Source organism: Peromyscus californicus, unplaced genomic scaffold (genome assembly GCF_007827085.1).
Source record: "Peromyscus californicus insignis strain IS unplaced genomic scaffold, ASM782708v3 Scaffold_14__1_contigs__length_90479793_seg_1, whole genome shotgun sequence".
Lineage (NCBI taxonomy): Eukaryota > Metazoa > Chordata > Mammalia > Rodentia > Cricetidae > Peromyscus > Peromyscus californicus.
In genome coordinates this window covers 3,140,717-3,212,805 of record NW_026294435.1, presented here as the reverse complement: position 1 = coordinate 3,212,805, position 72,089 = coordinate 3,140,717, and the positions used below count along the sequence as shown (strand labels likewise).

The 72,089-nt window shown below is 37.6% G+C and overlaps 1 pseudogene; it reads left to right on the top strand.

Moving 5' to 3' along the window:
• The first annotated feature begins 36,374 nt into the window (after positions 1–36,374).
• LOC128109264 (ras-like GTP-binding protein O-RHO) lies at positions 36,375–36,918 on the top strand (annotated as a pseudogene).
• The last annotated feature ends 35,171 nt before the right edge of the window (positions 36,919–72,089 follow it).

Sequence of the window (72,089 nt, the reverse complement as noted above, 5' to 3'; positions counted from 1 at the left end):
GAGATTTCTTCTTACCCAAGTTAAAAAAGTGAAAATTAAGAAAACAAAGACAATTGCTGATGAGGATGTGAAGAATGAGGACCCTTTGTGCATTCCTTTTCTGGGCATACACTAAAGAACTCTACTTCCTATTACAGAGACACATGAATGTCCATATTCACAGCTCCTCCATTTTCAAGAGGATAAATCTGTCCTCCCTTCACAAGTAACAGTCTGGATACTCAACTGACTGGGAAGTTAAACTTTAGTATCTATCTATCTATCTATCTATCTATCTATCTATCTATCTATCTATCATCTGTCTGTCTGTCTCTCTATCTGTCTACCTATCTGTCTAAGATTATGGAGTTGAAAATAAAAATTAAATTATAAAATGTTTAAATAAATATGAAGAACTAGAAAACATGCTGAGTGTGGAAATCTAGACCAGAAAGACAAATGTTGCAGGTTCTCATTAATATGTGTTTCTGAGCATAGAGGTGTGTCTTTAATTTAGATTACCAATGAAATCTAAGAAAAAAATAGGAAGGGACCATTGTTGGGGAGGTAAGAAAGTTCTTACTGGAATAGAACTATTAGAACACAGTTCATATGATGAAAAAAGGAAGAAAAACAGGGAAAGAGGTTTAAGTGAGCAAAGAGATGGGAGAAGAGGCCAGAAAAGGGGCTTTGGAAAGGAATGTCTAACACTAAGGATGCTTGAAAAAACCCACATGGAAACCTACTATTTTTTTTTTTTTTTTTTGTGTGTGTGTGTGTGTGTGTGTGTGTGTGTGTGTGTGTGTAATCATGCAAAACACTTTCATTGGATTTACCCTAAACAGAGGGTAATGCTCGTCCCAGAAGCCATAATTTGCATAATTAAACACTTGTGCCTGGTGTGGGATATCTCTCCTCAAGTTGTTAGAGGTGTTTCTGGACTTGCCAAAACAATACAACATGTAGTTTTTGCTGTTGATTCCCCACCAATACTTGATGGTTAAGACTCCATCACTGAATGATGTGGTGGGTAGCCATTCCAGCTTTGATCTGGAAGTTCCAACCCCCATTGAGACTTGCCAACTGTCAAGCCTATAAGGCGGGGCCAAGGGAGGCGCCTGGAGACCTGAGATCTGGATGGGCGGCGCACTCACTGGTTCCGCCTTGTAGGCGTGACAGTTGCCAAAATCTCAATGGGGGTTGGAACTTCCAGATCAAAGCTGGAATGGCTATGAATATACTACACACATTGGTAACAGGTCCAGAAAAAACAAGTTGATGCTGAACAGAAATCCTTGTCATGCTAGTCAGTTTTCATTAACTTCAGCAATGGTTCTCAGCCTTCATAAAATTCCCCATGTTATTGTGACCCCAAACCATACAATTATTTTTCTTGCTACTTCATAATTCCAATTTTGCTACTGCTATGAATTATAATGTTAATATCTGATAGCAGAGTATGTGATATGTGACCCCCGTGAAAGAGTCATTTGACCCCCAAAGGGGTCACAATCCACAAGGCAGGGGATGTTATCTGTAATCTAACCCCGCTGTGAACACTGTGTACTCTATTAATGACCAGCTTGGTAAAAATCTAAGAGTGCAATAGTAGCAGAAAATAGTGGGGCAACCAAACACTTCTTCATCAGATGCAGTACCTGCTCCTTGGAAGAAAACACATGTCTTGTACTACAAATATGAACAAGAACTCATGGTTTTGGTGGAACTGCTACCATTGTCAAATGTTATAGTATTGAAATGCCTTCTGAATTTGCATTTCTCTATCTATGCAGAGGTTAGTGTAACTTTCAGAACTCATCATAATTGTTTCTTTGGGCAGTGGACAGTTGTTAATGCAGAAACTTAAAATTAGTGAAAGTCTAGAGAATGAGGGAATTCTCAGCCATAAGTGGGACATCCATATTACACCCCAAGGATCAAGAACCACTTTGGAATAAGGGATAGAAAGATTGTAAGTACCAAAGGCCAGAAAGGACCAGAGCAAAACAGCATCTTTCTAGACTTGACAAGACTCCTGCACTCATGAGCTCCCTACAGCTGTGTTTGCCTGCATGATACCTGCAAAAGATCAAGAGAATTAAAAAATCTAAGATGGAGCTGGGAGGTTCTAAGATACTGACATCTAACTAAAGAGCTATTGATAGTTGGTGGTTTATGAGCAGGAAGTCTGTTTTCTTTTGAGTTGTGGCATGTGGAAAGTTGTGCACACTGATGAATGTCCCACAGAGAGAGGTATTATGTACAGCACAGATTGGAGAAGGGATATTAACTTTTTTAACTAACTGAATATTTAAAAACAAGTAAAAATAAAAAGTATTCATCCATATTTCACTCATTCAGAAAAAGGAATTTAGAAAACTGACTGTTTTTCCAGATTCAGATCTTTGCAGTTAAGATGCAGATTCTACTACATATCACGATTTTGGTTCAGTATGATACATGTATATCCTAGCCTACAATTGATTCCTATGAACAGTCAAAACACTGAATACAGATTAAAAGAAAAACAAAAACAAAAGCAAAAAAAGCCTTACTCTTTTCTCATACATTACATCCCAAATGCAGTTTACTCAAATATCAGCTTTTGAAGAAAACTCCTACAGCAATATTATTGCACCAAAAATAAGTTGAAATGTGTTAATTCATTGAAAAGTCCTAGTAACACAACTATGAATTATATTTAAAAGTTAATATTACCATAAATAAGGTCCTCAATTTATGTGGTATAATATGCAATACATTCAACAATATTAAAAATATTCTGTAACATATAAAATACTGGTCACTATTTCATGGAAATAAAAATATTTTGAGAATCAATTTTCAGTACAATTGAAAGGTATTTAAAAGTTTACAGATTAATTTAAGACATACTTTAGCTAGAATATGTTGATAATTGAAGGCAATGCATAGAATATATTTTACTCAGTTAATCATGTGTATAACAAAATATTATTGTAACTTCAAAAAGAGAAATAGTAAAGCTATTTAGAAGAAAATGTTTCTGCTGCATTCATTCTAGAATCATTAAGGTTTAGCCAAGTACCAGTCAGTGACAACTGGTTCAAATTTACATTACACAAAAATATATATAATATATAATATGAAATATATTATTTCTTCTTTAATCCATTCAAGGTAGAGTAATGAGTTTTAAACTTTGAGTTTGTGTATTTGTTAAAGATTTGTTTGCTGAGAATTTTACATGCTATTATATTGTATTCATATTGGATATGAGGAGTTACTTTAAACTTTTTGAATTTGTGAGGATTTGTTTTGTTCTCAGGATATAGTTAATTTAACAGAATTTTTTAGCTTCAAAAGGTTTTTATTTTCTTATATGTACAGATGGGATAATGAATTAATCTTTCCAGATAATTCCCAACAGGGAAAGAAAATGCTGTCTTGTTTGGTAACATGACTGATGTCTGTTTCATTAACATCTACCTCGGAATGTGATGATTATTGACAGCTTCATTTTATGATCTATGTATGTCTTCTCATCATTCAAAGGCATGGAATAGTCAAAGGGATGCAGCATTTCTTGTCCTAATAGGTCTAATTCTTATTGCTACTTTCCCCCGTTGCTTCACAAGTACCAATTTGCTTTCCCTGGTAATGTCAAGCCTGTTTGAAGAAGACAGCATGGAGACTTATACTTTAACAAAGAGCTGGTCTCTTGCTCAGAGGAGACTTATTTCTCCCCCTTCCCTACTGATTCCAACTCAAATCAAGAAATTATATATTATGCAAATACAAAGAGCTAACAACAAGAGAAGAAAAGAAAATGTAACACATATCTTAACTGGTCTTATTAATAAAAAAAACTTAGGACCAAGTATTGTGGTGAACGCTGAAAGTTCAGGGAACATGATGTGGATATTGTTCTGTATAAATAAAATGCTGATTGGTCAATTGCCAGGAAGGAAGTATAGGTGGGACAAGCAGAGAAGAGAATGCTGGGAAGTGGAAGACTGAGGCAGAGAGACGCTGCCAGCCACTGCCATGAGAAGATGTTAAGATACCAGTAAGCCAGCCAGGAGCCACATGGCAACTTATAGACTAATAGAAATGGGTTAATTTAAGATATAAGAACAGCTAGCTAGAAGCCTGCCAGGGCCATACAGTTTATAAGTAATATAAGTCTCTGTGTGTTTACTTGGTTGGGTTTGAGCAGCTGCGACCCTGGTGGGTAAGAGAGATTTGTCTTGACCATGGGCCAAGCAGGACTGGGGAAAACTCTAGCAACAGGAACAAGCCACATGCAACTTCATCTTGCCAACTTCTCAGCTGATCTTGTTTCCTCAGACTGAAAGCTTCTGAGTCCTCATCTGAATGGATCTCAGGTGAACTGCTGCTAAAAGCCTAAAAACTTAAAAGCCCTAGTTCCTGGTCCTCATGCCTTATATACCTTCCTCCTTCCTGCCATCACTTCCTTGGATTAAAGGCATGTGTCACCATGCCTGGCTGTTTCCAGTGTGGCCTTGAACTAACAGAGATCCGAATGGATCTCTGCCTCTGGAATGCTAGGAGTAAAAGCATGTGTTACCACTGCCTAACCTCTATGTTTAATATGGTGGCTTTTCTGTCTCTGACCCTCAGATAATTTATTGGGGTACTTGATATATCAAGAAAATATTTGGAACCCTTACAAATCAAGTAATGACCAGTCATAGAGGTCTATATGTCTGACATGTGGAAAAGTAGTAACTGTTAGGAAGAAAGGAAGGGACCTAAACAAAGCTGTTCTCCAAAGCCTCTGACTCTCAGTGGGGTAAGAAAACATATTACTGTTTGCTGTGGATATCACTTGGTATGCTGTGAATGTGTGGCTCTGATTGGTTAATAAATAAAATGCTGATTGGCCAATAGCCAGGCAGGAAGTATAGATGGGGCAAGTAGAGAAGAGAATGCTGGGAAGAGTCAGGAGTTGCAAGTCAGACACAGAGGAAGCAAGATGTGAAGGAAGAACTGAGAAAAGGTACCAAACCACATGGCTAAACATAAATGAGAATTATGGGTTAATTTAAGTGTAAGAGCTAGTCAATAGTTAGCCTGAGCTAATGGCAGAGCAGTTTTAATTAATATAAGCCTCTGTGTGTTTACTTGGGTCCAAGCAGCCACAGGGCCTTGGGAATTGGGCAGGACCAGGAGAACTTCAGCTACAAGTGTTGGGCACCAGCCTAGTGGTTTCTTTTTGAAGATCCCACCTAGCTTTCATTTTTGTTTGTTCTGCATTTAATAGCTTATTCTCATAGGAGTAGGACCTATGGTGTTTTCTTTGGGAGGGATCTTTTTTAGCATTTATTCTCTCATACATTACAACCTGACACAGTTTCCCCTCTTCCCTGCCCTCCCTGAGCTCTCCTTTCCCTCACTTTCACTGTTTCTCTGTTTCCCTTTAGAAAAAAGCAGGCCTCCCAGGAATATCCACCAGACATGACTGAACAAGATACAGTAAGAGTAGGCTCAAACTCTCATATCTTGGCTAGACATGGCAACCCAGTAGGAGGAAAAGGATCCCAAGCACAGGCAAGAGTCAGAGACATCCTCCACTCCCATTGTTAAGAGTCCTACAAGAACACCAAGCTATACAACTGTTATGTAAATGCAGAGGACCTAACTCAGACCCATATAGGGTCAGTGTTTTTCATTTCAGTTTCAGTTTCTGTGAGGCTCTATCAGCCCTGCTTAGTTGATTCTGTGTTTTCCTCATGTCCTGGACATCTCTAGCACCTACAGTCCCTCTTCCTCATCTTCTACCAGGTTCTTCTGGCTCCACCTAATGTTTGGTTGTGGGTTTCTGTATATGCTCCCATCTGTTGAAGGGATGATGCATCTCTGATGACAGTTTGTCTAGGCACCAGTAGATATGGCTTCTAGTCTGCTATCTTACTTAAAAGTTTCTTAATATACTTTTCTTACAACTGAAAATAAATCTAATATTTTCCAGTAAAGTATGTATTTGAAAAAATTAAAACCCAGTTGAATGAGTTTCCAGACTCTAGTATTTTTTCTTGAACTTTCCCAATTTCCCATATTTCTTAATATCACTATTGGTGACTATATAATATATCTTGCATGACTAAAGCAATGATTGGATTATAGCTACCCTCCAATAACTACTGAATTGTTGCCTGACACAAAATAAGTACACAGAAAACGAACTGAGTTTGGAATATAATATAAAAATAATCAGACACTGATAGTTGACCATTCCTCTATTAACTATGAAACTTCCTCAGTAAAATCTGAACAGAATTTTTCTCAAATGCATTTTTTTCTTCTTACTGATCCAAAGATCGTATGAATGACTTTGTACATGATGAATTCAATTGTATATATATGAATTTGGAAACATTAAAGCCAAGAATGCTCAAATGGGCATGACTGGTATATTTCCTGTTACTGTTGCTATTTATTTAACTGTCTGTGGAAAAGTAGTAGGCCTCTGTGTGCTATGATTACCTTATTGCAGAATAAAAGACTAGTGAGAATTGAATTGTTTCTGTAGATTTATTACCATTTGATAACTGACTTTCTATATTTTAAATTCCTCATGTACTCTATTCTCCTTCCAGTTGATGAACATATTAGTTTAGAAGTGTCCTTAATATTCTGAAGTCCACAGTGAAAGTGTAAGACTGTAACACATTTTCCAAGGACAATCACATCCTGTAATCATTTTGAGGCTCTGTAAAATACTTCATGGGTTACTCATGAACAGGTTATCTGTCTTACTCACTTATATATCCTGAAATTTTGTGCATATTTTACAGAAAAAAAGAGTAGACTGAGTTCTAGCATGACAAGTATATCTGACAACTACCTCCAAGTTTTGCTTTGTCTTTAAGGAGCATTAAAAAAAATCTTTCAAAGTAATGAAGTGTGTGTTCCATTTAATTATCATTTAGCAGGTACAGTAAAGGAGAAAAAGTTACTTCATCACTACTTATAAAAGAAATACATTGATAAATTCTTCTTTCTCACCATGTTTAATTGATGAACAACAACTTTCACATGTTTTATATTATAATTTGAAGTGTTTGAAGATATAGAGATAGTCGTGAAACTCATTATATTGGTTTAAATTAGAAATGTTCCCACAGGATCGGACATTTGAAAATTTGTACAAAGTAGGTAGAGATGTTTGAGGATATTTATGGGACATGGTCTTGCTCAGGAAAATACATTACTGGGGGAAGACTTGGAGAATATATAGACTAACCCATGTCCAGTTCCCTCACTGATGTGTGCTGTGTTTACACATAGTGATGTGCTCTCTCAGCTCCCTGTCCCTAACTTTGCTGCCATGCTCTCCACCATAATGAGCACTTATCTTTATGCAATCACAATACAAGATGAATTCTTTTTTTCTAAGTTGATTTTGGTAAAAGTGTTTTTTCTCAGTAACAGAAAAGCACCTAACACCTCAATAAGGTCTGAGTCATTTTAAAAGATTAATTTTATTTAAAATGGCCAAAAGTCTTGAATAGACATTTATTTAAAGATGACATACAAATGAACAGTAGGTATACAAAAGGGTGTGTTGTTAACAGAGAAATAAAATGTTATCCATGTTCAGATCTCATTCCCCATGTTTTCAGATAACCATAATTTTTAAATGAAAGGAATAATGAATATGAAGAGAAAAATGTCATCTTTGTACACCATCTGTGGTAATGTAAAAGGTATAGCCTCAAACAACATTTAGTCCCTTAAAAAAAGAAAAATTATCCAGCAATTTTACATCCATAAGTTAAAGCTAAAGAAAACAAAATTATTAGCTCAAAGGGACAGTTGCGCTCCTATGATCCATGCAGTATTATTCAATAGCCAAGATATTGAAACACATACTTTCAAAAATATATAAACACTATCATGCGAATATACATATAATACAATGAAATATTAGTGAGCCTTAAAGTAGACAAATCTTACCACTTCTACTTGGGTGAAACTGAAAACACTGTTGCATTTTCTGAGCCAGCCTTTTAATTATAAATATCATATAGGATTACTGACATGAGTTATCTATCCTGTATAGAAAGTGATTGAATGTGGGCTACCAGTGGTGAAGAAAATTAGGAGATGTTTCATGAGCATAAATTGTAAATTGTGAATTATAAATTAGTTCTATAAATCAGTTGTACCACTTAATGTCTATAATTAACAATATAAAATATATAGTACTATATTATATGCTTAAAACATTTAAGAAAGTCCTTCTCAAATTGTGTTCGCACAGAGACAAAATACAACACAGTGTCTTTAAAAAAAGCAATCAGATGTCATTGAATTCATATAAAATACTGTTTTTAAAAGTATATTGATAACTCTCAAAATAATTTCCTTAAAAGATTTTAACCAGAGAATAAACCTTAATGTGAATATTCTAATATTGCAAGTATTTTTCTGGAATTGAGAACTGTTAGGAATAAAGAATTTATTTTCAACCATATTTTTGCTTAAATGTGTACGGTAATTATGTTTCAGAGTGTAATATAAAGATTTGCAGCTAGAAATTATATATTATATAATACTTGATAACAACATAGTTATATATTAGCTATACAAAATATACATAACTTAATAATTGTTGGGAAGTTGTTCTAAAACATGTTTCCAATTTCTATTGAGTCTAGAAACAACAGTGAGTGTATGCTTTTTTATTCATATTGGTTTTCTCTAGAGCATTTGACAGGGTGCTGTTTTGTCAGAAATGAATATTATAAAATACAAAATGTGAAATATTCACAAGTGTTTAATGAATGGAATGGAACATATTGCTTTTCTATTCAAAATCAATTTTAAAAGCTTTATGGATGTCATTTAATGTTTCTTAGAATGTGAAAAACAGTTCCTTACAAACTAACTACCAAAGGGTAGAACTTTAAATAATAATAAAAGAACTTTTCAGTATATTCCTTCTGTGTTAAACCAATGCTTGCTGTGATATAATGTAGCACATGATGGGGTCAACTAAAGCCAGTTGCTAGATGACTCATGCTATATGATTGCCTTGTATTGACTATTTCTCAATATAAAAAAATGTGTTATAGCCTGGCTAAACCAACTGTGACATAACTTGTTCTATAGAGTAATCCTCTGTAGAGCATGTCTCAAGACAGCACAGCATGCTACGAGCCAGCTAACACTAATAATTTAGGACTTATGCTGCAATGTTAGCCTACCTGGAGTATACTCAATATTATTAACTCAGTGCATAAGAGTGAGTAAAAATAATGAAAATGAGACTCGTGCTATAGAATAATCCTCTGTAAAGTATATATTAATACAGTCCAGCATGGTATGAGCAGCTAAAACCAATTACAAATAAAATTTTGGTTGAGGACTCTACTCTCTACAGTGTATATTTATCACATAATTTCCAAATGCCAAAGAGGATAAATTAACTCATTTAGTGGGACTAGGTTGATAAAATTTGTATGTGCTAAATGATTAATGTTGTGCATGCAACTTTTCACTGTTGAGGTTTGACTGACAAAAATTTCTAGGTTTTTTAAAAAGTGAAAACAGTTTTCCCTTGATATTCTAAGCATGGATATATATCTGTTTTGGTACATTGCATATATGAATTATAATCAATAAATCCTTATATTTAGTGCTTAAAATAACAAAATCTGGAAACAGAAATGTGTGAATTAGAGATGGAACCTCATTTGCTTCGAAATGTCTTTAATATCAGTAACTAAGAAAACTCCTTTTCTGGTTTTGAGTGTTTCTTTCTTTCTTTCTTTCTTTTTTTTTTTCTTTTGGTTTTTTTTTTTTTTTTTTTTTTTTTTTTGGTTTTTCGAGACAGGGTCTCTCTGTGTAGCTTTGCGCCTTTCCTGGAACTCGCTTTGGAGACCAGGCTGACCTCGAACTCACAGAGATCCGCCTGGCTCTGCCTCCCGAGTGCTGGGATTAAAGGCGTGCGCCATTTGAGACAGGGTTTCTCCCTGTAGTTCTGGTGCCTGTTCTGGATCTCGCTCTGTAGACTAGGCTGACCTTGAACTCACAGAGATCCTCCTGGTTCTGCCTCCCGAGTGCTGGGATTATTTTTTTTTCCTCAGAGGATAAAGGGTTTATTTCAGCTTGTTGTTTGAGAGGACACACTCATAATGGCCGGGAAGTCGGAAGTTGGGGCAGCAGGGCTTGACTTGAAGCAGCTGGTACATTGCATCCACAACTGGAAAGTGGAAAGCAGTGAATGTTTATGCTCAGCTCACTTTCTCCCTTTTACACAGTACAGGATCCCATCCCAGGGGATGGTGCTGCTCACAGTGAGTGGGTATTACCATCTCAGTGAGTTTAATCAAGGTCATCCCTACGATGATTTGGCTTATAATAAGTTTTGGTTTTACTCAATTACTGGGCAAGCCTCACTGAAACATTTCACTATTAGGATAAGAATTTGTACTGTATCAAACTGACCATAGAAAAATAAATAAATAGCTAAATAAATAAATAAATAAATAAATAAATAAATAAATAAATATGAAAAAAATAAAACCTAAACTTTATATCAGGACCAAAGACAGACCCGAGAGATGTGGTGATTTAATTGTCACCTAAAGAGGAACTGGAATTACCTAGCCTCTGGGCACATCTGTAAGAGCATGCCTGTAGGGATGTCCAGCGTTTCTTATACATACTGATAGGCAGTGCTTATCAGTCAGGATTTTCTAAGAGGCCCCTCTGATCACACCATTTTCTGGGAAACACCTCCAGAAACTGGGCTTGTTTAGCCTTGAGTGGATGTATCCCTGTTGAATCTAGTGTTGAACTGCTAAAAATTGAGTCCAGGTCTTATCTTATAAACCAATGATATCATTATCTCTGTGCTTCATTGTCTTTACCTAGAAAATAAAAATAGTAATACTTAAAACATGGATGCATTTTAAGTGTATTATGAAATTACACAAAAATAAATAGAATGAAGAAAGTGTTTGTAATAAAAGGATGTAGAAATTCAAGATAAATGACTCCAAAACTCATTTTTATAAGATACTGGGGGCACTTTTATGCCATTGAAAGCATAAAGGGTACAATGTTGGATGCTGCTGTAAAGTGAAAAAGATTAAAAGGAAGAGATACAAGTGCCTCCCATTTTACAAGAATTTGTACATTGAGAAGGATGTCTTAACCACATTTACTTAAGAAAAAGCATTATTTTTAGTGTGTGTGTGTGTGTGTGTGTGTGTGTGTGTGTGTGTGTGTGCACATGAATGCAAACATGTGAGCCCACATCAACAGAGTTCTGTCAGGTGTCTTGGAGCTGAGGCTGCAGGTGTATATATAGAATATATATTTCTGAACAATTGTAGATTTATATTTTTATCTTAATCAGTTTTTCATGGTTCCAGAATTTTCTCACCATGAGTATGGAAGGCTGATCATAAATAAAACAAAGTTAGTGAAAGCTTTTGGTGAAGCATAGTCAAAAATGTAAAACTATCATGAAAATAGATGTATTTACAAATATTTAACCTAGTCTGTTTCAAAGTTGTAGTAGTTGCACATTGATGATTCCACTGACTTTGTTGGTTTTGTTTGTTTTTATTGTGTGGTGTGTGATTTTGTGTGTGTGTGTGTATGTGTGTGTGCTGGGGGCTGTTGTTTTTTTTCCTTTTTTCTTAGCACCCAGATGACAATGGGAATTTTGTCAATAGCATTATATATATATATTATATATAATATTTATATATTATATTCTGAATAGTAAGTATTCAGAAAGCCCTTTGAGTACACTGTATAGTATTACTAGATAATTACTCGGGTAATTACAGCATACTTTCTACATATATACAGATTCCTTGAATTATGGTCTTACCTTTAGTATATGAGCCATTCTATCATACAGAAGTCTGGTATTACATAAATAAAAAAATAGTTGACTTGAAGGTACAGCCCCTTGGTAAGTCAACTGTGTTCCAATGGACGGTCACACACCTAAGAGTCTATTAGACTTAATGGATTTCAACACAACTGAGAACACAAAGTTGGAGCAATTTAGATGCGGGATGGGTCAAGGAGGAGTTTAAAATGGGAGGTGAATATGATCCAAATATAATGCACAAAACTCTCAAATAATTACATATATCTTTCGATAAGATCTGATATTGCCCCTTCCACTTTTAGGTGAATCTTGAGTTTAAATTAAAGAATATTTCATGGCATATTTTACTTTATTTTGAATGTTTTAAAAGAAATTCTGCTTATGCTCCCTTTTCATTAATACATTTACCTTAATTGTCCTAGTATTACTAAACTCTCCAAAGTCATAAATTAGATAAAAACCTGATAAACCCAAAGAACAGTGGAGAAATGATTGGCTAACCCTACTCTCCATGTTTCCCAGATTAAAAAAACCTGCAAAGGTCTTTGAGTTTCTCTTTATCTTTCCCTGAACCTCTCTATCCAAATTCCTTAGTCCTTTAATGTATCTGTGGCTTGAAAACATACCTAACATGGCCACAAATTTGATTGTTCTAGATGACTAGCCACCAATGTGTATTTCTTAGAATCGAAAATAGCTTTCAAGAACCAGAAATTTCCATTACATTTTTAATACAGCTGCATAGGTAAAATACCTTAAACAAGAGTAAAAACATATACAGTACCACAAAAATAATTTTAAATTTGCATCAATATATAAAAATCCATACCAATGTAAAATATGTGAGATTAAAAGTTGTTTTTTAGTTTAAAAGTAGATTCAATCATCTACCATTTTATCCTATCATTCCCATAATCTCCCTATTTTCCTTTCAGAAAATATCCCTGAATCGTGCCTCCTTTGTTTAGTTTTTTCCCTGACAGTGATAAGTAACAACTTGCAACAAACCCTGCTAAACAATGACAAACATCCATAACCCACCAAACAAACAAAAAAACCACCCACCCCACCTCTTGGAATGTGAGCTTCATGTTCTTAAATTAACTTTCTGTTGTCATAGGGAGTTATCATTCTTAGGAACCCTGAGGAAGTTGAGACAATGGTCAAGTCCTGGGATATCTAGCTGTTGTCCAGTCTCAGTGTAATTGGAAAGTGCAGGCTTCTCTGAAATTCCAAATGGAGCAGGATATGAGGCTGGAGCACTTCAAAGCTTGTTTCTAGAGTTAGTACTCTATATGACAACTGTAGTTGGAAGTTTTCCTATGTCCTGATCAGCTGGTGGTTGGTACAATTCTCTCCCACTCATGTCCCCCAAGTAAGCACATAGAGGATTATATTTATTATAACTGCTTGGCCATTAGCTCAGGCTTATTACTGACTAGCTTTTACACTTAAATTAACCCATAATTTTTTTCTTTTTCTTTATTAAGAAATTTTCTACTCACTCTACATACCACCCACAGATCCCCCTCCTACCTTCTCCCACCCTCCAGCCCTCCAGCCCTAGCCACCCCACATCCCCACATCTCCCAAATCAAGGTCTCCCATGAGGAATCAGCAGAGCCTGGCACACTGAGTCTAGGCAGGTCCAAGCCCCTCCCCACTGCACCAAGGCTGTGCAAAGTGTCACACCACAGGCACTGGGTTTCAGAAGCCTGCCCATGTACCAGGGATGGATCCCGATCCCCCTGGCTGGGTGCCTCCCAAACAGTGTGAGTCAAACAACCAGCTTCCATATCCAGAGGGCCTAGACGAGTCCCATGGGGGCTCCACAGCCACTTGTCTACAATTCATGGACTTCCACTAGTGTGGCCTGTCATCTCTGCACATCTTCTAACCAATAATTCTTATTTCTGTTTAGCCATGTGGCTTGGTACCTTTTCTCAGTTCTGCCTTGTCATCTTCCTTCCTCTGTGTCCACTCTGCCTTTCTCCTTCCTCTATCTCTGGTTGGAATGCCCCACAGAACCTTATTCTGTCTCACCATTGGCCAAACAGCTTTATGTATCAACCAATCAGAGGAACACAAATTCACAGCATACAGAACAACATTGCACAGCACTTTCCCTTTTCTGTTTAATCAAAAAAGAAGGTATTAACTTTAACACAGTAAAATTACATATAATAGAACAGTTATCAAGCAGGAATTACAGTTACAATATCTGGTCTATTTGTATTTGGTAAAATTAAAGAAAATATTTTATCTATCCTATATTTGTGAGTATAAAGTTTTATGTCTAATTTATCTTTTATGATAACCAAGAAAAGTTATAATTATAACTATCTAGTCTTCAACTACATCAAAGATCTCAGAAGGATATAATATCCTAAGTAAACAGGAAATGCATTGTAAGCAACTTCCAAAATTCTGGAAATGACAGAAACAGTTGCCTGCCTGGAGAGTCATCCAAAGTTCCTCTGTAACATTGGGACATCCATCTTCAACCCATAGGCCTAGAGTCTCTCAGTCACTTCTCTCTGTGTCCTATAGAATGTCTGGCAGTTTCTTCTGCATAACAGGAAATGGAAGGACCATTTCACCTTGTAAAGTGCAGTGGTCACCTTCCTATAGGTCCTGCATGTCTAGTCGACACATTTTGTCAAACAATCCAGGCAAGAACAGTTTCTTGACCAAATGGCTATTTTTGCCAAGAAGAACTAAATTCCATACAGAATGTCTTCCATGTCCATTTTTCTTTGAAGTAAATTGGTGCTGCCAGGAGCAGATGTGTCTCACTGGCCAGAAAGCCTAACTTTTTAAAACATTTTAAATGCCATATTCTGTATGTCTTTGAAGTGTTTGAAGATTACCTACCTAGCTGAATTATATCTGTGTAGACCTAGAAAACTTAATGACTATAAGTTTGACTATCATAGAAGACTAATTATTAATCTGTATTTCTTTTCTTTTCTTTTTTTTTTTTTTTTGTTTTTTCAAGACAGGGTTTCTCTGTGTAGCTTTGTGCCTTTCCTGGAACTCACTTGGTAGCTCAGGCTGGCCTCGAACTCATAGAGATCTGCCAGGCTCTGCCTGTCGAGTGCTGGAATTAAAGGCATGCTAGAATTTATCAAATACTTTAAATATTTTTTTAAAAATATTTTTTGAGTTTTGTTCACTGGTTTTTGAGGGTTCAAATGGTATTTAGTGACCAATTTCTTTTCTTTTTAAATTTAATTTTTATTTTTTGTTTTCATTACACCCTGACCACAGTTTCCTCTTCTCTATTTTTCCTATAAATCCCCCCATCCTACCTCTCTGCTCTCCCAGGTCCACTGACCTCCATTTCCTTTCAGAAAAATGCAGGCCACCCAGGGCCACCCAGGGATATCCATTGAACACAGCGTAACAATAAGCAATTAGACTAGCCCCAAACCCTCATATCAAGGCTAAATGAGGCAACCCAGTAGGAAGAAAATGGTCTCCAGAACAAGTAAAAGAGTCAGAAATACCTCCACCATATTCATATGGATATGTTAGGAGTCCTTCAAAAACACCAAGCTAACAACCATAGTATATATGTAGAGGACCTAGTGCAGACCCATGCAGGGTCTCTAATTGCCACTTCAGGCTCTGTGGACACCTATGTGGCCTACTTGATTGAAGTCTGTGGGCCATGTTCTCCTGGTATCCGTGACCTTTATATCTCCTATATTTCCTCCTCCCCTCTCTTCCATGGGGTTCCTCAAGCTCCAAATGGAAGGACCAGATTAAGATCTAACTTGGGGTCTCTCTCTGCAAAATGTTTGGCTGTGGACCTCTGTATCTGTTTCCATCAGGTGCCCATTGTATCCTCTTGGTGACAAATTGTCAAGGCACTGATCTACAATTATAAGAATGTTTTTGAAATCATTTTATTGATTTATTTATTTATCATGGGTCTCTGAGCTATCCAAGCAGGTTTGGGCATGGACTCCCTCTAGTGGTGTGGGTCTCAAACTAGACCCTTCATTTTTCTATTGCCCCAGTGCATCTTGCAGGAGAATGATTTCAGGCCTAAGTTTTTGGGGCTTGGTTGGGGTACCAGTCTCAACTCTCAAAGCTTTGCCTGACTACAGAGAAAGGCTGGTTCAGGCACCAAATCCACCGTTACTAGGAGACCTGACCAGAATCACCCTCATAGAATCCTAAGAGTTTCTACTGGACTGTTTGCACAACACAGCCCCCCAACAAACTTCCTTCAGTTCTAGTTGTCTCTCCTAGTATTGTCTACCTCTATCTCCCCGTTCCCCTCATCACTCCTGTTCCCATCTCCACCTGCCCTGAGTCCACCTGTAAAATCCATTCCATTTTCCTTTCCAAGCGAGAGTCATGCATCTCTTCTTTGGTGCTCCTTGACACTCAGCCTCTCTGGGTCTGTGGGTTGTAGACTGACTTAACAGTTGATATCCACTTACAAGTAAGTACACACCGTGTTTATCTTCTGGGTCTGGATCAATCTGGGTTTATTTCATTGATTTCAACCCTTAGTTTAATTATTTCCTCCCATTTACTCCTCTTAGGTGAGCTTGCTAATTTTCATTTTAGGGTTTTCAGGTTTGCTGTTGTTAGTATGAGATCTCTCCAATTTCTTAATGTAGGCACTTAGTGCTATGAATTCTTCTTAGTAAAGCTTTCCTTTGACCTATAATTTTGATTATGATGTACATTAATTTTCACTGAGTTCTAGGAAGTCTTTAATTTCCTTTCTTCCTTTCTTCCTTTTTCTTTTTCTTCTTCTTCATCACCATCATCATCATCATCATCATCATCATCATTATTATTTTGGTTTTATTTTGTTTTTCAAGATAGAGTCTCAGTTTGTAGCCCTGACTGTCCTGGAACTCACTCTGTAGACCAGACCTGCCTCAAACTCACAAATATCTGCCTGCCTCTGCCTCCCAGGTTCTGGGATTAAAGGTGTGTGCCACCATCACCCAGGTTTAATTTTTTTCTTTATTTCTGACTTGCCCCAATAGTCATTAAGTAAAGTGTTCTTCAGTTTCCATGAGATTGTAGAATTTCTGCTTTTCTGCTGATCTGGAAAAATAGTTTTAATCTGTGATAGTCTGATACAATGCAGCACCTTATTTCAATTTTCTTGTATCTGTTGAGACTTTCTTTGTGAATAATTTTGGAGAAAGTTCTGTGAGGTGCTATGCAGAGTATATTCTTTTGGTTTGGGAGAAATGTTTTGTACATATCTATTAGGTCCATTTGGTTTCTAATGTCTGTTAGCTCCAATATTACTGTATTTCGATTTTGTCTGGGTGATCTCTCTGTTGGTGAGAGTGAATTACTAAAGTCTTTCACTATCAATGTGTGATGGTCAATGTGCAATTTAAGCTTTGGTAATGTTTCTTTTACAAATTTGCATGCCCTTCCATTTAGCATATAGATGATAAGAACTTAAATATTATCTTGGTGGGCTTTTCCTTTGATGAATATGAAGTTTCTTTCCCCTTCCCCTCCTGTTTAATTTTGATTTGAAATCTAATTTGTTAGACATTAGAATAGCTACACCAGCTTGCTGTTTAGATCCATTTGCTTGAAAAAAAAGAAAAGAAAAAGAGAAACTTTTTCAGCAATTATCCTGAGGTAATATCTGTCTTTGATGTAGATGTGTGTCTATGGTATGCATCATGATGGATCCAGTCTATGAATTTAGTCTATTAATCTGTACCTTTTTTATTGGGAAATTGAGTCAACTGATATTGATAGATATCAAGGACCAATGACAGTTAAATCCTTTTTCTTTCTGTTATTGATGGTACTGCTAGTTGCAGTGGTGGTTGTGGTAGTGGTAGTAGTGGTGGTAGTGTGTGTTTGTGTTTTCCTTTTTTTGGCTTTGCTAATGTGAGATTATTTGTTCCCTGTACTTTCATGGGTATAGTTAAACTCCTTGATTTAGAGTTTTCCTTTTATTTCCTAATGTAGTCCTGGATTTGTGGTAAGATATTACTTAAATTTGACTTTATTATGGAATATCTTTTTTTTCTATAGTGATTGAAGTTTTTGGAGTACAGTAATCTCTGATAAAATCTTAGGGTCTACAGGGTATCTATCAGTCCAGGCCCTTCTGGCTTTTAGAGTGTCCATTGAGAAGTCAGATATAATGCTAACAGGTTTGTGTTTATGTGTTAGTTGCTCTTTTTCCCCTGCAGCTTTTAATGTTCTTTCTTTGTTCTGCATATTTACTGTTTTGATTATTATATGGAGAGGGGACTTCCATTTTGGGTCCATTTTTTGAGGGGTGTTCTGTAAGCTTCTTCTACCTTTATAGTCATCTCTTGTAGCTAGAGTTTTCCTGCCTGGCCCACAGTCAGGACAAATCTCTCTCACCCGCCAGTCCCACAGCAGCTCAGACTCGACCAAGTAAACACAGAGACTTCTATTGGTTACAAACTGTATGGCCATGGCAGGCTTCTTGCTAACTGTTCTTACAGCTTAAATTAATCCATTTCTATTAATCTATACCTTGCCACGTGGCTCGTGGCTTACCGGCATCTTCACATGTGGCTTGTCATCATGGCGGCTGGCAGTGTCTCTCTCACCCAGCTTCCTGTTCTCTCAATTTTCCTCTCTGTTAGTCCCGCCTATACTTCCTGCCTGGCCACTGACCAATCAGTGATTTATTCATTGACCAATCAGCAACACATTTGACAAACAGACCATCCCACAGCAATCTCTTTCTTTAGGTTAAAAAAAATTCTTCTATGATTTTGATTAAAATATTTTCTGAGTCTTTGAACTGGGAATATTCTCCTTCTTCTCTTCCTATTATTCTTAGATTTGGCCTTCTCGTTGTGTCCCAGATTTTTTGGATCTTTTGTATCAGGAATGTTTTGATTTAACATTTTCTTTGACTATTGTATAATTTTTTTCTATTGTATCTTCTATTCCTGAGATTCCCTCTTCCATCTTTTATATTTCATTAGTGATACTTGCTCCTGTAGTTCCTGTTTGATTACCTAGATTTTTCATTTCGAAATTTTTTTTGTGTATTTTCTTTACTGTTTCTATTTCCATTTTCAGGACTTGAAACTTTAATTGGTTTCCTCCAACTATATGTTTTATCTTTGCAATCTTTCAAGGATTTATTCATTTTTTTCCAATTGTTTGTTGCTGTGTTTTCACAATTGTTTTCCATGATTTCTTTAAGGGATTGATACAATTCTTCTATAAGGACCTAGTCATCATCATAAAATTGGTTATAAGGCCTTTTTCTTGTGCTCCTTTTATTTTGGAGTATTTAGAGCCTGCTGTAGTAGAATAGTTGGGTTCCAGTGGTAACATATTACCTTGACTGTGGTTGATTGTTTTCTTTTACTGTCCTCTAGGCATCTGAGTTTGGGGAAATCATAAGTCTAGGTGCTGATTTCTGAGTTTGTCTTTGTTGGGTGGTTGATTTCTGTTTTGTCTCTGATCTTCTGGTCAGTGTGTCTAGTGGCTGAGCAAGGTTTTTCCACTTGAGGACTGGAATTCTGGCAACTGGAATGGTCTCTGGTAGAGCAGGGAGTCTCATCCCATTTGAAGGATGAAGTAAGGAAAGTAGGAGGGTATGGGACTGGGAATAGTGTTGGAAGACACCTAGAGAGTGAGAGTGTGAGGGAGTTTGGTGGGTCATCAACCTATCTGAACTTTTGGCATTCTCTCACCTTACTTTTTTTATGTTTTTTTTAATTTAATTTAATTTTATTTTACAATACAATTCAGTTCTACGTATCAGCCATGGATTCCTTTGTTCTCCCCCCTCCTGCCCTCTCCCCTTTCCCCAGCCCACCTCCCATTCCCACCTCCTCCAGGGCAAAACCTCCCCCGAGGACTGAGATCAACCTGGTAGACTCAGTCCAGGCAGCTCCAGTCCCCTCCTCCCAGGCCGAGCCAAGCGATCCTGCATAGGCCCCAGGTTTCAAACAGACAACTCATGCAATGAGCACAGGACCCGGTCCCACTGCCTGGATGCCTCCCAAACAGATCAAGCCAATCAACTGTCTCACCCATTCAGAGGGCCTGATCCAGTTGGGGGCCCCTCAGCCATTGGTTCATAGTTCATGTGTTTCCATTCGTTTGGCTATTTGTCCCTGTGCTATCCAACCTTGATCTCAACAATTCTCGCTCATATAAACCCTCCTCTTTCTCGCTAAGTGGACTCCCAGAGCTCCACCCGGAGCCTAGCCATGGATCTCTGCCTCCAGTTCCCTCAGTCATTGGATGGAGTTTCTAGCACGACAATTAGGGTGTTTGGCCATCCCATCACCAGAGTAGGTCAGTTCGGGCTGTCCCTCGACCATTGCCAGCAGTCTGTTGTGGGGGTATCTTTGTGGATTTCTGTGGGCCTCTCTAGCACTTTGCTTCTTCCTATTCTCATGTGGTCTTCATTTACCATGGTCTCCTATTCCTTGTTCCATACTACTCAGCAGAGAAAAACAATGACATCGTGAGGTTTGCAGGCAAATGGATGGATCTAGAAAAAAATCATCCTGAGTGAGGTAATCCAGACTCAGAAAGACAAACATGGTATGTACTCACTCATAGGAAGATACTAGATGTGGAACAAGGATGACTGGACTGCTACTCACATCACCAGGGAGGCTACCTGGAAAACAGGACCCCAAGAAAGACACGGGGATCGCCCAATGACAGAGAAATGGATGAGATCTACATGAACAGCCTGGACATGAGTGGGGGTAATGAAGGGCGAGGGTTGAGGGAAAGAGAGCTTGGGGGAGCGGGAGATTCCAGCTGGATCAAGTACCTTTTTTTTTTTTTATATCCATGCATGCGGTGATATTTTATTTGTGTTCTAACAAATAAAACTTACCTGGGGATCAGAAGACAAAACCAGCCACTAGATCAGAAGAGACAGAGGACAGAGAGTGGTCGTACACATGCCTTTAATTCTATAACTCGGGAGGCAGAGAATCGTCTGGATCTCTGTGAGTTCCAGGCCACACTGGGAACAAAGCCAGCATGGTGGTACACACCTTTAGTCCCAGCACTTGAGATCTCATGTCTTTGTTTGGGAAGGATGCATGCCTTTAATCTCAGGAAGTGATGGCAGGAAGAAGAAAGGCTATAAGGCATGAGGACCAGGAACTAGAGGCCTTTTAGCAGCAGTTCAGCAGAGACATTTTTGGATGAGGACTCAGAGGCTTCCAGTTTGAGGAAACAGGATTGGTGAGGTTGGCTGTGGCTTCTTCTAGTCCTCTGATCTCTCAGTTTTTACACCAATATCTGGCCCCAGGTTTTTTATTAATATGACCATTTAGCAATTCGTGTTGCACATGCGTGCCTGAGGAGGCCAGACGAGGGCGATTGATCCTCCTTTGAACTGGAGTTACAGGTGGTTGTTAGCAGCCAGGTTGGTTCTTCAAAAGTAACCCAGGTCTATTGGAAGAGTAGTCAATGTTCTCTAACTAATTTGTCTAAGTTCATCCAGGTAAGCAGTGTCTAAGTACTGCTTTGGACATGTTTTCTCCAAAACTCAGTTGTTGGCAATGTGTTATGTGTTAGGTGTTAAGACCTAAAACTCTTGAGCGTATTGTGAGAAAATAGCTCTTCCTTCATTATTAGGATGAAAGGGTTATAGAGTAGATTTCAAGGCCATGATCTGAGAGAGAGCACAGGGTTTTACATGCTTTTTTATAGCATCATAAAAGGAAGCAAAGGGGGTGGAAACAGATTTTGACAGAATATTTTATCCTATAATCAATATCCTATGTTTCTGGTATCCATCCTAATGTATCAAATATACTAAATATTAAATGATATGCTTCAACTTCAGGTAATTCATTATATAATTAAAATTTTAATTATATTATTAAATTAAAGTTTTTATTGGTTTATTTCTTTTCCATCTGACTGTTTCAAGTACTCATACCTGTAAGTATGCATGTTTGTGTATGTGTGTTCATGTGTATGTGGGCCTGTGGAAAGCTGAGTTGATGTCAGGGATTTTTCTCTATTGTTCTTCTACTTTACTAGCTAAGATATGAACTCTCATTAAATCAGAGTTTGGTGATTATGCTAGCTATCTCGTTGCAAGGATTCCCTCTCCCTGTCTTGCAAGTCTGAAATTGATGGCAAACTGCCATGCCTATCCAGAACATCCTTGGGTTCTGAGCATGCAAAGTCCAGTCTTTATGCTTGTCCAGCAATCACTAAACCTGCTGAACCATATTCCCAATTCCACTGAAGGTTTTTGATCATGATTTTAAAGATATTTTATTATTTATCCCACTATAAATCTTATAATTTCATAATTTATATACATTCAATTATTTCTTTGCAATTTAAAATGAATTCTAAATTGTTAATTTATATACCAATGCTTATTCTAGAGTATTTTTTGATTAGTTTAGTTAAATAATGGGTGTGATAGATGATAAATGGTCAGAGCTACAGAAACTCCTGATTCTCATCCTCACTTTGCCCCAGGTAAGCTGACATCTGCTGATACCTGTCAACACACATATCAGTCACTTTGTAAATACATCATGGGCTTAGTACACTTCACAGTCACTAGTGACTGTACGATATCTGTTATAAGCTGAATGTGACATCCTGCTTGATGATCTTTTGTTTTTTGTGTTCTCCTTTATTAGGGTCAGTAGAGTGTTGACATTGAGTTATCATGTCATGAGGTGTCTGGCCTGCTACTTCACATCTGTCACAATGTCATTATATAAAATTCTAAAAATGTCCAAATTTTTACCTCTACATAATAATGGTACCTATATTAGGTCACATCACAAAATTAAACTTAAAATAACATAAATGAGAAAATTATTAGATTTAATAGCATGTAAAAGGTTGTACTATAATAATGATTATATACATTACAGTGTATTAGATGTAAACCCTTATGATATTCATATTTATTCAAAATGTTTAAACAACAATGCATTTTATCCCAAACATCTTGGTAGTTGTCTGGGTGAAGGTATTAATATAAATTTGAAAATTTTGCTTCTAAGGTAGCATTTTTGGATGAGTATTGTGGTAGTTTGAACTGTCAACACACTTAGAAACACCTAGGAAGAAAAGCTCAGTAAAAGATTCACAGAAAAATCTGTCTTGATTAAGTACACATGTTAGCAATGGATTATTTTAATCAAATGAACTAAGATGGGAACACTCACCCCCTGTTAGTGACATCACATCCTATGCTAAATATTCAGAGCTGTATGAAAGAGGAAAAAGTAGCTGGGCATTTTGTGTAACTCTAAAACTATAATACTTGTAATGGAGCCAACTTCTAGCTTTCAAATTAAACAAACAGTAACTTTATCTATGAATTTGGTACTTACAACTAATAAGTAGTATTGTAGGAATTGTATTTACCCTCTCTTCTAAATCAACTGCAGTTACACAGAAAAATATAATAAGTAATAATAAATATAAAACAATGCTTATCAAACAAGGTAGAAATTTGTTCCCTGGAGAAAAAACACAGTGAATTAAGACCTCTGATTTTCCAAGATTACCTCTTGGATGGAATTACAAGGCTAGCACTTTGTAAGGAAGCACAAGCCTAGTCCTCTCTATTGAGTAGATGGCAGACAATGTGGAGAGAGCAGGATGACATAGCTCACTGGGAGAATTAAAAAGAAGAAAAGGACAAGGTAGAAGGCAGATGAAAGGTGCAGAGTGCCTGGCTACAGGATCGGTGCGTGATTGATTGCAAAAGGCATAAAGGAATGATGAAGGCAAGGAAGAACCAGCTTCAGGAAGGAAAAGAGCAATAAAAGCTCAGGGCATCCTAAAGAGTTCCTTAGTCAGCAGTCATAAAAGCTCCTCAATCAAAGGTGGTTTTTAAACCATAAGTAAAACCATAAAGTAATACTTGAAATAATCAAATTATTTCCAGGCAAGTTAGCTTTGTTCCAGAGCAAACTCAATAAATGTTATAGGAGTATTCAATATCTGCAATGCAAAACTGCATAGAATGTGACATTTAATACAAACTTACTTGGCATACAAAAAATGAAAAAAATATGACATGTAATAATATTAATTAATTCAATACAGCCAAGAAATTTTGATAAGTAATTACCAAGAACATTAAAAGTTACTATAAGTCTGTGGCATATTATCTAAAATATATTTTAAGTTCAAAAATAAATTTTCTAAAGGTAGAAAAATACCATGTATAAGATAAACATAGAAGAGATGGCATTAGAAGATATATTATTAAAACAAAATGGACAGCTAAACCTAGCAACAAATAAACTTTGCAACAACAAAAAATCTAGTCAGATTGTTTTATTCCACAACACTTTACATTTTAAGGTCTGTTTTTCTATGTAATCTATTTGTCACTAGATTAAAACTGACGTTGCATTTGATATTTTATGTAAAGACTATGGAATGGTGAAAACTGGACAGACAAGATTTGGAAGACTTGTCTACTCATGTGTCATCATGACTACACATTTCTGCTCACGAACAGTGGCTCACTTCACTTGAGGTGAAGCTAAGAGAATGCTGGTCCCTCCAATGCTAGATTCCAATGGGAAACATTGATATGACAAGATAGGAAAACCTAAGAGTGTAACATGAAAGCCAGTGGGAACATCTGCTGACCCAGCATCTCTCTTCTGTGATTACACACACAGCATGCTTGAAGATTAATATTTGATATTGATTGGTTTAACTGAATTAATGTTTATATCCAATCATTTATTAGATACTAAAGCATATTTACCATAATAGAAAAATTAGAAAAAGTTAAGTATCTGTTTTAAATCATCATTAAAACACAAGTGTGAAACACATTCTAGTAACAATGCTAGATAACTTGTACTATGAGAGATAAAATTAGTTTCATAGATGTCATGTCTTACCTAAATTACTTCATGTTACCATATGATTCTTCCTTAAAAATCAAGCATGTCTTCCTTCTCACAGACAATGGTGATCCACCAACATCAGTTAAAATTTAGATATAGTTCGTATAATCAAATGCTGAATGCCTTCAACTCCAGCACTTGGGAGGCTGAGGAAGGTCGATCTCTGTGAGTTCAAAGTCATCCTTGTCTACATAGTGAGTGCCAAGACAGCCAGGGCTTTGCAGAAGACCCTATCTCAAAAATAAAAATAAGAAGAAAAAGAAAATAAATTAAATATGAAAAAACATATACAGAGACAAAATGACATAGAATCATGAGCTACTAGAAAATTCCAAGTGGTCTATATCAGTTATCAATAGAGTTTGAATAAGAATGAGCAAACTCCTTGAGGCAATGGTGGAAGTCAGTTTTCAATGTCTGACAACTGTAAACTTTAGAAAAGGCAATTATACAAATTTCACCTCGCCCTTGAATAGCTGCATAAGCACAGACTTTTGATGGAACAATTTCTCACATGGAATGAAATGCTTTCCAAAGTTGTACTGGGCTTATAGCTATATTTGCAATTCTCTCTCCCTCTCCAGACTTGTAATACTTGAAGTCAGTTTTCTGTAGGGATAAATCCTCTGATACATTGTCCAATCCCAATTGGTCTACCCTTAACACATGTACATATGAACAACATTAAACAACTCAGCAGATTGTGTATTTATGCACCATAGGATATATAATAAATACAAAATTATTTTCAGGTATGAGTAAAAAAATTCCATCATTATTAAAATGTTAATTCTTAATAATTCTCACTAATAAAACCACTATAAAGGGCAGGCCCCATGCCCAGCAGCAGATGGCCAACACAAAACGAACAGTTAGTGCTATTTGCTCCACCCATGACCTTAGGCTATAGGACCTGAAGGAGGCATGCTTTCTGCCATTGCATATGAACTCTTAAAAGGAGAGGGAGAAGGGTCACATGCCCCATCTCCCTGCTCCTGCCTGTGAGGTGGATTTGTTCCCAGTCAAATCAGTGGACAACTTCAGCTGTCTATTCTGTTCTGTATTTGTGAGTGTATTTCCTCAATTTATATCTTAAAAAATCCCTATTACCCATTAAATAGACTTACGTGGATTGATCATAATAATTGACACCCATATCTGAAGAGCCAATTGGTGTGAGACAGAAGAAAAACAATAATCTAAGGACCGTTGTTATCAAGAATCTATTTCTCTCCACGCTTGTTCTTGATTTCTCAGAATCCTTCCTTATATGTCATGTCATCTTTAAATCCAAACTTTCCATTTTGATATTAATAATGTTTAAGTTTTCCACAGTGGAAAATAACTCTTCCTAATAGCAATCTCTGAAGTCTCCAGAAGAAAGATGGGGCCCCACAATGACTCTACTTGGTCCAGAGTGATGTCATTACAACTAAGAACATTACTCAGTGATCAGCTTGGTACTGAAAACTATTCATGACAGTAATAAGATGAGATGGTCCATCATACTACACTTCTAGCCAGAATCTCAGATAATCTTATCCATTACTCTGAGACTGGCTGTATACTCTATGCCTAGCCCTATTGAGACCTAACTACCTATGCTTTCTTACAGGACCCCACAATTCTAAGAATAAGATGCCCCACTCCCAAAGATTTCATTTTTCTCAGGGTTATGGATGAGAGGTTATAGGTTTGTGGGTGGAACAATAAGATTTAGGCTCAATATTCTCCTTTAGAAAAGAAAAAAGGGAATGTATAGGTATAGTATATTAAGGTAAATTATATTATCTACTAGTAAATTGATTTAGCAAACTATCAGTCTTGTATAATTTGCACTGATATGGATTCTTATATATTTAATACATATGTAAACTATTCTTGTATTTCTATTTAAGACAATTTGTATATTGATACAAAAACACATCTATATATGCTTTATTGTACACATATTCTTACTCTTCTTTAAAATATTTTGTGTATTGATACAAATGTAATATTATGTTTATCATACTGTATATATGATCTTACTCTGGTTAAGATACTTTGTACATTGATATATATTAAGGACACTGTTGTCATATTGCATATTGTACTATACATTTCTACCTCTGTTTACGATATTTTGTGTATTGTCGCAATTTTGAGGTCATTATTCTTATATGGTACATTTGTTTACAGACTGTTCACCTTGTTAATGAGAAGCCTTAGTCCTTAGGTTATTTAGGTAGAGAAGACTCACAGAGCTATAGTCACCATGCTTGTCATGTCTCTAGTTATGTTAGTCAGGTTCTCCAGATTGACAGAAACATATGTCAGATGGACCGGTAATCTTCACACAATTCATAGACCTAGAGAACATGGCATTTAATTTTTTTATTAAGAAATTTTCTGTTAATTTTACATGCCAACCACAGTTGCCCCCTCCTCCCTCCTCCTGCCCCCAGACTTCCAACCAACCCACCGCCACCCCATCCCCACCTCCTCCAAGGCAAGGAGTCAGCAGAGCCTGGTACATTCAGTTGAGCCCCTCCCCTTGAACCAAGGTTGTGCAATGTATCACACATAGGCACTGGGCTTCAAAAAACCTGCTCATGCAGCAGGGATGGATCCTGATCCCATTGCCAGGAGAGACATCAAGGGAACAGGGAAAAACTGTGCTAGGGAAGATCCCGGGAATCCACAAGGATCACCCCACCTTAGACTACTAGCAATTGTGGTGATATTTTATTTGTGCTGAAATGTAGTGATATTTTATTTGTGCTTTAATAAATAAAGCTTACCTGGAGATTAGAGGAAAAATCCAGCCATAACACAGAAGTCTTGCAATGTTATCACATGCCTTTAGTCCTATCACTTGGCAGGCAGGATCTCTGTCTTCTTGGTACAAAATGGCCTGCTCAGCAAAGAACTGCCCTGGTCTCAACTGCTGAAAGTATGAACACTGTCCTTTTCAGACAAGCAGGGCACAAGGAAAAGTGACTACTAAACTCTGCCAAGACAGGTAAGTTGGTCTTTCAAAATTCCTGCTTCTGCAAATGGTCTGTCAGATATTCTAGGCCTATAGCCAAATTGGATGCCCCAATGATGCTGAAAAATTTTAGGTGACTATCCAAACTGCCAGCTGTCTCTGTCTATTCTCACAAGAATTTCAGAAATTGCTTGCTTGTATTTTCTGTTTCCTGAGGTATTATTATGTTCCTTCTCAAGTCTTTGATGGAGTTGAAGACTAGATAGTTACAGGTATAATCTTCTTGTATATTAGCTAGAAGATATTAGTACTAGAGTTAGAATTGTCAAGATAGGACAGCTATTGGAATAATCTCAGTAATTTGCCATTTACCTATATTCTGGACATTCAGCATGTTTTTCTTGTTTGATGTTATTCTTGTTGGTTGTAGTTCCATTTTTGTTTATGTTACTACCCTTTGTTTTTCCTGGACAGGACTTGATAATCATTTTTATTGTATATAGCTGGAAGTTTTCCTCCAGTCCTGCCTGGCCCCATGGTCCTGCCTGGCCCCGTGGTCCCACAGTTGTTTATAAAATAATCATTCAGAGGCTTGTATTAATTATAACTGCTTGGCCATTAGCTCAGGCTCATTACCGACTAGCTCTTACACTTAAATTAACCCATAATTCTTATTTTTGTTTAGCCATGTGGCTTGGTCCCTTTTCTCAGTTTTACCTTGTCATTTTGCCTCCTCTGTATCTGTCTGGTGACTCTTTTTTTTTTTTTTTTTTTTTTTTTTTTTGGTTTTTCGAGACAGGGTTTCTCTGTGTAGCTTTGCGCCTTTCCTGGAACTCGCTTTGGAGACCAGGCTGGCCTCGAACTCACAGAGATCCACCTGGCTCTGCCTCCCGAGTGCTGGGATTAAAGGCGTGTGCCACCACCACCCGGCTTGTCTGGTGACTCTTGATTCAGCCTTCCTCTTCCCAGAATTCTCCTAGTTGCTCACCCCACCTGTACTTCCTGCCTGGCTACTGGACAGTCAGCATTTTATTAAATCTGTTTACAAGAGCATTGTCTCATAGCAATTGTATATAGTTGCTTGAAGTTTAGAACCTTCTTATTTAGACAAAAGAGGAAAATGTAGTGGTGTTTGCTCTGCCCATGACCTTGGGCTATAGGGCCCAAAGGAGGTGGTGCTTCCTGCTGTTGTACGTGACATCCAAAAAGGAGAGGGAGAAAGATCAATGCCCCATCTCCCTGCTCCTGCCTGCAAGGTAGATTTGATCCTAGTCAGATCAGAAGACAACTTCGGCTGTTTACTCCATTTTATATTTGTGAGTGTATTTCCTCAATTTATATCTTAATGAATCCCTTTTACCTATTAAATAGACTCACATAGATTGATCGTAATATGAACATAAAGTCATTTCTTTTAAATCTTATAGGTTGTGGTGGTTTCAATGGAAATGGTGACATAGGCTCATAGGGAGTGCCATTATTTGAAAAGATTGAAATGTGGAGGCCTTGTTGGAGTAGTTGTGGTCTTGTTGGAGGAAGTAGGTCACTGGGGTTGGGGTTTCACATTTCAGAGACCCAATCCAGGCCCAGTGTCTCTCACCTCCTCCTGGTGCCTGCTGATCCCGATACAGAACTCAGCTCTTTCAGCACTCTGTCTGACTGTGTGCCATGACAGGAAGGGAACAAACCCTGAACTGTGAGCCAGCCCGATTAAATGTTCTCCTTTGTAAGAGTTTCTGTGGCTGTAATGCCTCTCCACAGGAATAAAACACTAAGACATGTCTTTTGCTTATATCTTATGATTGTCAGTTTTGAGGGTTTTTATGGGGGAGGATTTCTTTTTGTGTGAGTGTGTGTGTCTTTTTGTCTATATCTGCTTTTTAGGTTTTTCCTTTGACTCTTTTTTTTCTTCTATTTGTTTGTTTGTTTGTTTTATACTATCCTGGTTCATTGTTTTTGTTTTATGCAATTTTATTATTGTTATTAGATGTTTATAGGTTTTACAATGAAAGAGAGAGAAGGAATGTATGTATTTGTGTGTGGGAGAGGTGGAAAGGATCTGGGAGGAGTTGAGAAAGGGGAAACCATAATCATAATAGTTTATATGAAAAATATTTTCTGTAGCTAAAAAGATTTTAAAAAGTTAATTCATCACCAATAAATAAAATTACTAATATTTTTACATCAACACAGTGCTTCAAAATAAAATATCAAAAATGGTATTGGATTACAAGTACAAATTTCAAATAATAACATAAAAAATAATTAATAATGCATATCCAAACAACTTATACATAAAAGTTCTCAGCAAATTTATTTAAGATACTAAAAATAATTATACAAAGTAGGGAAAAAAAGAAAAGGAAAAAGAAAAGGAGAAAATGAACTCTACACCAAAAAAAAAAAAAGCCTGACCAAAACCAAAAAATTAATCCAAGACATGATTCCAGTTATTTAAAATGTAAATTAATTTCTAATGATCCAACATTGTTGTTGATTGTTTTTGCTCTTTTGGGAGGCCCTCCACCCAGCTTCCAAATAAATCATACAAGGAGGCTTATCTTTAATTATAATTCCTGGCCTTAGCCTGGCTTGTTTTTTGCCAGCTTTTCTTATCTTGAAATTATCCCATCTACATTTTGCCTCTGGACTTTTTCCTTTCCTTACTTCTGTATATCTTCCTTTTATTCTTACTCCATGGCTGGCTATGTGAATGTGTGGCTGGCCCCTAGCATTCTCCTCTCCTTGTTCTCTTGATCTTTCTTCTTTCATCTTCCATATTTCTCCTTCTATTTATTCTCTCTGCCTGCCAGCACTGCCTATTCTTTCTCCTGCCTCACTGTTGGCAGTTCAGCTCTTTATTAGACCATCAGATGTTCTAGACAGGCACAGTAACACAGCTTCACAGAGTTAAACAAATGCAACATAAAAGAATGCAACAAATCTTTGCATCATGTCCCACAAGCAAATGTCCCACAGCATAAACAAATGTAACACACCTTAAAATAATATTTTACAATAGGAGGTGAGGAAGAAAGTTGACATATGAGGAAGGGTGGGAGAGAGGAAACAAATAAGGTTTTGAGGAACTTCTGTTCATATGCCCACTATTCTTATTACACACATAGTTGTTTCATGTGAAAACATAATAAAAATTTCAAATCATGCACTTTAAAATTGCCCAGATTAACAATATGTTGTTATATAAATTATGCCTGCATGAAATTGTAAACTTAAGTTGTCTTAATTTTGCTATAAAATAATGTAGCTTAGAAGTTATTTTTAATGGTGAAAATAAACAAGAAAGATTTGAAATAAATGAAGCCTCAGTTATTATTCTTTGACAATATTTCAAACCAGTAAAATTCTATATTTTTTCTCAGAATGAAACATAGAGAAATAAATTTAAAATATTGCCTTTCAAGACTCAGTGATACTAGAGAAACTATCAAATTTCTATTTTCCAAAAAAAAATGTAATAGTTCTCATATGTTTCCTTTAGAGAAAAGACATTTCACTTCAGTTTGCTAACTTGTTTCCCAAACACACTCTTTAAAACCACTTCTGAAAAAAAAAAAAAAAAAAAAAAAAAAAAAAAAAAAAAAAAAAAAAAAAAAACCACTTCTGGATCAATTCTATTAAACAACATTAAAAGTGAAATACACTCAGAAAACAAAAAGGTGAAATTACCTTATTGAAGAAACCTTTGTCTGATTTAAATTTAACAGCGATTAAACATGTCAATCATTAAATATAGTTCATGTGATAATTATAAGGGGAGGAAATGTGGCAAGGGGTTGGAGCTTCTCTGCTTCTGTGGTGGCTGAAAGGGTTCTCATGGTAAGCACTTAAAATCATTCATGATTCACTGTGTTGCATTCACAGAGGTCAGGCAAAGGTGACCATTAGTGGCAATATTGCCTTTCCTGGTACACATTTCAAGGTGATAAAAGAGATATTGGATGTCCACTTTTCTCTTACTAAGTAGAACTATGATGAAGCAGAAACTGACTTTGAAATGTTTCCTGCAGATAGCCAACAGCACAATTAAGTCCTAAAAAGGAGAAGAAATATAACTTGTCTGTGAATGCTCTGCTTAGCATTCATTCTGAGAAACTGATTTAGATCATGGATATCTATTCCAGCTGTCTTACAGATACCTACAGGTTCCTGGGAAAAGTTCTGCTACTGTATCAAGAAATCTGCTCCAATGAAAACTAACAATCTCCAGAGCCTATTTTTGACCTCACCCATGTTTTGAGCATATTTTGCAGATTCACATCTCCCACCTGACCAACAGAGAAACAGCAGATGTCATAGCTTCTGTACTCCTGATCTGGCGTGCCATTCCCCCCAATCTCCTGGAACAACATTGCTGCAACCTGCCTTCCCAGCTTCTTCAAGGAACAGACACCTGAGATCTCCTGCTATGTGTGACTCGCATTTGTCAGTGTGAAGCAGCCTCAAGAATTCAGCACCCTTGTTCCCCCACTTACTATCCATAACTCACCTTTTCATACTAATCGAAATGGAGGAATGTTAGCATTCTGGCCTGACTCCTGGAAACCCACTCCTTGGAGACCCGCCCAGTGTCCTTACATATAGCCCGCTTAATAAAGAGGACTGCCCCCCATTCCCATGAGGTGTGCATCTTCGACCTGTCTCCCCCCTGCTCTCTCTCCCTCTTTCTTTCTGCCTCTCTGTTTCCCACCTTTCACTTCATGTCTCTATTATAAAAAACTTATCTCCAAGGGGATGCAGTGCCTGGCTATGAATGACAGAATGTTGACATGTCACCGCCCGCCACTGCATCTGCCTGGCATATTTCTTTGCACACATGGAATACCCTGGCTCAGCCAGTTGGGGTCCCCTGTGCACATTATCATAATAAATAATAAATTTGTATTTCATGCATACATCTTACAAATGCCAGCATCCTCTTCTGAATGATTGTGGGGATAAAATGTTTTACAAATTCTATTAGTTGAAGAAGAAACATCAGAACAAAATTTCTCTCCCCTTTACAAGCGGTGGTTTGATTTTTTAACAATACCAAATAATGTATAATATCCTTATCTTTATATTTTTACACTGAAAACATTATAAAAATGAGAACAAAATCTATAGTGTGGACAGCATGATATATTATTTTCTATTGAAGGAAGTTTGGAAATCATGACCTGTTACAAATTTTTGTCAATTATCTGTACTGGATCTTTTACATTCTAAGGTTTACCTGCTTACTATATTCCTGCGAATTCTGAGTATTTAATAGATCTTGTGTCACAGACATTAGAATGGGGTATAATTTTTATCCCATTCCCAGGACCAGCAGGGATGGGCTTGGTCCTGCCTTAATTGAACGCACCAGGCTTTATCCACTCTCTATGGGAGGCCTTACCTTTATGGAGGAGTGGATGGGGGTAGGCTGGAGGGGTGGAAGGGGGAGCAGGAGAAGGGAGAATGAAGGGGAAACTGTGGTTGGTATGGAAAATGATAAAATTTAAATAAGTAAATAACTAAATAGAATGGGACAAGAATGGGCTTGTTCTGGAATTTAGACAATGACCTCTTAAATTATGATGACTTCTGTTTTGGAAATTCCAGGAGCCCTGATTACTTAGCGAATGGACCCATTCACATTCAATTGTGAGCATAACATACATCCAGTAATTATCTGACTGCTACTTTCTCTGAGTATCTTAAGCTGTGCTAGTCAATATCTGTCTTTAAAGAACAAGTTAAATCCAATTGTTTAACATGAAACTGTCCATTTGTATAGTCTGTTCCATTTGTTTCCTAGAAAAGACTGTAAAATTGTTTGGCAGTTCAAATAAAAGGCTATGGTTAGTGAAATACAAATGACCTCATAAACAATAACATATAAATTTTGCATTTTAATTTCTAAGAATCAGTTTGGGATTTTTCTTATTTAAAGGCTAACCATATCTACAATGCTGTCACTAAATCCTTTCAAGTTACCTACACATTTGATTTTTAAACTGTCTCTCACTATGTGGCACTGGCTGATCTGGAACACTATAGGTAAACCAGGCTGGCCACAAATTCATAGATGTCCACCTGCCTCTGTCTGTCAAATGCTAGGATAAACTTATAAGCCCCCATGCTCAGTGCTACACAAAAAGTATGTGTTCCAGGGGGGTAGGTAGGTTTGTTTGAGGTGCTGTTTCAGTATGCAGTGGAGACTGGCCAGAAACATACAATTCTCTGTCCTACCTCATCCTTCTGAATGTTGGGATTAAAACATGTCCACTGACATGCCTCAATAATTGTGTTTGAACACATTATCACCTTCAAACACTGGATGCTGCCATTTGGCTAATCACTTCTGAACAATGATCGTGCAAAAAGCTGTTACATTCCATGAAGGTGGATTGTCTTTTGTGATATTAGTCAGATAAGGTTTATACTCAACTCAGCCATGCTGGATTTTTTTAAAGTTAAAATTAATATGGACATATTAGAAGCTGATTAATCTATTACAAGTAAGTGTACTAATTGAATATAAATATCAAATAAATCTAAGTTGAAGAGAAAAAGTAGATTCTTTGATAAAATGAGGACAGATTTGTTGTTAAGAGTGTTTTTTTTTTATTAATTTATTTTGCAATACAATTCAGTTCTACATATCAGCCACGGATTCCCTTGTTCTCCCCCCTCCCATCCCCCTCACCTTCCCCCCAACCCCCCCCCATTCCCATCTCCTCCAGGGCAAAGCCTTCCCCACAGACTGAGGTCAACCTGGTAGACTCAGTCCAGGTAGGTCTAGTCCCCTCCTCCCAGGCCGAGCCAAACAATCCTGCATAGGCCCCAGGTTTCAAACAGCCAACTCATGCAATGAGCACAAGATCTGGTCCCACTGCCTGGATGCCTCCCAAACAGATCAAGCCAATCAACTGTCTCATCCATTCAGAGGGCCTGATCCAGTGGGGACCCCTCAGCCATTGGTTCATAGTTCATGTGTTTCCATTCATTTGGCTATTTGTCCCTGTGCTTTATCCAACCTTGGTCTCAACAATTCTCGCTCATATAAACCCTCCTCATTCTCGCTAATTGGACTCCCAGAGATCCACCCGGGGCCTAGTCATGGATCTCTGCATCCAGATCCCTCAGTAGTTGGATGAGGTTTCTAGCACAACAATTAGGGTGTTTGGCCATCCCATCACCAGAGTAGGTCAGTTCGGGCTGTCTCTCGATCACTGCCAGCAGTCTGTTGTGTGGGTATCTTTGTGGATTTCTGTGGGCCTCTCTAGCACTTTGCTTCTTCCTATTCTCATGTGGTCTTTATTTACCATGGTCTCCTATTCCTTGTTCTCCCTCTCTGTTGTTGATCCAGCTGGGATCTCCCACTCCCCCAAGCTCTCTTTCCCTCAACCCTCGCCTTTCATTACCGCCACTCATGTCCAGGCTGTTCATGTAGATCTCATTCCATTTCTCTGTCATTGGGTGATCCCTGTGTCTTTCTTGGGGTCCTGTTTTCCAGGTAGCCTCCCTGGTGATGTGAGTAGCAGACAAGTCATCCTTGTTTCATGTCTAGTATCTTGCTATGAGTGAGTACATACCATGTTTGTCTTTCTGAGTCTGGGTTACCTCACTCAGGATGATTTTTTCTAGATCCATCCATTTGTCTGTAAACCTCATGATGCCATTGTTTTTCCAGAATATATAAGGAATTCAAGAAATTAGACATCAAAATGCCCAACAGTCCAATTAAGAAATGGGCTATAGAGCTAAACAGAGAATTCTCAACAGAGGAAACTCAAATGGCCGAAAGACATTTAAGGAACTGCTCAACATCCCTAATCATCAGGGAAATGCAAATCAAAACAACTCTGAGATACCACCTTACGCCTGTCAGAATGGCTAAGATCAAAAACACTGAAGACACCTTATGCTGGAGAGGATGTGGAGCTAGGGGAACTCTCCTCCACTGCTGGTGGGAATGCAAGCTTGTACAACCACTTTGGAAATCAATATGGCGCTTTCTTAGAAAATTGGGAATCAATCTCCCCCAAGATCCAGCTATACCACTCTTGGGCATATACCCAAGAAATGCTCAACCACACCATAAGAGCACTTGTTCAGTTATGTTCATATCAGCATTGTTTGTAATAGCCAGAACATGGAAACAACCCAGATGCCCTTCAACTGAAGAATGGATAAACAAAATGTGGTACATATACACAATGGAATACTACTCAGCAGAGAAGAGTGGTTTTTGAAATATATTTCATAGCATAAACAGCAAACCCTATTTCTACACCCTATTTCATTTTGTGGTTTAATTGTGCTAAGAGTTTTGAATAATTAAAATCTAGCCATAAAAAGGAAAATAAATATTTTAATGTGTCCGTTTTTAAAGATGACCTGTAAACAATAACAATAAAAAACTTAAATATGTAGTGTTTCTCATAATATAGATTTGTGAACATGGATTTAGAAATCTAATAAAAATCAGTAATCGGGGCTGTCCTCAGTCGGTTTTCTCCTCAGTCCGCGGTCTCCCGCGGAGCTGCCGTTCCTGTCTCGTCCTGATTGCGGAGAGGCCGGACTCAGAATCGTCGCCTTGAGCCCTGCATCTGAGAGCTTCCAGGTACTTTGTACAACCACTGTCACAGAAGCTGTGTGTTTTTCAGACCCATTGTAAGTGATGGCTGCCATCAGGAAGAAACTGGTGAATGTTGGTGATGGAGCTTGTGGTAAGACATGCGTGCTCATAGCCTTCTGCAAGGACTAATGCCCAGAGCTTTATGTGCCCACAGTGTTTGAAAACTATGTGGCAGATATCCAAGTGGGTGGAATACAGGTGGATTTGGCTTTGTGGGACACAGGAAGATTATGATCGCCTAAGGCCTCTCTCCTATCCAGACACTGATGTTATAGTGATGTGTTTCTCCATCGACAGCCTTGATAGTTGAGAAAACATCCCAGAAAAATGGACTCCTGAAGTCAAACATTTCTGTCCCAATATGCCCATCATCCTGGTTGGGAACAAGAAGGATCTTCGGAATGATGAGCACACAAGACGAGAGTTAGCCAACATGAAGCAGGAGCCGGTAAAACCTGAAGAAGGCAGAAATACGTCAAACAGGATTGGCGCTTTGGGGTACATGGAGTGTCCAGCAAAGACCAAAGATGGAGTGAGCGAGGTTTTTGAAATGGCCACGAGAGCTGCTCTGCAAGCCAGACGTGGGAAGAAAAATCTGGGTGCTTTGTGAAGCCTTGTGCAAGCACAGCCCTCATGAGGCTAATTTCGAAGTGCTGTTTATTAATCTTAGTGTATGATTACTGGCCTTTTCATTCATCAGTAATTTATCTAAGATTACAAATCAGAAGTCATCTTGCTACCAGTATTTAGAAGCCAGCCATAATTATTACTGACGTCCGACCTGTCTGCCCCGCCAGGGTCTTTCTGACACTGCTCTCACAGCCTCTCTGCTCTCCACCTGACACCAGGCGCTAAGGCAAAGAAGTTCTTAACTTCTTGCTTCTTTCTAGAAAGAAATAGTTGGTAACTTTTGTGAAATAGGCTGTAACTGCTTTATAACTAACATGCCCTGCCTCTCATCTGGAAGGAACTCTGGTGAGTCACTACTTCTGAGCTTTACTCCTTAACAGATCCCATTGGCAGAGCTCTGAGGAAGGCATCCAGCTTTTTGAAAATTTTTTGTTTGTTTGTTTTACTGTAAAGATTTTTTTCTTTTCTTTTCTTTTTTTTTATTTTTATTTTGCAATACAATTCAGTTCTACATATCAGCCACGGATTCCCTTGTTCTCCCCCCCTCCCACCCCTCCCCTTCCCCCCAGCCCGCCCCCCATTCTCACCTCCTCCAGGGCAAAGCCTCCCCCTCAGACTGAGATCAACCTGGTAGACTCAGTCCAGGTAGGTCCAGACCCCTCCTCCCAGGCCGAGCCAAGCGACCCTGCATAGGCCCCAGGTTTCAAACAGCCAACTCATGCAATGAGCACAGGACCCAGTCCCACTGCCTGGATGCCTCCCAAACAGATCAAGCCAATCAATTGTCTCACCCATTCAGAGGGCCTGATCCAGTTGGTGACCCCTCAGCCATCGGTTCAAAGTTCATGTGTTTCCATTCGTTTGGCTATTTGTCCCTGTGCTTTATCCAACCTTGGTCTCAACAATTCTCGCTCATATACACCCTCCTCATTCTCGCTAATTGGGCTCCCGGAGCTCCACCTGGGGCCTAGCCGTGTGGACTCCCAGAGCTCCACCCGGGGCCTGGCCATGGCTCTCTGCATCCAGATCCCTCAGTCGTTGATGGGGTGTCTAGCACGACAGTTAGAAAACTTGCTCAGCCAGAAAGGCCCAAGTGCACGCAGCGGTGGCAGAGTTACCGTTCTGTGCTGTCATGTTAGTTACGTGTAGTTACTGTGTAATTAGAACCACTCAATGTATGTTACCAAAAATAAAATGTGTCTACTCCAGACTAGATGTAGTATTTTTGTATAATTGGATTTCCTAATACTGATATTTGTCATTCCCACAGACAGTGTATTGGTTTGTTTTTGTTTGTTGGCTTGTTTGTTTTCTTTTTTAAGAAAGTGTATTTGGAAATAAAGTCAGATGGAAATTTCATTTTTAAAATTTCCATTTGTTCACTCTCTCTAACAAAATATGGCCATATCTTTGCTATTCAATCCTATATCATCCCAGTACCCCTTTCCAGATAGGACTAAGTAAATAGGACTTTGGTTTCTCGCCTGAGGCAGTTACTCCTTGGAGGTGGCATGACCTTTCTCACCTGGACTCCAGGGTCTAGCTCTCTCTAAGTCACAGTGCTCCTTTATCCACACTGTATCCAAGTCGCCTCCCAGAGGAGCCACCAGTACTTAAGGGTGGCAAGGGAGGTTTTCTCTTCTCTCTGGATGGCTAACCTTTTTTTCTGTACCAGTTAGTTTTTCCAACTAATAGAATAAAGGCAGTTTTCTAAAAAAAAAAAAAAAAAAAAAAAAAAAAAAATCAATAATTGTGATTAGCTAGAACATAAGTAGAAATTATCTTCCAAAACATTGTTCTATTTCTTTCTGATTTTCAACAAAATTCCTTAAAGATTATGCTTTGGCTTTCCCACTTCTTGTCTCCATAATACCCAAATTAGGCTTCTGTCTCCCAATTTTCCAATCAATAAAAACTACTCCTAAGTCCACTAGTCAATTTTCAGTCCTTACTTTCATTGGTATAGCATCAGTATTTAGGTCAGTCCTTATCAAATTTGTGAGGCATGTTCTTCACTATTTTCCATCTATAATATGTGTTACTGCATGATGGGGATAGGTTCTGAGAATAGTCTCATGAGGCAGTTTTAACCCTGAAGAAGATCTGAAGAGTATAATCGCATAAATTTTGATAGAATGGACCAATTATTTATACTGGTCTCCTAATGCATTCAAGAGATAGAGTAAGCACTTAGAAATGGACGTTCTTTTTCAAAACATACTATTTTCACAGGAAAGATTTAATAAGTAGAAGTATCTATAAACAGTAATTAAAGTCATAGGTTGGGGAGATGATAACTTGATTTGAGTTCAGAACCCCTGAATATATGAAAAAAGTGGGCTCATTAGAGCAAGTGTCAGAAATTCCAACATCACTACTAAATTGCATCAAAGTCTAGTGCATAAACACTCGTGCTGCTACAGGGACCAGCCCTGAGCATCTCAGGAATTGAGGGAAGACATGTAGTCAGAGAACTAATCACTCAATTTATTTTTCCATTTGAGGGAGTAAAATTTAATTCTCTGGGGTGAGTGAAAAGGAGAAACACACACACACACACACACACACACATCTCCAACATACCTGGACCTCACCTAGGGTGCTGATAAGTGGCAGGCCTTCAGCAGGCTAAAAAACTGAAGAGGAAAGCAGAATGGGCAGACTCCTGTACAGACAAACAGACACATGAGGACCTTTCTGAGGGACAAAGGTGGTTTTTCATTTGTTCTTTCTTTCTGTTGCTTGTTCTACTCTATTCTTTTTCTATTCTGTTCTTCTACCCTGATGTTTCCCTTCTTCATTTTATTTTCTTTTACAGAGTTTACAATGTAGTTATAGTTTATTTTTCAAATGAATCGTTTTAATAAATATAAGTAAAAAACAAGATGTTTCTCATTTCTCTTACATGATTAAACATTTTACATATTACAGGTGAAAAACAAATTATTTTCAAGGACCCATATTTCCTTTACATAATTAGAGATTTTATGTATTGAAGGTGGAAAAGAAATTATCCCCTAGAACCCACACACATTCATTACTAAACAAACTGAAAGCAAATAAGGCATTTTTCTCAGCCACCTCTTTAACTGGCAGCCTCCATTTTGTAGTTACAAATAAAGGATCAATTACTTTATTATATATCTCAAAAGGTAATCTTATAAAAAAAACTTGAGAGAATCATGAATCTAAACTTTTATATATGAAAAACAATCAGTCATTTCTACTTTAAGTAGGAAAAGAAGAAACCCAACTTTAAAAGTCCAGAAAAATGGTTTCAACAAAATCAGAGAAGAAAATTTTTGTAACTGCAGAAGGTGACGGTTATAAAGGTACAAAAAGCATACAGAATATCAAACATATTGGACCAGAAAAGAACATCCCCTAACAAAATAATAATCAAAACACTAGTCAGATAACGCAAAGAAAGAATATTAATAGCAGCAAGGCAAAAATGCCAAGTAATATATAAAAGCAGAACTATTAGTATTATACCTGACTTCTCTTTAGAGACTCTAAAAGCCAGAAGGGCCTGGACAGATGTGCTGCAGACTCTGAGACCACCCATTATAGTTCAGACTATTATACCCAGCAAAATTTTCAGTCACTATAGATGATAAAGTAAAATTTAAACACTATCTATCTACAAATCCAGCCCTACAGATGGTTCTAGAAGGAAAAGTCCACCTTAAGGAGGTTAATTACACACACAACAAGACAGTGAATAAATAAATGTCACACCAACAAAATCAAAAGAAGGGAAGCTTGCACATACACAAATGTACCACCATCACCAAAAATCATTGACCATTGATATCTCTCAATATCAATGATACCAACTAACTGATAATAAGATAAACTAGTAGAATGGATGCAAAAATAGGATACATCCTTCTGCTGCATCCAGGAAACAAACTTCAATATCAAGGATAGACATTACCTCAGGGTAAATGGCTGAAAAAAGTTATTTCAAGTAAATGGGCACAAGAAGCAAGCTGGTATAGCCATTTTAATGTCTAACAAAACAGATCACAAACCAAAACTGATAAAAAGAGAAAGGGAAGGACACTACCATACTCTTAAAGGAAAGATCCATCAAGATGCCATTTAGATTCTAACCATGCCCCAAATACAAAGTCATCCATATTTGGAAAAGATTTACTACAACAGATTAAATCACACATTGACCCTTATACACTAATAGTGTAAGACTTCAGAACCCCACTATTACAAAAGTAGAGGACATTCAGATAAAAACTAAACAGAGAAATACTGGAATTAACAGATGTTACAGACCAAATGAACCTAACAGATATTTACAGAACAAGTTATCCAAGCACAAGTGTTGTGGGATGTTCTGTGTGCTGTGAATATATGAATATTGCTCTGATTGGTTGATAAATAAAATGCTGATTGGCCAATAGGAGATCACTTCCTAAATATAACACCAATAGCACAGATACTGAGAGAAACAATCAATCAATGGGACCTCTTGAAACTGAGAAGCTTTTGTAGAGCAAAGGATAAGGTCAACAAGGCAAAGTGACAGCCTACAGAATGGGAAAAGGTCTTCACCAACCCTACATCTGACAGAGGACTGATATCCAGAATATATAAAGAACTCAAGAAATTAGACATCAAAATGCCCAACAGTCCAATTAGGAAATGGGCTATAGAACTAAACAGAGAATTCTCAACAGAGGAAACTCAAATGGCTGAAAGACATTTAAGGAATTGCTCAACATCCCTAATCATCAGGGAAATGCAAATCAAAATGACTCTGAGATACCACCTTACACCTGTCAGAATGACTAAGATGAAAAACACTGAAGACAGCTTATGCTGGAGAGGATGTGGAGCTAGGAGAACTCTCCTCCACTGATGGTGGGAATGCAAGCTTGTACAACCACTTTGGAAATCAATATGGTGCTTTCTTAGAAAACTGGGAATCAATCTCCCCCAAGATCCAGCTATACCACTCTTGGGCATATACCCAAGGAATGCTCAATCATACCACAAGGGCACTTGCTCAGCTATGCTCATATCAGCATTGTTTGTAATAGCAAGAACATGGAAACAACCTAGATGCCCTTCAACTGAAGAATGGATAAATAAAATGTGGTACATATACACAATGGACTACTACTCAGCAGAGAAAAACAATGACATCATGAGGTTTGCAGGCAAATGGATTGATCTAGAAAAAATCATCCTGAGTGAGGTAACCCAGACTCAGAAAAACAAACATGGTATGTACTCACTCATAGGAAGATACTAGATGTGGAACAAGGATGACTAAATGGCTACTCACAACTCCAGGGAGGCTACCTAGAAAACAGGACCCCAAGAAAGACACAGGGATTGCCCAATGACGGAGAAATGGATGAGATCTACATGAACAATCTGGACATGAGTGGGGGTAATGAAGGGCAAGGGTCGAGGGAAAGAGAGCTTGGGGGAGCGGGAGATCCCAGCTGGATCAAGAACAGAGAGGGAGAACAAGGAATAAGAGACCATGATAAATGCAGACCACATGAGAATAAGCAGAAGAAGCAAAGTGTTAGAGAGGCCCACAGAAATCCACAATACCTCCACAATAGACTACTATCTATGGTCAAGAGACAGCCCGAACTGACCCACTCTGGTGATAGGATGGCCAAACACCCAAATTGTCATGTTAGAAACCTCATCCAATGACTGAGGGACCTGGATACAGAGATCCATGGCCAGGCCTCAAGTGGAGCTCCAGGAGTCCAGTTGACGAGAAAGAAGAGGGTTTGTATGAGCAAGAATTGTTGAGACCAAGGTTGGAAAAAGCACAGGGACAAATAGCCAAACGAATGGAAACACATGAACTATGAACCAATAGCTGAGGTGCCCCAACTGGATCAGGCCCTCTGGCTAAGTGAGACAGTTGATTAGCTTGATCTGTTTGGGAGGTATCCAGGCAGTGTGACCGGGACCTGTCCTCAGTGCATGTGCTGGCTGTTTAGAACCTGGGGCTTGAACAGGGACACTTGGCTCAGCCTGGGAGGAGGGACTGGACATGCCTGGACTGAATCTACCAAGTTGAACTCAATCCTCAGGGGAGTCTTTGCCCTAGAAGAGATGGGTATGGGGGATGGGCTGGGGGGAAGGCAGGGGGGGTGTGGGAAGGGGGAGAACAAGGGAATTCGTGGCTGATATGTAAAATTAAATTAAATTATAAAATAAAATTTAAAAAAATTATGGGTTAAATTAAGTGTAAGAGCTAGTCAGTAATAAGCCTGAGCTAATGGTCAAGCAGTTATAATTAATATTAAGTCTCTGTGTGATTATTTTATAAGAGGCTGTAGGACTGTGGGTGAGAGATTTGTCCCAACCATGGGCCAGGTGAGACACAGGAAATCTTCCAACTACACACAAGAGGATATACTTTCTATTCTGTACCTCATGGAACTTTCTCCAAATTGACTTTATACTTAGTCACAAAACAAGTATCAATACATAATAGAAAATTGAATTAACTCCCTGAATACTATCAGATGACTGCATTTAAAGCTGGATATCAAGAAAAACAGAAGTAACAGAAAGCCTAAATATTCATGGAAATTGAACAACTCTCATCTAAATTACCACTGCCTCAAGGAAGAAATGAAGAAATTAAAGATGTTTTAGAATTCAATGAAAATGAATTCACAACATACCCAAACTTATATGACATAATGAAAACTGTACTAAAAAGAAAGTTCATAGCACAAAGTTTATGCATAAAGAAATTGGAAAGATCTCATAATAGTAACTTAACAGCACTTGTCAAAGATCTAGAACAAAACAAAATAATCACACCCCAAAAGAGTAGATGTAAAGAAATATTAACACTGAGGGTTGAAATAAATAAAATGAAAGCAAAGAAAAAGTTTCACAAAAATTCTATGAAAAATGGAGTTGGTTCTTTTAGAAAATAAACAAAATATACAATCTCATATCCAAACTAACTAAAAGACATAGAGAGAATATCCAAATTAAAAAAAATCAGAAGGAAATTAGTTCATGACAATAGACACCAGGAAATCCAAAGAATCATTAGGTCATACTTCAAAAACCTATACGCCACAAAAACGGAAAATCTAAAAGAAATTAATAATTTTCTCTAAAGGTACCACCTAACAAAATGCAATCACAATCAGATAAATAATCTAAACATGAACCTATAACCTACACATGAAATAAAAGAAGTCATTAAAATTTCCTAACCATAAAAGCCCAGAGTCAGAAGGTTTTAGCCTAAAATTCTACCAGACTTTCAAAGAAGAGTTAATGCCACTACTCTAATTATTCCATAATATAGAAACACAGGGACATTGTCAAATTTATTTGAGGCCACATTGATTATTCCACAACACCTGAGAGAAGTGAAAGTAAGCAAAATAATCCAATGTATTGGCACAGAGGCAGCTCTCTGAAGAGAACACCAATAGCACAGGCACTACGATCAGCAATTAATAAATGGGACCTCATTAGACTGAGAAAATCTGTAAGGCAAAGGACACAGTCCATAGGACAAAATGGCAGCCTACAGAATGGGAATTTTTTTTAACCAACTCTACATCTGATAGAGGATTAATATCAAAATATATAAAGAACTCAAGAAACTAGACAACAACAAAACATTCCAATTAAAAGTTGGGTACAGATCTAAACAGATAATTCTCAAAAAAGAATATCAAATGGCTGAGAAATACTTAAAATATTCAATATCCTTAGCCATCAGGGAAATGTACTTGGAAATTCCACTTTAATCCTGTCACACAGTGACAGCTCATTCTGATGAGGATGTAAAGCAAAGGGAACACTCCTTCCTTGCTGGTGGGAATTAAAACTTGTACAGCAACTGTGGAAATCAATGTGACAGTTGTTCAGAATGTTGGGAATCCACCTATGTAAAGACCCAGCTATAACATCTTGAGTATACACCCAGAGGATACTCCATCCTACTACTACACTTACTCAAACATGTTCATAGCAGTTTTATTCATAGTAGCCAGAAACTAGAAACAAATTAGATAGCTTTGAACATAAGAATGGATAAAGAAAATGTGGTATATTTACACAATGGAATATTACTCAGCAGTTAACAAAATAACATCATGATATGTTCAGGCAAAAAAATGAAACTAGAAAAATAATTTTGAGTGTGGCAACATAGACATAGAATCATAAAAGTGCTTTGTATTTCTTATAAGGGGATGTAATCCATTAAGAAATGATAACCAAACTGCAGTCTGTAGACCCAGGGGCTTGGTACAGAAGACAGGTCTATGGGGGACACAGGTATCCACCTGGGAGGGGGAAGTAGGATAGATTTTATGCACAATCTTGTGAATGAGAGGGGTGATTAAGTTGGGGGTTGTCTTTGTTGGTTTTAATGAGGGGGCGCAATGTTATTGATTAAGCGGTAGTGTTACTATGCAAGAAAAACCACGGGGCACGACAAAACTTACTCTCAGCGTTTTATTAGAAGAAACGAGGGACAGGACAGAACATGACCAGACCTGAGGAAGACAGTGAAGAGAAGCAGGGGAGTAGAAGGGGGAGGAGTCTGTGATCCGATTCCTATGGATTCCCCTGACATGTACATATGGGCTTACAGAGCTATGCCAAACATGCACATATATTTCGTGATCACACTGTGTGAAAATTATGGGAACACACAGCAAACAGATTATGTAGGACGTAAGACCCCTTACTTGACTACTGAACTGCACACGTATAGTCCTGTAGCTAGGGGAGTGGACAGAAATTCCAACAGTCTTAGATAGGGATTTATTGCTGTGAAGAAACAACGGTGACCATGGCAACTTGCATAAAGAAAATATTTAATGAGAGGGCTTGCTTAGAGTTTCAGTGGTTCAGTTATCACATGGCAGGAAGCACGGCAGTGCGCAGGCAGAGGTGATGCTGGAACTGAGACTGCTGCATCTTGCAGGCAACAGGAAATCAAATGGCTGCCCCACAGTGAAGACTGAGTAAAAGACCTCAAAGTCAGCTCCTACTGTGCCACACTTCCAACAGAAGGTGTGACCAAGATTAAAGGTGTGCCCTCCAGCCTCAGGTCTGGATTAAAAACATGTATCACGCAGGCACCTGCAACAAAACCACACTTCTTCCAACAGGGCTGCAGCTCCTACGTGTGCCACTCCCTATGAGCTGATGGGTGCCAAATACAAACTACCACAGATGGGGTAGAAGCATGAAGTCTAGGAACAGAACATTGGAATTCGGTCAGTCATTTGGGATGTGATACAGAAACCTAGTGTAGTGGAAATTTCTTGGAATCTTCAAAGGTGATCCTTATTACAACTCCCAGTAATGGAGGATAAGAGTCTCAACTGATAATCTCTTGTAATCAGGTAAGACTTCCAGTTGTGGGTCTTGGAAGCATCCAATTTAATTTAATTATTGGCCATGGCAATCTCCAACCTGGCTCTTGCTAAGACAAAAGATTGATTTCTGCAAACTAACATTTGGGGCCCCATTGCCTAGGACAATACCCACACAACTCATTGAATATGGAGAAGTTAATGTGGTACCTACATGGAACCCTCACATATACATTCTTTCATGTGGGAAGGTACTGTATAGACTACTAAAAGTGAAACACGGACACTAACTTAGCCTATTATTTATCCTGCCAACAAAATATGCTAGGACAATGGTGGCACAGAGTATGTGGGACTAATCAACTAATGTCTGATTTGATGTAAGGCCTATATCATGAGAAGAAACCCATTCCTGACACTCTTTGTGTAACTAAGAAGCAGAAAATAGATAGCCCAGAGATCTCTGGTAAAGCCAAACATCAAAACATCAGTTTAGGCATAAGATGGGAATTTTCACATTTTATGATCATATTCCATTGAACTGAGATATGATCTCATTTTACCAATTAGGAAACAGATTTTACAATTAAGTAAATTTTTCCAAATGACACAGATGTTAAGTGGTGGAAGTCACATTTGAATTTAAGCATCTCAGAGTTTTTATTCATTAGTAACCAGTGTTCATTTATGAAGCTTTCACTATGTCTCCTAGGAGTCACACCTCAGAACTATTGCATTATGGTCTTAAAATGTCTGCATGATGCTGAAGGTCTAGGGTTCCTATTCCCTCTCAACACTAAAGAGTTATGGTGAGACTCCTCCACTCCATCAACATAAGCCAAGCTCCCCTGGCATGAATAGCCTGAGGCTGTCTCTATTCTAAACTATCCACAAAGCAATTCCTCATTAAACCTGATTTCCTCAGTCATTATAGATACAGAGAAAGCCCATTACATACCCCCAAATTTAAAACTCTGCATCTGACTACATTTGAATGATGCACTTACCTTTCTTTAAATAAGAGAAAATGTATTCCCACTTCCCTTTCAATAACATCCTTTGGAAAGGTTTGCAAATTGAATAAAGAATGCCAGTGCCTACTACTTGATCCATTTAATAACAGGACTTAAGGCAAAGAGTTGAAAAATCTCTATTAATGCACATGAAAATTATGAGAAGTATGGTACTCAATCAAAACCGGTAGGTGTCTTTATTGCATATTTTCATTAGTATATGTTAATGATTTGCTCAAAAATCATCAAAACCAAGTGCATACAACAAAAAATATACAGGCCATTCTGTATTTGAAGTCAAGATGCTATGGGTTGTGGAAAACAAACAAGGAAAACATCCAGTAGATTTAATGTTCAGCAGACATTTAATCTCTAATAGATTTTTTACAGCATTTATATAGTAACCAATCTTTAACGTACAAGATATATTTTTAACATTTTAATGTATTTCTTTACGATTTGTATGTTCATTGTGTGCTGGCAGGGATGAATAAACTGCAGTGTACATGTGGATTCTTTTCCTTCTGTCATGTTAATTCAGGCTTTGAACTCAGATCACCAGGCTTAGTGACAAAAGTCCTTATATATCAAGTAATTTGGAAAGCCCTTAGTATTTCAATTTAATAAAATTATTGGGTATAATGAGAAATCCACAGGAGTCTGTTTAAAGGGTAAAAGGAATTTATCAGGAAAGAAAACTCACTAAACAGGAGAACTGTACCTAGAAGGCTACAGTACTGTCCCAGGCTGTTCTGTTGCCTAAATCAATCTGCACCGTCCGAGACCTTGAGGGATAGAAGAGAACTAGCTGTATGCCTCTCCAGTCTTAAGGCCATGCTCCAGGGGCTGTACTTCAAGATCATAGGTAGAACAGTTTTCTGCTACATCCCTAGGGGCTGTACTTCAAGGTCATAGGTAGAACAGATATCCACTACAATTTGGAGATTTTCATTAAGTTGTTTTGTATGAACTTGTTAAGATGCCAACAGTATTTTTGTGATGTTTCACAAAATATAGAGTATTCAATTAACAATTTTATTGCAGTTCACAAAATTCTCAAATTCATAATATTGTCCCATTTGTCCATTATTAGTTTGATTTCTTGAGCAATAAAGTCTTATTCAGAAAATCCCTATTCATGCTTACATTGTTCTTATTTTTGCTCTATCAGTTTCAGAGTTTCATGTGTTACATGTCAACAATGTAATAGGGTGCTGGTAATTATCTAGGGGATTATAGGCCTCCTTGCCTGTCATAGACAAATAATTGAAAGTCCCAGGAAAAACAGAAGACCAAGCCATGGAGAAAGGGATAGGAACAGCTTTATTTCCTTAGGATGGAAGAAGCCTGTATCTGGAAGAGGGCAGAGAGGACAGAGACCCGTAGTAGGTCAAAGTGATAAGTTTAATGACTCTTGAGTACTTGTCTTTTTGTAACTAATATGTGTGTATCACTACAACTAAGTATCACTGAATATCATGGAACAGGGCACAGAAACAACAGAAGAGCTGTGGAATCAGAAGTATTGAAAACTTGTCCTGCAGACATGGCATGCATGAATGGACTTATGGACTCACAGTAATTGTGCTTAGGTGCAAAAAATAAGCACATGACTGAGCCTTTCAGCAACTCATCATGAGTGGGAAAGGGACCCTCCCTCCCAGAGGAGCTCTAGGCAGTTGATGTTCTTGGGGCATAAGAAATCAGATTTGTCAGTGGTATATGTAGTTGGATGGTTTCCTGTGTCCCAGCCTGCTGGTGGTCGGGACAAATCTCTCTCACTGGAGTCCCCCAAGTAAACATGCAGAGGCTTGTATTAATTATAACTACATGGCTATGGCTCAAGCTTTTAGCTAGCTCTTATATCTTAAATTAACCCATAACTATTAATCTATGTATCACCACATGTTCCTTGGCTTTACCTGAGTCCCACTACATGTTGCTCCTTGGGCATCTCCTGGCGTCTTGTTTCCCTTCCTTCTTCCTGTCTCTCCATTTGAATTTCCTGCATGCCTCTAAGCAGTCTTGCCATAGGCCAAAGAGTTTTATTTATCAACCAATCAGAGCAACACATATTCACAGCATACAGAAAGACATTCCCCCATCACTTCCCCTTTTTTTGTCTTAACAAAATGAAGGTTTTAACTTTAACCTACTAAAATTACATATAACAATACAGTTATCAAGCAAGAATTGCAGTTGCAATATCTAGTCTATTAGTATTTTGTAAAATTAAAAAAAATTATCTATCCTATATTTGTGAGCCTAAGTTTTTATATCTAATATACCAAGGAAAATTATAATTATAACTATCTAGTCTTCAACTACATCAAAGACCCCAGAAGGATATAGTATTACCTAAATAAACAGGGAATGCATTGTAAGCAACTTTCAAAATTTTGGAAATGACAGAGACAGCTGCCTGCTTGGACAGTCACCCAAAGTTCCTCTATAATGTTGGGGTATTCATCTTCAGCCCATAGGCCTAGTCTTTCAGTCATTTTTTTTTTCTGTTTCCTGTAGAATATCTGGCAGTCTCCTCTGTGAAGCAGGAACCTGAAGCACATCTCATCTTTCAAAGTTCAGTGGTCACCTTCCCATGGGTCCTGCATGTCCGGTTGGTATAACATTTTGTCCAGGCAAGAAGAGTTTCTTACCCAAGTGGCTCTTTTTGCCAAGAACATAAACTCCATATGGAGTGTCTTTCATGCCCATTTGTGTTTGAAGTAAATTGGTGGTGTCAGAAGCAGATGTATCTCACTATTCAGAAAGTCTGTTTCCAAAACATTTTAAATGCCATATTCTGTAGGTCTTTAAAGATTTTTAAGATTACCTACCTAATTGAAATATATCTATGTATACCTAGAAAACTTGACCAACATGACTATAAGTTTGATTATCATAGATGACTAATTATTAATCTGTATTTCTCAACTATACATTACAATTTCAAATGAGTTGCACAAACAAAATACTTTAAACGAGTAGAAATATACATGCAGTATTGCTGTGGCTATCCCTCTGTATGCTGTGAATATGTTGCTCTGATTGGCTAATAAATAAAGTGTTTATTGGCCAGTAGTCAGGTAGGAAGTATAGGGAGGACAAAGAGAGAATTCTGGGAACAGGAAGGCTGAATCAGGAGTCACCAACCAGACACAGAGGAGGTAAGATGTAAAAGTACAGGTAAGCCACAAGCCATGTAGCAACTTATAGATTTATAGAAATGGGTTGATTTAACATATAAGAACTAGATAGTAAGAAGCTGGCCACAGCCTTACAGTTTATAAGTAATGTAAGTCTCTGTGTTTTTACTTGGGTCTGAGTGGCTGCAAGAGCTGAGTGGACACAGGAAAAAACTCCAGCTATACAGTATAACAAAATTAACTTCAAATTTGTATCAATAAACTAAAATACATATCAATGTAAAACATTTCAGACAAGTTGTTGCTCTTTAAAAGTAGATTCAATAACCTACCCTTTCATCCTATTATATCTACTAACTATATTTTTATATCATATCCCCCTTTCTTTCTTTAGGAAGAGATTGACTATGACTAATAACAATTTGTTACCAACAACCTAAACAAAGACAAACATCCATAATACAATTTTTGGGAACGTGGGCACAGTTTTCTAGGCTACTTCTTGATGATTGGGGGCACTAGTAGTCTTATGGGGTTCCTGAGAAAATTAAGAACTATGGTCAAGTCCTGACTAGAGTAGTCTATGAGGCTGCATTGTCTGAGCTAGTTGGCTTAAAGCTGATCTGAATGTTGGAACATCTGGAGACTTCTCAGGAGGTCTTCCTTGATCAAACCCTACTAGCCTGGAAGCAATCCATAGGTTCTCATCTTCTGTGGAAACAAAAGCAGGACCTGTTTTGCAAAGCAACATTTCCTTAGACATACATTTTGAAATCAAGATATCTTTAAAGTACACATATTGATTTAACTTGGATGCTTTTACAATCAAATGTCTCTTTGCAGTTAAAAATCCCGAAGACAATATAATCCAGACACTCTGTATAATTTCCATCTTATGTAGCTTTTTATATTATCTTTACTGTCTCTTTAAAGACTTTATTTTAAAAACTATTTCTTTATATAATTGTCTATATTCATTTTCTTCTCTCTTCCAAGCCTATGTACATTTTTACACATATTGTAAACCATTTAAAGTCTTATTTCATCTGAATCTGCCTTTTTGTGAATCTATTGCTTTAAACTGCAATGGTTAGTACTGATGCAGCAGTTTGGGCTGCTAACTCCACCCATTTCTGCTTTTCAGCATGGTGGAGACAATTCACTGCCAGCTCTGGGAGCCATGCTGTCTGTTGACTCTGGGAGGCAGTGGGTCTATGCTTCTATCAAAGCAGTGTGTAGCCCAGAAACCTTTTTTTTTCTTTTGTCTGTACTAGCAAAGGCTAAATCTACCATGCAACATAATGTGCAGCTTGGAGATGCCTCTGTGTACTGTGGCAGGAATATGTCATGCTGCAGGTCAACCCTGCACACCATCTACCTGCCATACAGTAGCTCAAGCCCACAGGCTGCAGCTGGCCTGAGAGAGACAACTAGGAAACTGTTGTTAGCTCCATTTTAGAATCATTTTTTTAAAGCTTTCTCAGATTTTAGGTGGAAACTCTTGCCCCACCTTTTAGCACTATTTATAGTTGGATGGTTTCCTATGTCCCAGTCTGCCAGCAGTTGGGACAAATCTCTCTCACTCACATCCCCCAAGTAAACACACAGAGGCTTACATTAATTATAACTGCATGGCTGTGGCTCAAGCTTTTTGCTAGCTAGCTTTTGTATTTTTAAATTAGCCCATAACTATTAATCTACGTATTGCCACACTATGTTCCATGGCTTTACCTGAGTCCCATTACATGTTGCTCCTTGGGCATCTCCTGGTGTCTCCCCTTCCTTCTTCCTGTCTCTCCCTTTGAATTTCCTGCATGCTTCTAAGCTGCCTTGCTATAGACCAAACAGTTTTATTTATCAACCAATCAGAGCAACACATATTTGCAGTGTACAGAAAGACATTCCCCCATCAGGTATGTTATGCTATGTTCTCAAGCAGGTGTAGCAACACTGCTCTTTTGCTCTTGCTCAAATGAGTAATAACTGTTCATCCTCATACAACAATTGTAATCAAAATCAGTAGTTTAAAAAAGGTGAAGAAGGCGAAGAACAACGCAGACATTATAGTTGTTAGGAGAGGGACTTTTTGGGGAGAATAGTTTTCTAGGAATGGAAGAGGACAAGGAGAGATGAATAAGGTCAAATTACTTTATGTATTAATATGTACATTTATGAAACTATAAAATAAAAAATTTAAAAGAAAGTACAGAAAACATAATTATAAAACTATATTTACACTTTCTGTTGGGTGTCTTTCACAACTGTTCTGAGTCATCTATGACCTGTAGGTCTTGGGTTAGACAGACTTGATTGAGTAATAATTTGTCAAGTCTTTTTCCAATACTAAATGTCCTTCCATGAAAACATAGTGCAAGTAACATTACACAGACATAACAAGTTATATTTAGGAACCTAATCTGATCTATACACACCATAATAGTTAATGAAAAAAGAGGCCATGAAGTTGAAAGAGAGAAAGGAAGGGTATATGATAGGATGTGGAGGGAGGAAAAGGAAGGGAGTAAAGATATAATTATAGTATAGTCTCAAAAATTCCAGAGAATTTAATTAAAATTTGCTTTTATTCATGAGATTTACCCTTTCCAAACATCATTAAGATTGCACCGTGAATCCAGCAATTCTGATTATATTATCTTATTTTACAAACTCTTACCAATACTTTTTATAATTCAGAATATGCTAATTTCATTGTTTTATTACTTACTATTTTGTTGTTTCTATCCACAGCATTATAGCTAATAAATCTTTTTTTTAATCTACACATATGATTCTACTTCCACATCACACACTCCGTACTTAAATTAAAAAATGGACTGTATTGAAATAATTCAGCTCTATTAACAAGGAGAATTTGCGTCAATAGAGAAAATTATTCGACAGTCATCAGTCTTCTAGACAATACAAAATGAGCATTCTGAACCTTATGCAGAACTTATACATACTGGTTTACACTCTCAGCCTTGTCCTGTAATAGGGATTCTTGAACTCCTAGGAAAATTAGAGGAGCATTCATTAGTTTAGTTCCTCTAACTACATCTTTACATAGCTAACTTAAATAAAAATGTATGAAATATTTTTTTTAATTTATTTTGCAATACAATTCAGTTCTACATATCAGCCACAGATTCCCTTGTTCTCCCCCATCCCATCCCCCTCACCTTCCCCCCAACCCCCCCCCCCATTCCCATCTCCTCCAGGGCAAAGCCTTCCCCACAGACTGAGGTCGACCTGGTAGACTCAGTCCAGGTAGGTCTAGTCTATTTTAAAAAATTATGTAGTATTTTGAAAGCTCCACAAAAATTAACTGGTAATTAGCTAAAATATAGTTTTCTCCCATTCTTATTCCTTCCTATTATTGTGGTTTCTAATTATCTGAGACTGAATAATTATGGTTTTAAAGTAATTTTAAAATATTTCTTGCTTTATTTTTAATGTGTACATATTAAACATTTTTGTCATGCTAGTTATTATGTTATTACAATATCACTTTAAGAAGTGTATGCCAGGAATCTGAACTATTAAAAGTAATGTTAACGATGATAAGAACCCACAGTTCTAAAAGAACTTTGAATTGGTTCAAACCCCATTTTCTCACTACTAAATAAGATACATTGATTTTTTTCTGCTAGAATGATTTATTATTAATGAGACAAGAGATATTTATAAAGCAATTTAATGTAAAGATCTCCAAGAAGTCTGCATCAGTAAAACAAGCTTGATCATCAGAACAATATTTTTCCATAGACAAGAATAGTTTGTCTCAATTTATAGATGAAGAAACCAAGGTTACATGAGCTGTCTAGCTACACATCTCAATCAATCAGTCATTTAGCGTTCAGGCTCTTCATGTTATATATCTTCTCACTTGGTTTACTTCTCTAACACTCAACAGGCACCAACTCAAGCAGAAACAACAGAGCTCTCAAATTAAACAGTGTTTAGTGCATTTGAATTCAGTTAACTCAACCATGGGAACTTCTGACAAAACATTTTCATTTAGAAATAATTAAATTTCTACAGAAATAGGAAACATTCACACACAAGTTTGTAGTTCTATTTTGCAATCTTTGTTTCAATATGTGTCACATATATGGACATTATTATACATAATATAACTCATATTTCATATAATATATGGAAACTATGCCTTCAGCTTTGAATGTGTGAATCAAAGTTTCCTTCTTAAAAGTAGTATGATACTCTTGTCACCATTATTTCATTCAGTCTTACCATGAACATTTTATATTGCAAGATGTGTGCATGTAAGTTAAGAATGTTTTACATGAAAAAAACTTAAGTTCAGTAACTCAGATACATCAAAATATACTTTTGCTATATTTTCCATGTGATAAAATTTAGCACATCTCACTTATAGTGCTTCCATTAAATAATAATTGTTTTTAAATACAAACAAGGCCAACAGAACAAAAAGAAAGAAGTAACTTGCATTTAGGAGTATAACATATTTTCTTAAAAAATTTGGCTGCACTGTTTGAACTCCAAGACTTATTAAGCAGAAAGGATAAGAATCTTGACCAAAAAGGTGTTATAAATGAATTTCTAAACAGTCTTATTAAATAAGAAACATAGAGCCAAATACATGGGTGTAAGCCGTAGAGATCAAAGCAATAGCCAACAACTAACCTTATGTTACCACCTTGCTGTAGCTTCCCAAGAGAGCTCCTTCCTGCCTAACCTGCACCTTTATTGCCTTCCTGTTCTGCCTTCTCATTGGCTCTAAGCCCAGCCACATCACTTCCTCATCACTGCCTGTCTGTACAGACCTCCAGTTCTCTATGGTTGGTACTGGGATTAAAGGCGTGTGCCACCATGCCTGGCTGTGTCCTTGACCACACAGAGATTCTGTCTGCCATGTGATCGGCAATAAGGGTGTGTGCCACCACTGCCTGACTTCTGTTTATTGCTTGCTATGACCTCTGATCTCCAGGCAAACTTTATTTATTAACATAGAAATAAAATAGCACATTTCAGCACAAATAAAATAGCACCACAAGGTTTAATAAGTTGAACTGATAACTAATTGGCTTGTGACCCACTAGTAAGTGAATGAGACAGACTTATCTAGTCCTATTAACCCTTATTCCAGAGTTAATACATCTTTGGTAATGAATAAATAGCAAAGTGAAGGCAATGGAAGAAAGAAATCATTTGTATGAGTTACTATATTCTGGTCATTTGATTCTGATGCATTATATTCAGTCAGGTTTTATTTGCAGACAACCTTCCTTGGAATATTTGTGTCTGTTTTCCAATCTCTAAATTGGGGACATAGATTGTGTGTTTTCTCTTAGACCTCACTGACATAGACGGTAACTGACAAGGCGCTGAGGCGTTCATCAAGAGCAAAGGTATAACATATAATTATTTTGGGATGTGAAGAAAAGGCAGTCAGAGTACTCAAGAAATCTACACCTGTTGAGGGTCTTTAAAAAACTTGAGCAACAGGCAAACCAGATGAGCTATCTTTCTGGTTTTAGGGATTCTATTTTAATTTGCTAGCCATTTCTTTTCTTCCACAGTAGATTTAGGCAAAATATATCTGACCCATAACCAGGAAAAGGAAAAACAGCTGATTAAAACATCTTAGATTCTACCAAAGTGTAGATTGGTATGAAAGCCCTAACAAGATGGGTGACAGAGTGCTTGGGGACCAATAAGCCTCATCTGATTGCTTTAGTTAGATGGGTAGCTGTAGCTTTCTTACACTACACAATACAGTAGCTGCTGGAGCTCTCTTTTTCACATCAGTGTAGCTAGAGTTTTCCTGCCTGGCCCACAGTCAGGACAAATCTCTCTCACCCGCCAGTCCCAAGCCGCTCAAACCCGATCAAATAAACACAGAGACTTATATTGGTTTCAAACTGTATGGCCGTGGCAGGCTTCTTGCTAACTGTTCTTACAGCTTAAATTAATCCATTTCTATTAATCTATACCTTGCCACGTGGCTTGTGGCTTACCGGTACTTTACATCTTCCTTATCCTGATGGCGACTGGCAATGTCTCCCTCTCAGCCTTCCACTCCCAGCTCTATTCTCCTCCTTGTCCCGCCTATACTTCCTGCCTGGCCACGGACCAATCAGTGATTTATTTATTGACCAATCAGCAACACATTTGACATACAGACCATCCCACAGCACCTCCCCTTTTCTTTTCTTAAAAAGGAAGGTTTTAACCTTTACACATCTTTTTTTTTTTTTTTTTTTTTTTTTTTTTTTTTTTTTTTTTTTTTTAGTTAAAAGGAGATTTATTTAATGGCGTAACTTACAAATTAAGGAATAGGTAGGTCGCGGAGTCTGGGGAAGGTGTATCACAGTCCAGCGGTGTTCTCTGGAGCTCTGCTCAGTCCACCTCTCCAGTCCAGGGTCCCGCAACAGAGAGAGCGCCCGCCGATCCCGCTCTCGGGTCCCCAGGCGCCTCCCTTGGCCCCGCCTTGTAGGCGTGACATTGCCGAAGTCTCAATGGGGGTTGGAACTTCCAGATCAAAGCTGGAATGGCTACCCACTACATCTCCCCCTTTTTGTCTAAATAAGAAAGTTCTAACCTAATACAAGACTATATACAAAGGAATGGTTATCAAATATTGTCCAGGAATAATGAGGGATAATGACCTAGATAAGATGGAACTACAACCAATGCAAACAATATCAAGCAAGAAACACATACTAAAATCCAGAGAAGTATAGAGCATAGGTAAATGGCATGTTACAAAGATCATTCCAAAAGGTGTCCTATCCTAAAGAACCTGAATCTAATACTTAATATATTCTATCTACTAAGTTGTAACTATAACTGCTAGTCTTCAATCCCATCAAAGACCTGAGAAGGAATATAATGGTACCTGAGAAATGGTAGATGGATGCAAGCAACTTTCGGGAATCTTGCGAGAGTAGACGGAGACAGCTGGCAGCCTGGACAGTCACCTAATGTTTCTCAGCATTGTTGGTGCATTCAAACTGGCGACAGGCCTAAAGTATCTGACAGACCATTTTCAGAAGCAGGAAATCTGAAAGACCATCTTACCCTGTCTTGGCAGAGTACAGTGGTCGCTTTCCTTGTGTCCCACTTGTCCAGAAAGGATAGCATTGCATTAGTACTGTCAGCCGTCAAGGCAAGGGCAGTTCTTTGCCCAGTAGGCCATTTTGTGCCAAGAAGACAAACTTCCAAATGGAAATGTTGACTGTGGGCCAGGCAGGAAAACTCTAGCTACAAATGGCGTCCAACGTGGTGGCAAGAGTTTCCACCTAAAACCTGAGAAAAAAGATTCTAAAATGGAGCAAAAAACAGCTTCCTAATTGTCTCTCTCAAATGAGCGGCAGCTGCCGGTTTGAGCTACTGGCGGGTTGCTGGCGTGTGCGCTCGACCTGCCACCATATGGCGGGAATGAGGCCTCTGCAAGTGGCACATTAAGCTGCATTGTGGATTTAGCCTTTGCTAGTACAAAACAAAAAAAGAGGTTTCTGGGCTACATGCTGCTTGGATAAAAGCATAGACCCACGATGGCTCCCAGAGCTGGCGGTAAGCATACTGCCGCCATGTTGGGAAGCTGAGGTGGGCGGAGCCAGCAGCCACAGCTGTTGCAGCTTAAAGCAATAGATTCACAATAAGACAGATTCAGATGTAATAGTTTAAAATGTGTGTAAAATATATGTAGGCTTGAAAGAGACAAAAAAAGGTGATATATACAGTATAGAAACAAATACATGGTTTTAAAAAATAAGGTCTTTAAAGAGACAGTAAAATTAATATAAAAAATAAGCCACGTAGAGATGACTATTACACAGAGAGTCTGGATTGTGTTGTCTTTGGGATTCTTAACTACAGAGAGATGTTTGATTGTAAAGGAAGCTGATTTAAACCAGTACGTATATTTTAAAGATACTTTGACTTCAAAATTTGGATGTAAGGATATGTTGCTTTGGAAAAGAGTCTCTTTTGTTTCCACAGAAAGCAAGAGGCTATGGATTTGTTCCAGAGTAAGATACATCAGGTTTGACCAGCCAAGACCCCCTGAAAGGTCTCCGATGACACCATGGCCCAGATGATCCAACATCCAGAACCGTTTCAAGACAACTGGCTCAGATGATACAGCCTCACGGACTACTCCATGATCCTAAAATTTTCTTTGTTTCCCCAGAAGATACAGCGCCCCCCTCCAGCAGGAAGTAGTAAGAGAAGCTACGCCCAAATTCCCAAATATACCAAGCTGACTTTGGAGATGTGTAAAGGTTAAAACCTTCCTTTTTAAGAAAAGAAAAGGGGAGGTGCTGTGGGATGGTCTGTATGTCAAATGTGTTGCTGATTGGTCAATAAATAAATCACTGATTGGTCCGTGGCCAGGCAGGAAGTATAGGCGGGACAAGGAGGAGAATAGAGCTGGGAGTGGAAGGCTGAGTGGGAGACATTGCCAGTCGCCATCAGGATAAGGAAGATGTAAAGTACCGGTAAGCCACAAGCCACGTGGCAAGGTATAGATTAATAGAAATGGATTAATTTAAGCTGTAAGAACAGTTAGCAAGAAGCCTGCCACGGCCATACAGTTTGAAACCAATATAAGTCTCTGTGTTTATTTGATCGGGTTTGAGCGGCTTGGGACTGGCGGGTGAGAGAGATTTGTCCTGACTGTGGGCCAGGCAGGAAAACTCTAGCTACACATCAGCTTTCCTGTTACAGTCTTGAGAAGGTGATCTGTGGTTCTGACTTGATTTAGCAACTTAAGTTCAAAGGCAAGTAGTGTCACTATTGGATGCTTTGCTTAAACAAAATGTGTTTCCATAACCAGGAAAAGGAAAAACAGCTGATTAAAACATCTTAGATTCTACCAAAGTGTAGATTGGTATGAAAGCCCTAACAAGATGGGTGACAGAGTGCTTGGGGACCAATAAGCCTCATCTGATTGCTTTAGTTAGATGGGTAGCTGTAGCTTTCTTACACTACACAATACAGTAGCTGCTGGAGCTCTCTTTTTCACATCAGCTTTCCTGTTACAGTCTTGAGAAGGTGATCTGTGGTTCTGACTTGATTTAGCAACTTAAGTTCAAAGGCAAGTAGTGTCACTATTGGATGCTTTGCTTAAACAAAATGTGTTTCCATCACTACTGAGAAGGCTGTTTCTCCTGTGTCCTCATGTACTTGAGAAGAGAGGCTATATTTGAGTATAATATATAAATTCAGATTTAAGACCAATCAGTCAGACAAGTAAGTATAGAAAATGCTTTAAGTCATTATCATTGGGTATAAAATATAATTTTTCTAAAGTCTTTTATCTTTGCCTCTATTTCTTTGACTTATAACTGGTATTGTTTTATGTGTTCAATATATTTTTGTGTATATATTCCATGAATTTTGTGGTTGATAAATGTATCTAAATATAAACATATTGGAAACCTTTGATATGGCTTAGGGGTAGGACACCTAGCACCAAGCCTTACCATCTGAATTCAATCCTGCCACCCATAGCATAGAAAGGGAGAACCAACTCACATAATCTCCATCTATGCATTCAAATATATAATAAAGAAATATTTTTTTCAATACATGCATACTAGATATTTTGGGCAGTTTAAGTTCACTTTAGTCAGTTATTCAATTGTTCTTAAAACTTTAAAAAACACTTAAACTAGCATTATCTTGAGCGACTCTATAACTTTGAAATTCTATTTGCTTATTTATTATATATTGACAATATCCAATACATAATGAATTGTTGAGCTAGATTGGCATGTGTGGACCCCAGATATATAAAATCTCATTGTATTTCTATATGCATATATGCATGTAAATGTACATATACTCATATATATGGCTGCAGAGAGGGAGGCAGAGAGAGTAGGAGGGAGGGAGAAGAGAGAACGAGAAGAGAGAAAACACCATCAAACAAAATAATAGCTATTTAGTATATAATGTCTAGAAACAGCAAGTGCACAATAAATAGTAATAGTAATGACCATGAATTTTATGTTTCCATTAACAAACAGTATACACTCAAATAAATATAGGGTAAATCTTAAAACCATGTAAAAAATTTTAGATCATATATATGTTATTTTCATATTTCTAAAATTTTAGTAAGCATGAATAAGTTTCTCTGGGACATTTTCATTATATGATTATATTTGCTTGTGTTTTCCCTTCACCAAGTTTCCTTGCATTCCTTCTGCTTTCTGGTCATATATGTGTGTATGCATCAATAGTATCTATAAATGAAAGAAAATATGCAATATTTGCTTTTTTAAGCTGCCATATTTCATTTAAGAGGACTATTATCTACAGATACTTAGTTAAATTTGGTGTCCAAATTCCACATAGCTGGAAAGTGTATGCAAATAACTTAGATAATCTGTGATGAGGTGTTCAAAGAGTGAACTTCAGTTCTAACTAAAAGCTTCAATTGAGTACCTGGAGGGAATTTTGGGGAGCAGTCAGCTATAAGCACCAAGTAGAAGAGTCAGTCAGGTGCAAAAGGAAATTGCTTCCTTCTGATTAGAAGTAGAGAGCTGGGGGAATTTGTTCTGCTGATGAGCAGGCACGTAACACAGTGGGATTGGAGTGCTCCCCCTCCCCCACACCCCTTTCTTTCTATATACGCTTAGAGAGAGAAACAGAAAAAAAAAGTGTATAACAAAGAGTAAGAGGAAATAGAGCAAGAATGTTCTAGGTAATTAGGAAAGCTGGGAATGGAAAAAGGAGTAACTGTGTCCCTATTAGACTGTGGGGACTGAGTGGAGGAAATTACTTACAGAGAACTCACTCATACATTTTCACACCTTGACATGCCCAAGTCCTTGTTGGATAAATGCACTCAGAGGTGTTTTGGTCAGAAATTTCCTTCTATGTGTAGTATGCCATTGTGAGGAAAGAAACAACTTTTGATCCGATAGAACTGGGTTTGAAGCACAATTAAGTCTGGTGAGGATAGCCTCCTACATATCTTTTAAACTCATGTAGGTGAGTTTTTCTCATTTGTATTTGAGTGAAAAACAGACATCATCATATTCCAAAAGCATTACAGTGACAAGAAAAATCACAATTTATACAAATGCTTTGTTGCATAAAGTGCCAAATATAATCTGAAATCATTCTGTCTGTATCACTTCCAGTATATTATTCCCTTTTCAGAGGATTTTGTCTCATTTTTATGTGTGTGCTTTGTGTTCAAGTGTGTTCATACTCACATGTACACGTATGGAGGACAGAAGTTAACCTTAGCTGTTTTTATTACGTAATCTCAGCATTTCTTTTTGAGATATGATCTTTTAATGAACCTATAGTTGGCCAGTGAGCTTTAGGGAGATTCATACATATACCTCACCCAGAAGGCTCTGGAATTACAGATGTATACCTGCAGTTTGACATGTGTGCTGGGTAACTGAATTTGAGTCTTCATGATTGAACAGCAAGCACTTTATCTACTGAGTTACCTCTCAGACTCCTTGCTCTCTGTAAAAAGTAAGAGTTGCTTTCTTCTGTGAATACACACATATTTGATTTCAAATATCAAATGCTTAACAATGTTTAGCAGCAGAGTTGTTTGATAAGCTCTAGATATGGATTGTAATTTCTTACTAAATTGTTATATGCACTGTGTCTCTTGTTGACACACTTGACTCAAACTGGTTTGCTGCCACCTCCCGAACTTGTCCTCTATTACAATAGTCTCTGGTCAGTTAGTCATGTTGGGATTTATTCTCCTCAAAGTTATTGGATACATTTTCAAAGATATAACAGAGAAATGGAATCCCTTAATTTTCCCTACAAATTTCAAAACAACCATGTACTTCCTGTTTAGAACAAGATCTATTTCAATTCCTTTGTTTGAGCTCTCTGCATTATAAACTGGCCTAACCTCAGAGTTCATATCTCTAGATTCTTCTGTCACAAATATTTCTGCACATTTTATTCTGTATTGTTTTTGTTAGTCAGCTGCTTTTAATGCAAGCACAATTAAGCTGTCCAAAAAAAGTAAATCAATCAACCTATGGGAATACACTACAGCCAGAAAGATTTGCTACCTTTTATATTTGATTGTATTGAGACAAACTAGAATTTCTCATAACTTTCATTAATCAAGTAAGATGCAGAATATGCTTGATTCCATGGCAAATAAAAAATGATTAAGAAATAATAAAATATTCACTGAACTAAACCTCTGCCTCTTCAATCAACATGGATGATATTAATAGGAACTTTCCTAAAAATATATATGTCCATCAATAAAATTTCATCTTCACTAGTTTTGTCTGCCAATACAATTTATAGATCAGCTATACTTTTTTTTAAGTAAAACAAAAAATTTTCCTTTATGGTCACATTATATAAAGAGAATATTTATGTATATTATGAATACATAAGGTACAAATTATAAATTCAGATTTCACTATCCTAGATGGTAGTTGAAAAATTGTTTAAAATTTTATGATTAATTTCGATATAATAAATTCAATAAAAATTTTAGAAACTGCCATCTTTGAAATGTAAAAGTTAAGTATATGATATAGTCCCAATGTTGTACTAAATTTAATGATAATGTGAAAATAGCCACCAAATGCCCACTGACATACCCCTTTATCCTCCTCACACATTCATATCTTAGGTCAAATTTGAATATGAAAAATCAATAAGTCTGTTGTGTGTGTGTGTGTGTGTGTGTGTGTGTGTGTGTGTGTGTGTGTGTGTGTGGAGAGAGAGAGAGAGAGAGAGAGAGAGAGAGAGAGAGAGAGAGAGAGAGAGAGAATACACATAGGGGCATGTAGGCCAGAGGCTAGTGTTAGTATTTTCTCTATTGTGTTCTCTTTTTTTTTTTTTTGATAGAATATGTCTCTCACAGATGTTGGAACTCAACAATCCATTCTCCTGTCTTCAATTTCTTTTGTGAAGGCGCTGGAGATCCAAACTCAGATGTTCATGCTTGTACAGCAAACATTTTTGACTACACCATATCCCTGGCACTAGAATACAACTCTATAAAAAATATACATCTGGCAGGTGATGCCATCCAGAACAGTTAAGAGCCCCATCTGCCCTACAAAGCCTTCTACTTCACTATTTCTCTCACTTCAGATTAAGAACCGAAAGGCCCAAGCAGCTGACACTCATCCTGTCCATCACCCACCCCCACTGCTGTAACCCATGAAAACACAGGAAATAAATAATATCATAGGAGCAAAATGCAAAGAAGGGAAGTATACACATACTCATCATCAACAACAATAAAATATCAGTAATTAATAGTCATTGGCCAAACTTTCTGAATAGAACACCAGTAGCACAGACATTGAGACTGACAATTAGTGGGACCTCAAGAAACTGAAAAGTCTGTCAAAGGCAAAGGACACTGTCAATAGAACAAAATTGTAGCCTAAAGAATGGGAAAATATCTTCCCCAGCCCTACATCTGACAGAGGGTTGGCTTTTAAACTACATAAAGAGCTAAGAAAGAAACTGGACATCAAACAATCAAATAATACATTTAAAAAATTGGATACAGATCTAAACAGAGAATTCACAACAGAGGAGACTCAAATGACTGAGTTACATTTAAATAAATGTTCAACATCCTTAGCTATCAGAAAAATGAAAATCAAAATGACTCTGAGATTCCATTTTATACCAGTCAGAATGGCTAAGATAAAAAACACTAATGACAGTTTATGCTAGAGGGGATGTGAAGCAAAGGGAACACTCCTCCACTTCTGGTGGGAATGCAAATTTTTACAGCCATTTTGGAAGTCAATATGACACTTTCTCAGAAATATGGGAATCAATATACCTCAAGAACCAGCTATAACATATCTGGTTATATCTCAATCATACCATAAGGACACTTACACAGCTATGCTCATATCAGTGTCATTAATAATACCCAGAAACTGGAAACAACCTAGATGTCCCTCAACTGATGAATGGATAAAAACATGTGGTACATTTACATAATAGAATATCACTCAGCTGTTAAAAACAATGACATCAGTAAATTTGAAGGCAAATGGATGGAACTAGAAAAAATCATTCTGAATGCGGTATCACAGGCAGAGAAAGACAAACATGGCATGTACTCACTAATAAGTGGACATTAGATGTAAAGTGTATGATAACCATGTTACAATCCACAGCCTTAGAGAGGCTAGGTAACAAGGAAGGCACAGAGAGGTATGGATTTCTCTGGAAAGAAGAAGTAGATCTCCTGGGTAGAATGGGGTGGGTGGTACGGGGCTGGAGAGATGGCTCAGAGGTTAAGAGCACTGACTGCTCTTCCAGAGGTACTGAGTTCAATTCCCAGCAACCACATGGTGGCTCACAACCATCTGTAATGAGATCTGGTGCCCTCTTCTGGTCTGCAGGTCTACATGCAGACAGAACACTGTAAACATAATAAATAAATACATCTTTAAAAAAAAAAAAAAAAAAAGAATGGGGTGGGTGGGTAGGGATTATAACATAGCGTTCAGACTGGGGGGGGGGGGGGCTCATGGAAAGGGAAAGTACTAAAAGAGAATTCTGGGTATGGAGTGCATTTTTGGGTCAAGTACAAACCTAGATCAAGGGAAACTCACAAGCATCTGCAAGGATTACCCCAGCTAAGACTCCTACCAGTAATGGATAGGTAGCCTGAACTGACCATCTCCTGTAATCAGATTGGTGATTACTCCAATTATCATCAAAAAGTCTTTATCCAATAAGTGATGGAAACAGATGTAATGATCCTCAGTAAGCACTTGGCCAAAGTGCTGTGCTGAGCTGGGGTATTCTGTCGAAGATAGGGAGGATGGATTATATGTAGCATGAGTCTTAAAAGTTATTAATGAAATCAAACCCGAGGCCAGTTATTGGGATAAATGCTGGAAGGTCAGAGTACCAGAACAAGCCACAGCTATCTCACCTTGCCAATTCCTCAGCTGGTCCTGTTTCCTCAGACTGGAAGCTTCTCTGTCCTCATCCCAATGGCTCTCAGCTGAACTGCTGCTAGAAGCCTGAATGCTTAACCAGCCAAAATGCTTAACCAGGCCAAATGCCTAACCAGCCAAATGCTTAACCAGGCCAAATGCCTAACCAGCCAAATGCCTCTAGTTTCTGGTCCTCACGCCTTATAAACCTTTCTGCTTTATACCACCACTCCCTGGGATTAAAGGCTGCTTTCTGGGATTAAAGGCGTGAGTCACCATGCCTGGCTGTTTCCAATGCGGCCTTGAACTCACAGAGATCCAGAGGGATTTCTGTCTCTGGAATGCTAGGATTAAAGGTGTGAGTGCCACCATTTTCTAGCCTCTGTATCTAGTGGCTGTCTGTTCTCTGACCCCTGATAAGTTTATTAAGGTACACAATATTTTGGGGAACACAATACCACCACAATTATACAAGGCAGAGGGTTCAATGTCATCACAAGAGAAACTACAGAAACAACTAATGGGGCTCATAGGAGCTGACAGAGTCTGACTGACAACCAGGGAGCCTACAAGGGACTGACCTAGACCCTCTACATATATGTGACAGTTAAGTAGCTTGATCTACTTGAGAGACTCCTAGAAAGGGGAAGAGGTCCTGTCTCTAATGCTTTGGCTGGCTTTTGGGAACCTATTCCTCATACTGGGTTTCCTTGTCCAGTCTTAATACAAGGAAAGGAGCTTAGTCCTATCTCAACTTGATATGTCATGCTTTGTTGACACCCTTCGGATGTCTGTCCTTTCCTGAACAGAAACAGAGGAGGAGTGGATGAGAAGGGGTAGGGAGTAGAGGTGGGGGAGGGAACGGGAGAAAATGAGGAAGGGGAAACTGCATTTGAGATGTAAAATAAATGAATAAATTTAATTTTAGGAAATGCCCACTCACTGTGGAGACTGTAGCCAGGCAAGGTGACAAAAAAAAAAGAAAGAAAGAAAAGAAAAGAAACAAGCAAAAAACAATTATTGGTCATTGTCATTGATATCTCTCAATATCAATGGACTCATTTTTTCAATAAAAAGAGACAGACTAACAGAATGGATGCAAAAGTGGGATTCATCCTTCTGCTGTTTAGAAGATACACACCACAAAATTAAAGATAGATATTACCTCAGAGTAAAGGGATAGAAAGATTCTCCAATCAAATGTAACTAAGAAACAAGCTAGTGTAGCCATTCTAATATCTAACAATATAGATTTCAAACCAAAATTAATCAAAGTAGATGGGAAAGGACACTTTATTCTCATCAAAAGAAAACTCTACCAAGATGACATTTCAATTCTTAACATCTGTGCCCTAAACACAAGAGAACCTATGTTTGAAAAAAAAAACTCTACATTTTAAATCACCTATTGACCTTCATACACTGATAGAGTGAGATTTCAAAAGCTTACTCTCACCAACAGACAGGACATACAGACAAAAGTTAAACAGAGAAATACTCAAGTTAATAAATATTATAAGCAAAATGGACTTAACAGATATCTACAGAACAATTCACCTAAACAAAAAAGAATATGCTTTTTTTTCTTTGCACTTCTGACAAAAAAAAAAAAAAAAAAAAAACTTCATGATAAAAGTTTGGAAAGATTAAGGATACAAGGGATATATCTAAACATATTAAAGATAATTACAGCAATCATATAGAAAACATAACAATAAATGAAGAGGAATTCTAAGCATTTCCACTAAAATCAGGAATAAGACAAGCCTGTCCACTCTCTCCATGTCTATTCAATATAGTACTTGAAGTTCTAGCTAGAGCAATAAGATAATAGAAAGAAATTAAGGGATACAAGTTGGAAAGGAAGAAGTCAAAATATCATAATTTGCAGGTCATATGATAGCATAAAAAAGGGACCCCAAAAGTTCTAACAGGAAACTCCTATATCTGACAAACACATTCAGTGAAGTGACTGGACACAAGGATTAACCAAAAAAAAAAAAAAAAAATCAGTTGTCTTCTTATATATAAATGCCAATCTGACTGAAAAAGAAAGCATGGAAACAACACCCTTCTCAATAGCCATACACAGTATGGCTTGGGGTAACCCTAACTAAGCAAATGAAAGATTTTTATGATAAAAACTTCATCTTTGAAGAAAGAAATCGAAGAAGATATTAAAAGAGGGAAAGATCTCCCATGTCCATGGATTGTTAAAATTAACTGAGTAAAAATGGCCATCCTACCAAAAGCCATAAACAGATTCAATACAATCCTCACCAAAATTTCAGCATAATTGTACACCTTGAAAGAATAAAACTCTATTTCATATGGAAAATAAAAAATCCCAGCATAGCTAAAACAATTCTGAAAATATTCACCAACCTAGATTTTAATTCTGTATAACATAACTGTAGGAATAAAAACCACATATTATTGGCATAAAAACAGACACATTTGTCAATGGAATCAAATTGAGGACCCAGATTTAAACACACACACCTGTGAACCCATACAGCCAGTTTTTGATGAAAAAGCCAGAAATATACAATGGAAAAAAATTATCTTCAACAAATGGTGCTGGTCTTACTGAATGTTTGTATGCAGAAGAATGCAAATTGATCCATATTTGTCACCATGTACAAAACTTAAGTCCACGTGACTCAAAGAGCTCAACATAAAACTTTACACACTGAACCTGATAGAAGAGAATGTAGGAAATAACCATGAATGCATTGTTGCATGGGACAACTTCCTTAACAGAACACCAGTAGTTCAGGCACTAAGACTGATAATTAATCAATGGGACCTCATGAAACTGAAAAGCTTCTGTAAGGCAAAGGACACTGCTGTGGATATTGCTCTGTATAAATAAAATGCTGATTGGCCAGTAGCCAGGCAGGTGGGACAAGTAGAGAAGAGAATTCTGGGAAGAGGAAGGCTGAGGCAGAGAGACACTGCCAGCCACCGCCATGAGAAGATGTTAAGATACCGGTAAGCCATGAACCACATGGGAATTTTTAGATTAATAAAAATGGGTTAATTTAAGATAAAAAAAAAAAAAACTAGATAACAAGAAGCCTACCACGGCCATACAGTTTGTAAACAATATAAGTCTCTGTGAGTTTACTTGGTTGGGTCTGAGTGGCTACGGGACTGGCGGGTAAGAGAGATAGATTTGTCCTGACCGTGGGCCAGGCAGTACTGGAGAAAACTCCAGCTATAGGACTTAGAAATGAATATGGTGGTTCCTCAGAAAACTGGGAATCAAACTCCCTCAAGAGTCAGCTATATCACATGTGGGCATATATACAAAGGATACTCCATCCTACCAAAGGCTATTTGTTCAACTATGTTTATAGAAACTTATTCACAATAACCAGAAAGTAGAAACAACCTAGATGTTTCTCACACAAAGAATAGATAGAAAAATATGATAAATTTACACAATGGAGTATTATTCAGCTATTAAAAAATTATATCATGAAATTTGCAGTCAAATGGATGAAACTAGGAAAAAATTATCCTAAGTTGGTAACCCAAACTCAAAGACAAGCATGGTATTTACTTACTTGCAAGTGTATATTAGTTATAAAAGTGTATATTAGTTATAAAATAAAGGATAATCATGCTATAATCCACAGACCCAGAGAAACTAAGTAACAAGAAGGGCTCTGAGACTGTTGTTGGTTGTTTTTGGTCTTTTTTGGGGACCTGCCACCCAGCTACCAAATAGATCACACACAGAAGCTTATTCTTACTTATTAATGCCCGGCCTTAGCTTGGCTTAGTTTTTTGCCAGCTTTCCTTAACTTATTCCGACTACCTTGGGCTTTTCCTGTTCTGTAACTTCTGTAAATCTTACTCTCATTCCATGGCTCACTGTGTAGCTGGGTGGTTGTACCCTAGAGTTCTTCTCTGGCTCCTCTAGCTTAGCTCTCTCCTTCCAGTTTTCTCCTTCTATTTATATTCTCTGCCTGCTACCCCCCGCCTATCCTTTCTCCTGCCTTGCTATTGGCCAATTCTTTATTAGACCAACAGGAGTTTTACATAGGCACAGTAACAAATCTTCACAGAGTTAAACAAATTCAACATAAACAAAAGTAACACAGCTTAAAGTACTCTACTACAGAAGACAAGTGAATCTCTCTGGGATAAGAAACTAGTATAGATTTTGAGGATACACTAGGGTGTGGTTGAGGATAGAATAGGAAGAAGGGAGAAAGTACTGGGAGAGATGACTGGAACTGGAGGCCATTTGGGATGTGATGTGGAGACCTAGTGCAATGGAAACTCTCTGCAATCTATACGAGTTACACTAGAGAATACTAGTAATTGGGGAACAGAGCCTGAACCAGCCATATTTCATAACTAGGTAAAGATTCCAGGAGTATAGGACTGGAGCAACAGCTCAATCATGAAACATGCAACCTACAAGTTTCCTTCCTGCCTTGCTAAATGTGCTGGGGTAGTGGTGGCACAAAACTTGTGGGTGTGGCCAAACAATGATCCGTCTAACTTGAGGTCCAAACCACCAGAGTGAATTCAAGAAGAACAGTGCCTGCCTGAATGGCTAAGAACAGGAATCTGGATGGCCCAGAAACCTAGAGTAGAAACTCACCTGACTATCCAAGAAAAACAAGTAATAAAAATAAGGAAAGAAAATCTATAAATGACCCCCTAATGATATTCTGCTATACTCATAGATCTGTATATAGCCCAGCTGACAACAGAGCTGCTCCCTCTAGCAGCTGATAGGAGTAGATGCAGATGTCAAACTTTAGGAGGTGCTCAGGGAACCCACAGAAGAAGGGGGGCAGACTGTAGGATCCAGAGAGGTTGAAGACAACAGAAGAACATGGTCTACAGAATCAACTAAGCAGGGCTTGTAGATACACACAGAGACTGAAGCAGCAATCATGGATCCTGCATGGGTTTGCAGTAGGTCCTCTGCACATTTGTTGTCTGTTTAGCTTGGGAATTTTGAGGGACTCCTAATAGTAGTGAAGAAGGTGTCTCTGACTCTTTTCTCTGCCCTTGAGACCATTTTCCTCCTACTAGGTTGCCTCAACCAGCCTTGATATAAGGGTTTGTGTTTAGTCTTGTTTCATCCTTTTATGTTGTGTTTCTTTGTTTGGTATCCCTAGGAGGTCTGCTCTTTTCTGAAAAAAACTGAGAAGCAGTGGATTTGGGGGAGAGGGAAGGTCAGGACCAAGAGAGGGGGAGGCTGTGAGAACAGGAGGGAATTTGGGATGAAGTTCAGATGCATTGCACAGGAACAGGATAAATAAAAAAGAAAAAAATATTTTTGAGAAATAAAATAAATGTGAAATTAATATTTTCATATTCACATGTAATGGTATCAAATAATATTGACTTTTAAGCATAAATAGGGTTTAGGCATTATAGACTCTTCTACATAATATGTTTGCTTGTGTGGGGGCATGCATATATGGTTTGTGTATATGTGTACATGATATACAGATGTATAGAGGAATGTACATATCATTGCATATGTGCTTACATGTACAGCCCAGGGGCTGATGTCTATCACTCTCTGCTTTATTCATTGAGTTTAGATCTCTCACTGAACCAAGAGCTCACCAATTGATTTGGCAGTAAGTGTGCAATCCCAAGCTATTGTATAGATTCTGTCTCTCTGACATGGGCATTACAGGTACTTGCCACTGTGTTTAGCTCTTTATGTGGTTGCTGTGCAACTAAAATCAGGTTCTTGTGCTTGTACAATGAAAAATTTACTCACTGAACTACATCCAAGCCCTTACTTTATATTTATAAAAGTGTGTTTTTTATTATTCTGTCCTTGTTATGATACACATAAGTGAATCCAGAAGGACAAAAATAACAAAAAAATGAATGTGAAACTTATTTCACAATATTCCATTCTAGCTGAAATAATACTTTTGCTCAGTTTCTGTCTAAGATTTTAGTCCTTTCTTTGAAAATTCAGCTGAAAGAATGCAAATTAGAAAATCCAAACATCCTGTACCAAGGATTTGCTACTGAGAACTCATTTTAAGAAACCAAAAAAACATGAGAAACACATGCAGAGTAAACCAGGCACTACCCCATCATGTAGCAATGTGATTAAACACTGGAGTGATCAAATCTAATTAAGAAACTATTAAAAACATGCAATGAGATGAAGCAAAAGGTAATAATGGAAAGTGGATGGATTAAGGAAAATTTCAACAAATAACAATTATAATTTATTGTCTTTGCTTACAGTAATTATGGCTATAACTCTTCTTCAACTCATGTGACTCATCTATCATTTGATGCAGGTGCATTTTACGACAAATTTTTATAACTTTCTACTTTTTCTTTTTATCTGTATATTTTATGATTTAGCAGAGTTTACGCTTCAAGAGGTAGGAGTAGCAATGTCTAGAGTTTACAGCCATTGAAGTCCAATACATCATTATATGTATTTATGAAGACATACATCATGTTGAAGTTGGAAAAAATATACTAAGAATTTTAAAGGTAAAGTATAATTGTTCTCAGTGGTCTAGGGGCATTAATTATTTATGTGGGTACAAATATGATTAAGTAAATGAATGAATGAAGAAAACATCACACATTTGACAAGCTCCTCATGAAGGGAAGCAGTATTTGAAATGTTGCCAACAGCTGTAAATCATGTTATTCTGAAAGAAAAAGT